The sequence below is a fragment of the Homo sapiens genome, chromosome 8 (assembly GCF_000001405.40).
Source record: "Homo sapiens chromosome 8, GRCh38.p14 Primary Assembly".
NCBI lineage: Eukaryota > Metazoa > Chordata > Mammalia > Primates > Hominidae > Homo > Homo sapiens.
Window position 1 is genome coordinate 103020243 of NC_000008.11, and position 61217 is coordinate 103081459.

Below are 61217 nucleotides of genomic sequence, written 5' to 3' on the forward strand. Positions count from 1 at the left end.
GAAATTCAGAGGAGTAAGGTCACACAACTAGTAAGTAGGAGAGCCTGGATTCAACACCTGGTATCTATTCCCTTGCGCTGAACAACTCCGTGCCCTCACTTTCTTCATCTGTAGATCTAAAAGGATTAAATTAGAACATCTCAAAATTTCTACTACTTCTAAAACTCTGTGTTCTAAATTAGGACATTACTATCTATCTCCCCAAGCTAATGAAATAAGCAGGGTTCCTGGGAGGAGCTTGTTACCTATTTTTCTCCAAAGGAGATGCTTTCCCCTGTCTATGCCTCTGTCCTAAAACCTTTGGTTTCCCACTATCTAATGTGGTTTCAACTATCTATGAGGCGCTTTCGTGGCAAGGAGTGATTCTCTCCAGTAGGCAATCCTAAGAACGAGCGCAGTGCTTGGCGCACAGTAAATGCTCCATGGACCATTTATGAAATTAAGTCTAAGTGGACTTCAGGAAAATGTGAATCTGCTAAAATGAACTACTAGCCAGTATACTAGGTAGAAAACCCAGCTGACGAAGAAAACCCCAAGTGGAGAAGCCCTTGTAGGGGGTTGGAGACAATTTCTGACCCGCAGAAACCTGCAGTGGCGCTGACGTTTACAAGTGGTGGACAAAACGCCACTTGCAACACTGGAAGAAGCGGAAAACCCCACCCACTCTGGAACAACAGCGATCAGCCCCGAATATAGGGTCCCCTTGCCGCCCCGTAGCCTCCTAGTCCCGCCCCTCTCCCAAGGCCCGGCAGTGGCAGCGGCTGCGGCTGCGCAGTGGCGCGGGCGTAGGCGGAGCAGCGCGCGCCGCGGTCAGCTGACTGCTGGGCTGGCACGTGACTTGTTCTGTGTTCGCTTGGGTAGAGGAAGCCGTGAGGCCGGAGCTTAGGTCGGGAAGGGATGGATCGCTGAGCCGATAGCGTCCGCTAGGCTGTCTGCCTCGGTACCTGTTACTGCTGCTACTTCCTCGTTTGACACCTTCCTGGGTCAGTGAGCGATGGCTCTCCCCGGATGGGGAGTCCTGGTCAGGCCGAAGCATGAGCTCCGGTCGCTGCCTGGGAGGGACGCGGGTGGGTGCGGGGGCAGAGACCGTGGCGTTGGAGCTGGAGCTGGCTGGGTGGCTGTGTCTGGTTTCTCGGCGCCAATTCACCGTCTTGGGCCTAGGTTCCGTCTCTAAGGAAGAGAAGGAGGGAAAAAGAGAAAGAGCTCTCGTGGGTAGTTAATGACAGGCAGAAAGGAGAGATACAGCGGTCTGGGATCTTTCTTCTTGGGTAGGAATGCACGCCGCCTGATTGATTGAGGGGAATGAAGTGATAGGTCCAGGTGAGGCTATGGAGTGGTGTGTGTGAGGTCACAGCTAGCGCAAGTGCCTTCACTGGGTGTGTGTTGGGGGGGGCGCGGGTGTCGGGGGTCGGGGGTGGTGGGATGACAGTTTAAAGGCCTAGGAGCCCCTAACTGCAGGCAAGGAACCCTCACAGAGTACACAAGGTCCCTCTAGGAATGAGAAAGAACAGGAATCCAGAGAACTCAACTATTTTTTAGTAGAATGGGGGAGGGTAGGCAAACAAAACAGAACAAAACAAAACAAACCCCTAGAAAAGAACTTGGTGAGAGTCACATAAGGCATATTGAATCACTTGAGAAACAGGAGTAAGGGGGAAGCTAGTATTCTTTTCAGAGGAAAATTCTGGTATGTTAGGGAAAAATCACATGCTTCAGTGCGAGCCCAGTACTTAGCGCCGCTCTGGGAATGGAACGGGTGGGATGTGAACAGTCTATCCTTAGGAGTTAGCACTAACGTTGGAGAGAAAAGTCTACACACAGGACACGTTAAAATACGATGCAGTTTATGTATACTTACCAAAAAGAGAATGCGAAGTGCTTTGAAAGTGTGGAGCAACGACACATGTGTAAACTGGCACTATGGGAAGATATTCTGGAGGAAAGAAAACTTGAGTCTTGGCAAGCCCTCAGGATTTGAACAGGTTGAGAGAAATGGGGATAATTTTACAGGCAGGGAAAGCCACAGGATTTGAAAGCCTGAAGATGGGGGTAGGGAATGCTTCTGGTGGAGTCAGAAGTAGCTTTTACAGTGGATTGCACTGCGGAGAAGTGGGAAAGAAAGTTGGGAGTCAGGTAACGAGGACTTTTGAATGGTAGTCGTTTACTTATTCATGCAAATAATGTGTACTGAATACATGCTGTATGCAGGTACAGTGCTGATGGTAGGGTTTAGAAAATTGTCTTTATAGAGCTTACAGGCAAGCAGAGGGGATGGATTTTAAAAATCAAGCAAGCGTGAAATGTGCTTTGAAGGAATAACAGTGGTATGAAAGAGTGTAGTAGGGGCATGTGTATTATGGAAGATTTTAAAAAGGCATTGCTAAGAATATGACTTTTTAAAGATTAAAACAATTTTATTTATATTCTTCATACCCTCTCGCTCTGAGAGGGTATGACTTTTGACCTGAGATCTGAAAAGAGACTGAAAAGGGAATGTGAAGGTGTGAGTGAAAAGAACATTCCAGGCCTGGCAGGGTGGCTCGTGACTATAATCCCAACATTTTGGGAGGCTGAGGTGGGAGGATTGCCTGAGGCCAGGAGTTCAGGACCAGCCTGGGCAACATAGTGAGACCACCGTCTCTACCAAAAATAAAAAAATAACTAGCTGGGAGTGGTGGTGTGTGCTTGTAGTCCTAGCTGCTCGGGAGGCTGAGGCGAGAGGATCATTTGAGCCCAGTAGTTCGAGGCTGCAGTGAGCTGTGATCATGCCACTGCACTCCCTCCTGGGAAACAGAGCTAGACCCTGTCTCTGAAAAACGAAAAAGGAACATTTCAGGCTGAAGCAACAGCGTATGTCAAGGCCCTGAAATGTGAAGAGGAAGAAAGCTTTTCAGCCTTTTTGAAAGGCTAGCATGGCTGAAACGGGGAGGGAGAGAGGCAGGTGGAGAAAGCTGGGGTCACGCCAAGCAGAGCTTTTATTCTAAAAACAGAGGGAAGCCAGTGAAGATTACAGGCAGTGGATTGAGACAGGTTGTGGCTTTTTTTTTTTTTTTTTGGTGGGGGGGAGATAATGTGGAGGGTGGCAAAAGTGAATGAGGGGAGACCCGCTCAGGGGAACATTGTTGTAATCCACTGAAGGATTTGAAGACAAGATACCTTCTCTCTCCACTGAGGACTTCAGAATGTTTAACTGTATTCACTTTTAGAGGGTTCAGGACTTGGGGAAGGGAAAGAATGATTCGATTCTATTTGTACCCTTCACAGGGTAGTCGTAACTACCCTCGAGGCAGTCCTGAAGTACATAGCAGAGGCTCTTTTGCAAAAATTTGTTTTGGCTTTTCAAATTTATCCTTTTGTAAGGTCATCTATTTCAGAATATCTTTTATTGAAATATAGTTACAGGGAGGGATCACTTTCATATTTATTTTGTTCTCACAGTTCTTTGAAAGACAGTGGATGAAAATGCTATTCATTGTATAGATGGGAACCTGGAGCTAGAGAAACACGTAAAGTGATTTGGCTGAGTCCGGAGTAACTGCCACAGTTTTCTGACTGCTGATGTATTCCTGCTGATTACCTACACAGTACTAACCACAGTCACATCTAGAGAAAAGGGCGAGTTTTTTGAAGTGCACAGTAGTCTTTGATTCAGCATTTTTTTTTGGGGGGGGGGAACTTCTCCCTGAAGAGTCAGCACTTTTGATGAACTTTTTCTAGTAGAACAGCTTCAAAGGAATTGGCAGTGGTGGGCTATGTCTTATCTATAATCTTGGATAGAGCTGTTCAATTTACAGTTCATCTGGAGGAAATAATGAACAATAAGGTGAACTGAAAGTGCTCAGGTTGTCAATCACAGTTCTTTGGCAAAAAGTGAGTCTCAAATTATGCTGAAGACTGAGCCTCAGGGTTCTGTCTCAGAAGTCCTGGATCTTTTTCTCTTTTGGTATACCTTGTAGGGACTAGATAAAATCTAAAGAAACAGTACTCAGGATCTAACTAAATGCTGAGAGCTAGATAGTGTAATTCAGCTTTTAAAACTTGGCACAAAATACTCATTTTTATTTTTTTGGTATATTAGTCTTAGGAGCCTCATGTACATTAGTTTTTTCAACCTAAAAAGAAACTTCAGGGCTTCAAAAATCTGATTTTGTGATTATTTCCACAACTCACGAGATAATACCATTGGCCAACTGGAATGCCAAAGTAAACCTTTGCCAAAGGTCTCCATGTAGTTTACCCGTCCCTAAGCAGCAAGTCTTCTTTTGAACTTGGTTCTGCTTAGGAGTACTACAGTTTTGACTGAGTACCTCCTACTTAAAATTTTGCTCTTGTACATATTTAAATCTGTCTACAGGTTACATCTTTTTCACTCTTTGGGTGTGGAATTATATATCATTTATAAATTAATTCATGTTAGATTTCCATTTTTCATCAATTTTTAAAGACAGACATAGTATAAACATTAGCATAGTGCCCTTGGGACGCTTAGGCAGTGAACCAAGGCAGTCTAAAATTTCCTATTGACATGAGTGATTCTTGGAACTAGAAATTTCAAACTATATTCTTGATGCTGAAACAAAATTTTTTATCCAGCAGGACATCTACTTCTAAGATTATACCATGTGCAAATGTACTATGCGTTTATTGAGTTAAAAAAATGAGCCAGGTAGGCAGTGGAGGAGAGGTGCTTTGGTTACTATGCATTTATTGAGTTAAAAAATGAGCCAGGTAGGCAGTGGAGGAGAAGTGCTTTGGTTACATCGGGGATAAAAGAGTATTAACTGTATATCTAAAATGTGGGGTGTGTGTGTGTGTGTCTGTGTGAGTATGTGTGTGTATTTGAAAATAAAATGCTAGGTAAGTGATGTTTTATAGAAAGGGATCGATGGATCTTCTAAGATATTTTAAACAGACTATCAATGAATAGGAAGTTGTAAATTAAGGCGTGTTAACAGGTGGTTTAACTTTACCATGAAAGGTTTTCCTTTTGAATCAGCCCATAGTTTAGTGTTTCTATGTGGGTGCTATTGGCAGTTTGGAGGTCTGTTTCGCCCCTACCCACTAAATGCTGATTAGCGATCTCCACATTGGGACAACCCAAAATGCTCCCATACATTTCCAGACTCCTCCTGGAGGAGAGAGGCACCATTTGGTGCAAAACATGCATGTGGTGTCAGTTTATTTGTTGGACAAATATTAAGATGTTGAGGTTACAGAGGTTAAAAGTAATATTTTAATAAACTGCATATAATGGAATTCAAGTAATTTAAAATCTAGTGTTTGATGTTTTAATGTAACTCCTTTAGTGTAAAATTACTGAAACTATATCCTAATATTTCTTTGAGGCACTTGTCTTTTGTAAAACTGCATGAATAACTCAAATAGAGTCCCCTTAATCCCAATAAAATGTAGTCACTAAATGTCTTTGGGCAACTAATTTCACCAGCTGTTCCCTCATTTGCAAGTGGGGGTGGTGATAACACATCTTGTGAGGGAATTAAATACAAAATTGCTTTAGTAGATGCAAGTGCTTATCACTGGGCACAACATGTGGTACATATTCAGTGATAGTTGTTACCAGTAAACAGAATCTCAAGCTTACTTAGGGTCATGAGTTGGAGAAAACTAATCTTAAAGTCTTTAAGTTGGTGAATTTCAGGCCAAAATACATTGTATTGGAGATATCAGCACCTTCTAGCAGAATGTGGTACCGTGGTCCAGTCACTATTATAAATTGCCAGCCATGAAGAAAAGGGAAGTCATGTTTTGGGAGCCATGAGTGTAGATTCAGGGAATCCCCTGGCATGGAAGGAATTATTTGCCCACTGGGTCACCGCTGAGTTGCCTGTGCAGAGGAGGAGTCTCTAGAAGCTGAGAAGGTTTTGGTGATTACTTGCAGTAATGGGTGTACGACAGGGCCCTCCTGGCCATGTCTGCCAATTCAGTAGCTTTACCAGAAGTTACTAGAAATTTTCCAACATTGTATTATGTATTACATCCCCAGCCCCCACTCCACAATGTCACAGTGTGTTTCCAGTTTTTGTGATAGGTATCTGTGTGAAAGTAAGGCTTTGCTTTTACAGATTGCTTTCTAGGCAAATGTGGAATAAAAAAATTGTAGTTGATAAAATGAGTCTAATAAAGATTAAATTGCCTTTCATATTTAAGTATATTTATGGCAAGAAATTATGGTAGTTTTAATAGGATTATAGAGCATTTATGGGTATTGTTTCCATTGAAAACAAAACACGGAATATTTAAGATTTATTTAAGAAAGGCGGGGCTGGGTGTGGTGGCTCACGCCTGTAATCCCAGCACTTTGGGAAGCGGAGGCAAAGGGCGGGCGGATCACTTGATGTCAGGAGTTCAAGACCAGCCTGGCCAACATGGTGAAACCCTGTCTCTACTGAAAATACAAAAAATAGCTGGGCATGGTGGCTCGTGCCTATAATCCCGGCTACTCAGGAGGCTGAGGCAGAAGAATCGCTTAAACCCAGGAGGCAGAAGTTACAGTGAGCCGAGATCGCGCCAGTGCACTCCAGCCTGGGCAACAGAGTGAGACTCCGTCTCCAAAAAAAATAAAAAGGCATATTTTCTGACAGTTTTAAAATCTCATTTCGTATGAATCATGGACGTATTCCTTGAAAGGTAAAATCCCCCTTCTAGTTACTGAAAATGTTTAAACAAGTTGTATTATGAGCAAGCCCCTCCCACAATCCCAATTAAGATGCTTCTGTTTCGAAGGATAGAATTTTTACATTCAAAGAGGAAGCAGTTATTTTTACTTTTTATATGTATGGTGTTAGTGATTTCTAGGGTAGGATGTGGCAACTTTTTAACTGAGTGGATTGTGGTAAATGTTTCGCACAGATCAATTCTGTTAAAAGTTGATGTGCACATTTGGAAGGCTATGTGATATTTCACTGATAGCTGAGGTATGCCTTCTTGTGCTTCTTAAAATAAGCTGCTTTAGTAAACTTGGTATTTTCAAGTACTGAAAAGGAAGTTGTTTTGCATGGAGACCACCTTCTAGGCTTAATTTATTGTGAAATTTAATTTACTGTGAAAGGTGATTGCATTTCAGAGACCACGGTTTGGTTTTCTTGAAAGCATTGAAATCAGTTAAGTGTCGGAGCACTTAGTGGAGTGCGGTACTGTTTTCTGTGGTTGCCCCTATCTTGGGTCAATCCCATACCTTCCATTCACAGAAGCAGTGCCAGCAGATGTCTTGTTCAGGCTTATAACCAACCCCCCCTCACCTTTTATGTTGTAATAGTTATTGTTTTATTGTCTTTATATGCAAATCAATTGTGGTAGGAAAATAATCCATAGCCTTCAAACTCTCAGAAGTGGGAGATAAAGTAAATAAAATTAACAGTCCCATAGCTTTGGATCTAGGGTTTTTTTTTTTTCTCCTTTCCTCCCACTTTTTTCCCTTCCATGTTGAAAAATAATTGTTACTTTTTTTTTTAAGCAGCACACTTATTGCAGTCAGACAAAATAGAAGTGCCTACAGAATTGACTAGTGTTTCCCTTGTGCCTCCCTATGTTCTTCAGTGTTTTTTTCTGTCTTGACATCTACATGAAGTCTTCCTCCCACCCTCCCTGCACACACACAGACCTGCCTGCTCGTAAGACCTGCCACCCTCTCCCACCCCCAATTGTAAGCTCCATGAGGACAGGGTCTACATTTTGTTTGTTTTGTTTCTCAGAGTCTATTACAGTTTTGGGAACTTAAGTACCCAAAATATTTTGTGAGATGAATAAGAGCTTTAATTGAGAACAGTTACAGTCAGATGAGATGTGTGACAAAACATAAAATAGATGTCTGCCTAATGCTGTTAATGACATGAGTGTAAGTAGACATGTGGGAGAAGTAGTGGGATTATAGTAACAGGTTTGGTGCATGGATGGACTTAGTTGGGAAAATCATTTTGTTAAGGGAGGCTTGGGTTGGCTTAAACTGGAAGAGAGAAATTTGTTTTGTGCGAAACGAGCAAAGGCAGGGTAGGAAAGGGAAGGAGGCCTGAGGTCAAGATGGATAAAGAGAGCTCAGGAGGAATGCGAGGATAAGGCAGAAAAACTCAGACAGGGATGCTAGTAGTGATGACAGTGAAGATTGGCAGATTTGAGTTTTGTTTCCAAGAAAGAAGCAGGACTAGGGGTGTCTGTTTTGGTGAGTTGTTCAGCCTTCTGTCCATAGCCTTCAAGAGTATTGCCATTTCTTGTAACATTAAATATACTGTATAATCATAGAAATGCCTGTCTTGTTACAGTGGTTCTGAAATTTGGGTGAATTACCTGAGGGACTTAAAATAGGAAAAAAGAATCCTGGGCCTCACCTAGTATAGGTTCAGGTAGTGAGTATAGGAGCAGAAGAGGATCCTGGATATTGTAATCCAATCCTCTCATTTTACAAGTGAAGACATTTATGCAGACAATTATATGCAGAACTGGGATTAGATTCCAAGTCTTCATATCCTCAGCGCAGTGCTCTGGCGATTACATTGTGCTTCCTGAAATTGACATTTGGGTTTTCTTTGACTATGATTCCCAGTGAGGTAAAAGGGCCGTTTACCAACTTTGATCACATCTTCAGAAGTAGCTACAATTAACCAGCTTTGCCCTTCTCTTTTGTATGAACTCCAGGGCTCTTTGTTATGATGCCATTTAATGGTCTCTAAACTTTTCAGTGTTTTCAAATATGAGGATACTGCCCTAATAAGGATGCGGTGGGACATTTTTTTGTTTGTGTTTACATGTAATAATTTATTATTTAAAAATTAGGAAAAAAATATACAGAAAGGATGAAAACAAACATTCATAATCACTCCCAAGAGATAATTGTTGACAGTTTTTTTTTTTATAATTTAATGTTTATACCTATGCATATCCTTATTTTCTTTCTTAAGATCGGCATAGCTAGGCCAAAGGATATGCACATTTTGTGGGTTTTGATAAATATTGCCAAATTGTGTTCCAGAAATTGTCTATCTTTTGTTCTTTCTTCCTTCCTTCCTTCTTTTCTCTCTCTCTCTCTTCTTTTTTTTTTTCAAGACCCTCTGTCACCCAGGCTGGAGTGAGAGGCGTGATCTTGGCTCACTGCAACCTCTGCCTCCTGGGTTCAAGCGATTCTCTTGCCTCAGCCTCCCAAGTAGCTGAGATTACAGATGCGTGCCACCGTGTCTTGCTAATTTTTGTATTTAGTAGAGAAGGGGTTTCACCCTGTTGCCCAGGCTGGTCTTGAATTCCTGACCTCAGGTGATCCACCCGCCTCAGCCTCCCAAAGTGTTGGGATTACAGGCATGAGCCACTGCACCCAGCCCATCTGTTGTTTCTCATCTGCAGAATTTTCTTGGGCTCCCATGTGATGTGTAATTATTTTAGATTATTTTAGAAATAGATGATGTAGTATATCTAAGATATATTTTAGATATTTTATTAATGATGACAAATTGTTACAGCTGTATTCATGCTTTATTTTATTTAAAAAAAATTTTTTTTTTTTGAGATGGAGTCTTGCTTTGTCGCCCAGGCTGGAGTGCAGTGGCACAATCTCGGCTCACCGCAACCTCTGCCTCCCGGGTTCAAGTGATTCTCCCACCTCAGCTTCCTGAGTAGCTGGGACTATAGGCATGCACCACCATGCCCAGCTGATTTTTGTATTTTTAGTAGAGACAGGGTTTTACTATGTTGGCCGTGGCTGGTCTTGAACTCCTGAGCTCAAGTGATCCACCTGTCTTGGCCTCCCAAAGTGCTGGGATTAAAGGTGTGAAGCCACTTCACCTAGCCTATTAATGCTTTTAAATAAATTCATGTTTTACTTATCAAGATAGCACGCCATACATTTGCAAATTAATGGCACATAAGTGAATGTTGGAGACATTTATTCAAGCTGCAGCTGTTTTTTTTTTTTAAACAAAAATGAACATTTTTCCTTGTTAGTACAAAAGCAATACATGTTCATTGTGTTCCATTTTTCACAAACACAGTAGTACTCCAGTCTTTTAGCCTAGATTTGGTAAATTTTTGGCATTTATTGTTGTCAGTCCTGTTTTCTGTTAAATGTTAAAACATGGGGCTGAGAGAGGCTGTGAGGTTGTGGCTGAATCCCTGCATAGAAACAATCAGAACAATTAGAAAAACCGAACACTCGTGAATAATACATACAACAAAACCAGATGAGACTTCAGTTTTTGTCTGCGATGGAGTAACTGGTACCATATTTGCTTTCCCACCATAAACAATTACAAATCTGGACAAGATATATTAAAAAACTGCTTCCAGACATCGGACAATAGGCAGTACAGGAGCTGAGCGAAAGGAAATGAGCTGTGTAATTCCTCCTGCTTTTTCCTGTAGACACTCTCTGCACCGTGTTTTAGGAAGGGAACACCCGTGCAGAGCATCTTGGTCTTGCTGAGTCGAGGAGACTGGACTTGGGGAAGGTTTATCTGGCTGGAATTTGCAGGTGGGATTGACAGAGAGAGGGAGCTAGGCAGAGAAATAAACACCAGAAACTTATGGGGGGGGTCTCTGCAGGAGATCTAACAAAGAATGACCAGAGAGCTTTAAACTGAAGAATTGCCAGAGCTTATGGTGCTGGGAGGCATTTGAATTCTGACCAGATATGGGAGAGAGAACTTATTGAATACCTGGGACATTCAATAGAATCCCCAAAAGGTTAGACCTTAGTATCAGAGACTAAGTTAGCCCTAGAGTAAGGCCTTAGATCTATCCTAACAATGTTTGAAAACAAGCCTTGGGTGGATCAAGCTGATCCTCCCCTAACTTACCTGCCCACCACAACAAAGTACAACACTCTTAAAAGGAAGACAGCAAAGTCCAGTGATACACAGTGCAGCATTTTTACAAATATGCTCAGTGTTTTAACAGAAAACATGAACATAATGAGGAAAGAAATGGAAGATATTTTAAAAATGGAACTTAAAGCAGAAAAATACATAAGAAGTGAAATATTCACTGGTGAGAAGAATAACAGATTAGATACTCCAAAGAAAAGGTCAGCAAACTACAAGATACAGCAAGAGACTGTGTTAGTCTTATTTGTTGCCATAAAGGAATCTGTGAGACTGGGTAATTTATAAAGAAAAGAGGTTTTTTTGGCTTACAGTTCTGTAGGCTGTGCAAGCATGGCATCCGGATCTCAGCTTCTCATGAGGCTTCAGGAAGCTCTTGAGTCATGGCAGAGGGGAAGGGGAGCAGGAGTGTCACATGGTGAGAGAAGGAGCAAGAGTCAGGGGGAAGGTAACAGTCAGATCTCATGATAACTTCTTACTATGGGGAGGGCATTCTCTTTTTAACAATCAGATTTCAAGGTAACGTTACTACAGGGAGGGCACCAAGCCGTTTATGAGGGATCTGCCCCATGACCCAGACACCTCCCACCAGGCCCCAGCTCCAACATTGGGGTTTATTCAACATGAGATCTGGGGAGGACAGACATCCAAACTATATCACTATCCAAAGTAAAACACAGTGAGAAAAACAACTGAGAAAAATGAATGAAAGCTCAGTGACCTGTGGAGCAGTATCAAGTGGTTTAACATACATGTGATCTTGTTTCAAAAGAAGGAAGTGAAGGCAAAAAAAATTGAGGAAAAATAATGGCTGAAAACATTTCAAATTTGATGAAAACTATGAATGGATCCAAGAAACTCAACAAACTCGAAGCAGAGTAAATACTTGTGACCTTGGGATAGGCAGGTTTTTCACATGCTACAGAAAGCATATATTGTAAAAAAAAAACAAAAAACAAAAAACAAAAAAAACCCAAAAACTGATAAATCGGACATTGGCAGAATTGCAAACTTCTTTTCAAAAGCATCATTAAGTCAAGCCACAGAATGAGAGAAAATATGTAAATATGTATATATATTTCACAAGGAAATTGTGTCAAGATCATATAAAAATTTTGTGCAACTCAATAAGTGAATCCAGTTTTTTAAAAACTGGGCAAAAGACTTGAATAGAAAATATACAAATGGCAAATAACATGAAGAGCTCCTGAACTTCATTAGTCCGCATGGAAATGCATCATGGAAATGCAACATAACCCTGCAACCCACTGGAATGGCTAAAAATGAAAAGGCCAAGAACACTAAGTGTTGGTGGAGCATCTGGAGGCTGAATACTTTGCTAATAGGAGTATAAAATGTTATATATCTGCTTTGGAAAACAGTTTGTCAGTCTCCCCTCTCCTCCCCTCCCCTTCCTTTTTTTCTTTTTCTTTTTCTTTTCTTTCTTTCCTCACTCTGCTGTCCAGGCTGGAGTGCAGTGGCATGGCTCACTGCAACCTCCACCTTTTGGGTTCAAGCAATTCTTGTGCCTCAGCCTCATATGTAGCTGGGATTACAGGCCTGCACCACCGCACCTGGCTAATTTTTGTAATTTTAGTAGAGACAGGGTTTCAGCATGTTGGCTAGACTGGTTTCGAACTCCTGGCCTCAAGTGATCCACCTGCCTCAGCCTCCCAAAGTGTTGGGATTACAGGTGTGAGCCACCACACCTGGCCAATTTCTTATAAAGGTAAATATACATTGATCATTCAACTTAGAAATTCTACTTTTAGAATTTTTTATCCAAGAGAAAAATATATCTTCACAAAAAGCTTTGTAGAGGAATGTTCATAGAATCTCTATTCTTAGTGGTCCCAAACCAGTAGTAACAATCCAAATGTTCATCAACTGGTGAATGTATGAACAGACTATAGTAGATGTATGTGGTAGAATACTAAGTAATAAAACAGATTGAACTACTAATACATACAACACGGACAGATATCAAAGACTTGCTGAGCAAAAGCCAGGTACAAAAGAGTATCTAATGCATGCTTCCATTTACAAGGAAATTCTAGATCAGGCAAAACTAATCTATAGTAACAGAAAGCAGACCAACATTTGCCCAGGGCTGGCAGTGAGATAGGGATTGACTGGACTGAGTGTGAGGGAAGGTTTGGGGATGATAGAAGTGTCCTTAATCTTGGTTTTGACAGTGCTCACACAGGTGTATACATTTGTCAAAAACTCATCAAACTCTTACAATGGGTGCATTTAATTCTATATAAATTATATTTTAATAAAGTTGATTTTATAGAAAAAACGGGAAGTGAGGGAAGCTAACCAACTATAATCCAGGTGCTTGATGTTATCTCATTTAATCCTCACAGTAATTTTTATTGAAGAATATTCAGCAAATATCTTCTGAGATTCTACCATGCTGGTCTCTGTGCCAGGTACTGAGGATAAAGTGGTGAGCAAAAACTATCATGATTTCCACTTACCGTCCTGGGCAGTTTATTTGAAAGACAGATACTAGTAAAAAGTGCTCCCCCACCCCCAGAGAAATACTACAAAGAAGGTTCTATGAGAGCATATAATACATTCATCCTTAGCATATAATATATGCTGTCATATGATATATAATGAGACACATACTACATAATATACCTTGTATAATATATAAGATGCTTTATGTGCCCTGGTTTCTTTGTAACTACTACCCCTCTAATGGGGTTTCTCTAACTACTAAGTGAGTTAATACACGTGAAGTGTTTTGACTTGTGCTAGTAGATAGGAAGTGCCCAGTAAGTGTTGGCTGCTATGAACATTTGACAGTTCTAATTGTCTAATACTGCAGGGGTACACCTATACTAACTCAGGGAACAGTGGAGTAGGACTACATATTGGGGAAGAGATGATAAGTTTGACTAGAAGTGTTGGGTTTTAGCTGCTTTTGAGACATTCAGGTGGAAAATGTCTTGTAGTCAGATGTGGATACTGGTTGAGTACAACTCTAGATGCTGCAGAGGGCCCTGGGCTGGAGACATACATTTCAGAAAGTGTCCAGCATCTAGACTAGAATTGCCTCAACTGTAGAGATCATCATCAAGAAAGGTGCTATACACACACATTCACACACACGCAGAAAGAGAAGAAGGACATAGACCTGGATCTGAGCCTTGAGAAACTACGATTTAATCAGGGTGCCTTTTTGATCATCATCTCCTCTGTTTAGCATATGATTTTGCTACATTTAGGCCTGACTTCCTTCGTATTCAAGATAAAATAAAGGGAAATAATTACGAGTAAAAACAAGCAGTGGAGAAGGTGGTGTCAGGTTCTTGGCAAGTTGATAACAAATGGCCACTAATTTTGACAATTTGTTTCCTTGCAGCTGAGAGAAAAAGGGAAATATGTTTAGCAATATGGATTCCATTTTCCGATGAATAAAGACATACATATTCATCTGCAAAGATAAATTTTGTTTGAAACTAAACTTAAATTGTTCTTAAATTTCAAGGATAATTTTTTTTTTTTTTTTTGAGATGAAGTCTTGGTCTGTCACCCAGGCTAGGGTGCAGTGGCTCCATCTTGGCTCACTGCAACCTTTGCCTCCAGGGTTCAAGTGATTCTCTTGCCTCAGCCTCCCGAGTAGCTGGGATTACAGGCGCATGCCACCATGCCTGGCTAATTTTTTTGTATTTTTAGTAAAGACATGGTTTTGTCATGTTGGGCAGGCAGGTCTTGAACTCTTGATCTCAGGTGATCTGCCTGCCTCAGCCTCCCAAAGTGCTGGGATTACAGGTGTGAGCCACTGTGCCTGGCCTCAAGGAGAAATTTTTTTACCTGACTTGTGTAAGTGACAAGTTGAGAGCGGTCATAGTTTAAAAATGGAAAAAACAGATTTTGCAAAATACTTATGATGTTAACTGTCATAGGAAGTTGTTACATTCCTCCTTAGGTACTTAAGTAGCTTGTCTTTCCTGTTAGGCTCTTTACTTAGAGTTAGTTTGCTTTGACGAGGGGTAGAAGAACTGAGGCCATGGCTTTGCCTGAAGTACAGATAGGTTCTTTATCAAACCCTCTTTTTTATATTTTTGACTTTATTCACCCTTGACATAAAAGACAAAGGCTTACTTAGGAACCTGCAACTCTACCAATTTTTAATTTTTACTGTAAAATAAGGGTTTTCTGGAAGACTAAAAAACACTTTTAAAAAACATGATTTTTTTTGCGTTTATCTCTAAATCAGACGTTTTGATTGGTTCCATCATTGTTGTATTTGAATTTGAATTTTATTTATTAATTCAACAGGCATTTATTAAGTCCCTGCTATTGCCAGGAATTTAGTGTATTCTGGCTCTCAGGGTTTCACAGAGAAGAAGATATGATTCTAGCTCTTCAGGATTTCTCAGTAAGGTGGAGAGGAAAATATGTTATAAAAATGAGGGAGAATACGATGAGTGCGTAGTAGGGGCATTTATAAAGTATAAGTAAGCAAAGGATATTTCTCATCTGGGATACGGGGGAGAGTCTTGGGAGGTAGGATGGGGTGGGGCAGCAGCTAATACAATCATCCGCAGGAAGGGCGGCCGCATGGAAAGGGGAAGGTCTAGGTACATTATTTTATTCATACTTTCCAACAGCTGGGTGAAAAGATGTGTCGTGTTCCCACTTTACAGATGAGGAAACTAGTAAGGGGGTAGAGTCAGAGTTTTAACTGTTGCAGGACTCCAAAGTTTGTGTTCCTTCCTCCATGATCTGGCAGGTCCATCGAATCTCTAGTATCTGATCTCTAGTCTCAAAGTATACTTTGAATCTCGAATTTTGTGTGTGTGTCCTTTCGTTTGGAGGAATCGTTGTTCCTTCTAGAAGGTAGGATAGTTTTGGATGCTGGGTGATGCTACTTTAGAAATTGTGATGATCCTGGACGAAGGGAACAAGGAAAGGAAGCTTGGATCCCTTTATCAGAATTCACTGGACCAACAGGGTGCCCTGAGCCTGGAACCAAACAGGGTGAAGGTGTTGAAGCTTACATGTGGATTTCTCTTCAAATAGGAGAGCCCAGGTGCACCAGAGCACAGAACATCTTTTCTCCTAGTGTGACACAATAGAGAGAACATGGTCTTTAGAGTCAAACACAACTAAATTTGAACCCCATCTGCCAGTCGTGCAGCCTTGGGTAAACTACTAACCTCTCTGTGTATTACTGCCTATCTCATGGGTTGTAGTGAGAATGGAATAAAATGATGTATGAGAAGTGAAAAGCACAACATCAGACTTAGAAGGCACCTTTTCCTTCCTTTCCTCCTCATCTTCCAACACCTAGGCTCTAGGGAGGTCTCAGTTAAAAGCTAGAATTATGAGCACAGTGGCTCACACTTGTAATCTCAACACTTTGGGAGGCTAAGGCAGGAGGATTGCTTGAGGCTGGGAGTTTGAGACCAACCTGAACAACATATCAAGACTCCATCTCTACAAAAAATAAATTTTTTAAAAGCTAAATTAGAGAACTTCTATCATATTTTTAGACTGTAGTTTTGATCAGAATTTATCATGACATTATTTCCTTTGATCCTAATAAAAGCTCAGTGAAGTAGATAGGGCAGGTATTATTTATAGATGAGAAATGGGGTCCTCTTTCCTATTCCTTGAAATCCTTTGGAAGCCTGTTAGAAGAAAAGATTTTCTGGAACTCTAAGTAGTATGATAGTGACATCTACTGTAATAGCTTGTATTATTACAATCTTTGAGGAAGCTGCAGTTTAGATAATTTAGCACAATCATCAGGAAGAATTTAACAGTTGATTTTATTACCTGCCATTTTGGGGGGAGAGGAGGTATAAAAATGTATCCTTTGATATACTAACAGAAAACCACTTGCATAAAATTATTATAATAAAATCTCAATTTTTCCAGAAACCACGATCGCTTAGATCTGGATTACAAAAAGAGGTTTAAAGATGCTATTAGATTTTCTAATAACTGAAAATGTTAAAGTTCGAGACAGTTTGTGCTAAAAAAGCTAGATTCGCTAAGTGCGAGAGTATTAACTGGAAGCAACCGGCGATAGGTGGTGATGTGATCCAGGTGTTGTGAAGAACAGAGACAGGATGACAAGAAGACAGGATATAGGTCCACGAGATTTCAGCAGGGATTTATTTTTAAAAGCAACTTCTTGAGATAGGTTCTGGAGTTAGTACAGGTGTAGCCTGAACTCCCACACTTGCAACATTATGCAGTTAGATTGTTGGACATATTGACCCCCGAAATACTTTTTTAAATTTATTTTTTAAAAATAAAAATAATTAAAAAAAAAGAGAGACAGGGTCTCGCTATGTTGACCAGGCTGATCTTGAACTCCAGAGCTCAAGTGATCCTCCTGCCTCAGGATCCAAAAATACTTTTAAAATAAATCCCAAACTCTAAAAGCATTGTCTGCAATGTATTATACTTGGTCATAAGAAGATATAAACAAACTAGTAAGCATTTCTACTAGGTGTAAAACAAAAAGGTTGTACTTTGAGGATTAATTTGGTATCTAGATTATTCTCTGAATATCCATTTTAAAGTTCACTAAAATTTTATTTTTAATAAATTTGCCATGCAATGTTATGTTTTAACTTGTAAATTAAATACATTCTCATAAAAATTTTAAAAATATTTAGTTTTGAAGTATTTCAGATATACAGAAAAATGTTAAATATTGCCAATTATGTCATCCATGCAGATTTAGCAAGTATGAATATTTTGCTCTATTTGCCTGATTTTTTAAATGAAATCTTACCTACAAAACTAAAGCTCCTTTCTCCTATGCATATTTTAGTATTTTCTGTAAGTATATATAACTCTGAACACTATATACTATTATGTGTTTTTCAGTTGTGGAAATAGAAACTCTTACTCTGCTGGCAGGAACTTAAGTTGGTAGGGGCTTTGGAGAACAATTTGGCAATACCCAAAAGAGTTGGCAGTGGTCTGTGTCAGTTGTCTCATGCTGCACAACAAACTACCCCAAACTTAGTGGCTTAAAACAGTGATTTCTTATTTCTCCTAATTCTGTGAGTTGCTGGGGTAGTCCCTCTGCTTGTTTTGCCTGGACTCATTGATGCAGCCGCATTCAGCTGGGAGATTGGCTGGGCTGGAGGGCTCAAAATGGCCTCAGTCACATGTCTGGTGGTTCATGCTGGTTGTTGGTTCTCTACATGTGGCCTTATCACTTGCAATAGACTTCCTTATGTGGTAGTCTGAGGGCAGTGGTCCAAGACGCAAGGCCTCTTGAGGTCTGAGCCCTGAACTCGCATAGTGTGGCTTCCATGCGTTTTGTTGGTCAAACCAAGTCACAAGGCCAGCTCCACCTTTTGATGGAAGGAGTGGCAAAGTCACACTGCATAGGAGCATGGAAAGACATCTCGCCTCCATCTTTGAAGACATATCCTGTAATTCAGCTATTTTACTTTTATCTATCCCAGAAAAAATCTTTCACAGATAGAGAGATATGTACACATTGTTCACAGCAGAATTGTTTATAATAGCAAAAAAGTAAAAACAATTTAAGTCATTCCAGGAAGAAGCAGATAATAAATTTTAGTTTATTCATATAATGGAATACCATATATCAATTAAAATTAATGATCACTGGATAATTCTAAAAATAGGTTGAATGAAAAAATCAGATTGGAAAAGAATATGATAGTATAATAGCCTTAAAGTTCAATATTTGAAGTTTCTTGGGTAGGCTAATGAAGATTTTGCTTTTGCTTCTGTTTTGAAATCAAAACTTATCTTTGGATGGCCTCATTAGAGCATGGTGCTTATGAGTAGCTTCCATCCTTGGATGGCCAGTTAAGCTGTGCTGTTCTCTGACCAGACGGGCTGTCACTAAAAAGCTTGTGTTTAGCTTGTTGGCCATTTGGGAAAGTGTAGCTCTTTCATTTGAGAAGGTGTAGGTAGAGCTGATAAAGGTTTAACTTCATCAGTAATGTTAGAAAAGTCCATATACAGTACAGTTTCTTTTTTAAAATTTTTTTTCTAGAATATAGTTTCTTAACATTCATTTAATACCACTGTCTGCATCTGTACCAGGTTTAACCTGCATTTCTTATCTGTAAATGGGAAGCATGATATTTACCTCGTAGAGGTGTTGGGAAGATGAATTGAGATAATAATGCATTTAAAGCAGTACCTTTTATATGGTAGATCCTCTATAAACAGTAGTTAGAAAAATTAACAAGTATATAGGATGGCATCTATGTTAAGTTCACTTTCAATGGTATTGTAGTGAGAAGGTAGCATTGATTACCTACTCATAGGTACTTTAAGTAGGTACTTTAATTAAATTTTAGGACTACTGTAATTATGAAAGTCCATTATTAACTATAATACTTTACATTTTAAAGGAAATTTACATTTATAAACTCTTTTCACATTAATTATCTGATTTTGTTCTCAGGACAACTTTGTAAGATAGTTATATTCAATTTAGAGACATTGAATATTAGTTTCAGGAGAGGTTAAATAAGCAGTGTTAGCAGAAAGCTTATGTTGGTTCTCATGAAGGCAGATTAAAATGGAAATAATGATACCATAATACTTTGATTTTTATCATTTGTGTTTATGTGCTTTACCTACCTAGATTCTGAATAGATTTGTCTCTGTACTTTTTTCCCCCTTCTGTGTGTGTGGGAAGGGGAAGGAGGAGGAGGAGGAAAAGAGATTATAGAAGAGGGTTAGGTGAATCTTAATGGGACTCTTTGGAAAGGGAGAACTGCAGCCTGCCTCTCAGATCCAAAAATGTTATATTAACGCCACCCTCTCAGCTCCCTATATTTTAAAATAGCCAAGCAGATTGGCAAGATTTTTTTTTTTTCAGATTTGTAAATGTTCGATGGCAACTAAGTCTATGCATCAAAGATTTGAGGAGATTTCTCTAGGTTGACTATGGATTAGAATTAACCACCAAATTTACTAGCCATGTAGGATTTGCTAAGCCAATGTGACAAATTTATTTGGTGACTTCTGTTTATAAATGCATTGATTCAATTAAATTCTTTCTCCAAGATAAAAGTTATGCTTTTTTTTTCTTTTTTTAAATTTCCTATTTTGGTTGTATGCTTTAAAAGTTTGAGATAGGTTGGGTGTGGTGGATCACTTGAGGCCAGGAGTTCAAGACCAGCCTGGCTAACATGGCAAAAACCTGTCTCTACTAAAAATACAAAAATTAGCTGGGTGTGATGGTGCATGGCTGTAATCCCAGCTACTCAGGAGGCTGAGGCACAAAAATCGCTTGAACCTGGGAGGCGGAGGTTGCAGTGAGCTGAGATTATGCCACTGTACTCCAGCCTGGGCGACAGAGTGAGACACTGTCTCAAAAAAAAAAAAAAGTTTAAGATAAACCTATAAATTTGTAACTCTCCAGCTTTGTTGGTTGAAGGAAACTATTGGTGGCTGGTATTTTGGGTAATCTCACTTCTTGGCTAACTCCCGTTAAGGATGTTTTATAATGAAAAAAAGTAGGTACTTCACATATTAGGTTTTTATCACCTCACTTTCCTAGTATCATAAATAAATCGTTTTTTCACCATTTGTGTAGATTTATTTCGAGGTAGGTAAATTTCACTTTGCTTGAGATCCTATGCCAACATTAGATTAGTTTTGAAACAGGTTATATGTTATAACTTCTCCTATGATTCTGAAACACTTTAGAAACAAATGATTTTAAATGTGATTTTTTTTATTTGTTTTACATTTCAGAATCTCTCTTGATTTTTGAGGAAATACCTAGTAACAAACATGACTGAGTTCTGGCTTATATCTGCTCCTGGGGAGAAAACCTGTCAGCAAACATGGGAGAAATTGCATGCGGCAACTTCAAAGAACAATAATCTTGCTGTCACTTCCAAGTTCAATATTCCTGACTTAAAGGTGAAGCTGCACTGTGCAAAATTATATATGAGTTCATCATCCAGGGGAGGGCCAGTTCTCTCTTTTAGTGGAAATGAGATACCCAGGTTCCTTCCAAAGAAAACCTCCTCTCCAGCCATTGGCATGATTTAAAATGTGTCTTCTTTGAAATTTTAGAAGTAAACTACCAAATTGAAATAATGTCTCTCTACTTAGGCTTTTTGTGCTCTTCTAAATTGCAATGAAAAATCTTATGAAAATGTTTGATGTGTTACATTCACAAATATGATTTTCAGAAATTAAAACTCTTAGTAATATATATTCTTAAATATCATAGTGAAGTTTTTGTTAGTAAATTTATATTATGCTGATTCTTACATTGTAAATGTGTTACCATGGCACCTACTTAATCACACTTGGCAAATCTAACCCAGTTATTTAATCCGGTTAATCTATGTAAGATTCACTCTTATCAAAGATCAGTCATCTAGCAGCCTCAAAGTAAAGCAGGTGTCCAGTAATCAGTTGATGGAACATTTGTAAAGAATGGAAAAGATCATGATACTGACATTTTGCTGGTTAACTGAATGAGGGAGTCGTAGGCAGCATTCATTTAAGAAATATTTAAAATGACTGATTCTTGGTGGGGCATCATGGCTCACACCTGTAAACCTAGCACTTTGGGAGGCTGAGGTGGGCGGATCACTTGAGGTCAGGAGTTTGAGACCAGCATGGCCAACATGGTGAAACCCAGTCTCTACTAAAAATACAAAAATTAGCCAGGCATGTTGGTGGGCACCTGTAATCCCAGCTACTTGGGAGGCTGAGGCAAGAGAATCGCTTGAATCTAGGAGGTGGAGGTTGCAGTGAGCCAAGATCATACCACTGCACTCCAGCCTGGGAGACAGAGTGAGACTCCGTCTCAAAAATATAAATAATAAATGCAATAAAATGACCGATTTTTAATATTTTTGGAGTTACGGATACCTTTGAGACAAGATGTTTCCTCCAAAACGTACTCACTTATGCACAGTTTTGCATGCAAATTTAATTACAGACCCTCTAGCGCACATCCGTGGACCTCCTACTTAAGAGCCTGTGTTGTAAACTAAGACTTCAAATGATCCAGTGTCATTGAATAGTACAAGCACAGACCTGTCTTTGAGGAGTCTTCAAGTCTTAAGTGGTGCTTATAACCATGAATTAAAGGATTATCTTGTACATATAAATAGCTTTGAAATGTCTGGCAAACATCTTTTAACTGTACTTACACATTATGAAATAAAATAGGGAGAATTTAAGATTTGTGAGAACTTTAGGTCAAGATGAATCATCTTGTTTTTTTTTTTTAAAAAAGCATGCCACCTAAATAACAATATATTTTCCTTTTAGGTTGGCACGTTGGATGTCTTGGTTGGCTTGTCAGATGAACTGGCTAAACTGGATGCATTTGTAGAAGGGTAATGTACTTATATGCATGGAGTAGAGCAAAATGGGAGACACTATTATCAGGCTTCATGGACACTGGGTTTATTATCACATGTATACTCTGCTTATTGGAATGGTTTTAGAAAACGACTTTTTTCCCTTCGTATATCAATTTTATGAAGGTACAATTTACATAAAATGCACCTGTTTGAAATATGAAAATGCTGATTCTCTTTTTACTATCTTTAATGGGATATAGTTTACATGCCATGCATTTCACCTATTTCAGGTGTACAATTCAGTGATTCTTAGTGTATTCAGACTTGTGTAACCATTGCCACAATCAGTTTTAAATATTTCATCATCCTCTATTCCTGTTCCCATTAGCAGTCACTTACCGTCCCCACCACCCACAAATTGTTCTGCCACTATAGATTTGCTTGGTCTGGACATTTCTTGTAAATGGAATACAATACGTGGTCTTTTGTGACTGTCTTCTTTTGCTTAGCATAATGTTTTGAAGTTTATCCCAGCAGTTGCATGTATCAGTATTTCATTTCTTTTTATTACTAATATTCCACTATATATGTATACATATATATCACATTAATCCGTTCATCAGTTGATGGGCGTTTATTTTGTTTCCACTTTTTGGCTTATAAGAATAATGCTGCTGTGCATATTTGTGTAGAAGTTTGTGTTCTTAAATGTTTTCATTTTTCTTGGGTATGTACCTAAGAGTGGAATTTCTGGGTCATATGGTAACTCTATGCTTTGCTTTTTGAGGAACTGACAAACTGTTTCCCAGAGTGGCTGTACCGTGTAATATTCCCGCCGGCAGTGTATGAAGATTCTCATTTCTCTACATCCTTGCCAGCACTTGTTATTATTTTTATTATTTGTCTTTTTGATTATAGCCATCCCAGGGGGTATGAGATAATATCTTTGTTTTTTTTGTTTTTTTTGAGACGGAGTCTCGCTCTGTCGCCCAGGCTGGAGTGCAGTGGCATGATCTCGTCTCACTGCAACCTCCACCTCCTGGGTTCAAGCAATTCTCCTCCCTCAGCCTCCTGAGTAGCTGGGATTACAGGCACCCACCACCACGCCCAGCTAATTTTTTTTTTTTTTTGTATTTTTAGTAGAGACGGGGTTTCACCATGTTGGTCAGGCTGATCTCAAACCCCTGACCTCGTGATCCACCCACCTTGGCCTCCCAAAGTGCTGGGATTACAGGCGTGAGCCACCGCGCCCGGCTGATAATATCTCATTTTTAAAAATTTGTGTTTCCCTGTTGGCTGATGTGATGTGATGTGTTGAGTATCTTTTCATGTGTTTTTTTGCCATTTGTTTTTCTTCCTTGGAGAAATGTCTATTCAGATCCTTTGCCCATTTTTAATTGGCTAGCCTTTTTATTATTGAATTGTAGAAGTTCTTTATACAGAATATGCAAGAGATAAATCCCCTATCAGATATAACTTGCAAATATTTTCTCCTGTTCTGTGAGTTGTCTTCATTTTCTTTTTTTCTTCTTGAGACAGAGTCTCGCTCTGTTGCCCAGGCTGGAATGCAGTGGCCAGATGTTGGCTCACTGCAGCCTCCGCCTCCTGGGTTCAAATGATTCTCCTGCCTCAGCCTCCCGAGTAGCTGAGATTACAGGTCCCTGCCACAATGCGCAGCTAGTTTTTGTATTTTTAATAGAGATGGGGTTTCACCATGTTGGACAGGCTGGTCTCGAACTCCTGACATGATGCGCGTGCCTCAGCCTCCCAAAGTGCTGGGATTACAGGCGTGAGCCACCGCGCCTGGCCATGTCTTCGTTTTCTTGATTGTATCTGTGAAGCACAAAAGTTTTAAATTTTGATGAAGTCCAATTTATTTTTTTCTTTTGTTGCTTGTGTTTTTGGCATCATATCTAAGACACCATTGTCTAATCCAGGGTTGTAATGTTTTATGTCTATGTTTTCTTCTAAGAGATTTATAGTTTTAGCTTTCACAGTGAGGTCTTTGATTCATTTTGAGTTAAGTTTTATGTATGTTGTGAGGTAAGGGTCCAACTTGATTCTTTTGGATGTGAATATCTGGTTGTCCCAGCACCATTTGTTGAAAAGACTGTTTTTTCCCCTTTGAATTGTCCTGGCACCCTTACTGAAAATCAATTGAACATAAATATGAGGGTTTATTTCTGGACTCTCAGTTCTGTTTCACTGATCTATGTTTCTCTCCTATGCCAGTACCACATTGTCTTGATTATTGTAACTTTGTAGTAAGTTTTAAAATCAGAAAGTGTGAATTCTCCAACTTTTTTTTTTTTTTTTTCAAGATTGGCCATTCTGGGTTCTTTGTCTTTTTGTATGAATTTTAGGATCACAGTGTCAAATTTCTGCAAATAAGTCAGCTGGAATTTTGATGAGGATAGTGTTGAATCTATGTATCAGTTGGGGAGTAGTATCATCCTAATATTCTTGTCTTTATCCATGAACATCGGATGTTACTCCATTTATTTGAAGATGGTTATGCTTTTGTCTTCAAAATTCAGTTGGAAGAGTTTTTCTAAATTGCAGTTTTTATTACTTTTGAAATTCAGGTACATGTGTATTTGAGCTGAAAATGGTTATAGGCTCTTTGATAACTGCATTTTGATTAGTTGGCAGAATCAGTCTACAGTTCCTTCAACTCTGGGGATACAAAGATTTTATTTTAGAGTTTAGATACACAGGTGTAATTTGTAAAGTACAGAATTTGGAGACTCTCAGAAATGTACATTTGATTGAAGCTTTAAGGGAATAATAGGCTTGGATAGAAGGGAATTTTTTCTTGAAATCTATCCAGAAGATTTTCTCATTTCTGCTGTTAAAATGCTTTTCTGAATTGATAGAACCACCTGAAAGCGATGCTGTGGCAATAGAGACTGAGGTCAGGGTTACAGAGAGAGAGAGAGATCTTTTAATATAACACCATGTAGTGAGGAAGTAAACAGATCTAAGGATGTATTGATGTTCTTTAATATTGGAGTCAAGAAGGCCACTTAGCAGTTTCACAGTAGGTTAGTTAAGAGATAGTAAAAGCTCAGTTGGGACCAGACACTTGGCTCTTAGAATGGAAAGAGAAGATGAAAGGAAAAGCAACTTTTAGGATTATAATTCCATATATTCATATAGAGCAAATTATTATTATGAATTATTATAAATATAGTGAAAATAATTATGATGCACTCAAAGCACTAACTGATGGAAAGAATAGTCTCTTGGTTCCTTGCTTATACATTTTTAATTAAGAAAAAAATGGGCCGGGCATGGTGGCTCACGCCTGTAATCCCAGCACTTTGGGAGGCCAAGGTGGGCGGATCATGAGGTCAGGAGATCGAGACCATCCTGGCTAACACGATGAAACCCCGTCTCTACTAAAAATACAAAAAATTATCCAGGTGTGGTGGCGGGCGCCTGTAGTCCCAGCTACTCGGGAGGCTGAGGCAGGAGAATGGTGTGAACTCGGGAGGCGGAGCTTGCAGTGAGCTGAGGTAGCGCCACTGCACTCCAGCCTGGGTGACAGAGCGTGACTCCGTTTCAAAAAAAAAAGAAAAGAAAAAAATGTGAGGGAACTTTTTTTTTTAGTTGTCATCCCTGGAGTGAGTCTTCCCTGAGGTCTCATCTACCTCATTACAGTTACAAGTTATGACAACCAAAGAGACACTGAGAAAGGAGGTCCCTGAGAATATAATTATTAACATTTATTTATACCCTTATTAGTCACCTTGATGGCTTTATAGTTCTTTATCTTTAAATTGTTAATGGGATGTCCTGAATATAATTTAAAGTTTGCTCAGATTTTAAATTTTATTTATTTTTTTTTCAGAGACAGGGTCTTGGTGTCACCCAGGCTAGAGTGCAGTGGTGCAATCATAGCTCATTGCATCCTGGAACTCCTGGGCTCAAGCAGTCCTTTTACCTCAGTTTCCTGAGTAGCTAGGACTATAGGCTTGCACCACCACACCCAGCTAATTTTTTTATTTTTATTTTTGTGGACATGGAGTCTTGCTATGTTGCCCAGGCTGGTCTCAAACTCTTGGCCTCAAGCGATCCTCCCACCTCAGCCTCCCAAAATGCTGAGATTTCAGGCATGAGTCACTGTGCCTAGCCAGCTCAGATTTTTTAGGGAAGGAATCTGAAAAGTATTAAGGACAAATGTAGTTAGTTTGGTGAGTAGAATTTAAAGTTACCTAGGCAGTGTGTCAGCTGTTCTTTTCTTCATTGTTCGGCAAGCACATCTTCTTCAGTCCTCCTGAATGATAAGAGGAATTTAAAAATCATGTCGTTGTTAGACTTTGGTAGTATTGACAGATGATAGCTTAATGACTTAAATGCTCCAAGTGTTAAAGGCCAAATATTGTAGAATATGGTATATGTGGTAAATCATAGTTTGTACTTTCTTAAAAATGTAATCATTAGAGCAGATATTTTTGAGGTGACATTGTGTACATTGACACAGATCCTCTTGTAAATAGGCATACGGAGATCTTGAAGTTCTGGGTTATGCAACATTACGTTTATAAATTTGACACCAGGTGATTCTACACTCTGAAGTACTTCTATGGGTAAACATGCAACATTTTAGAATGTTCGTAGCAAATGGTTCTGTTTACAAGATGCTTGCCAAATTTTATGAGAATGATTTGTCCCTTTTGAAGGAATGGGTGAATTTTGGAGACATAGGCAAGTATATGTATAAACCTCAAGTTAAACATGTTGAAGATTTAGGACTTACATCATTATTTCTGAAATTGTTCTGATTTTTAGGTTTGAGACCACTCAGCATAGGATTGTCATTTAAATTTAGCTCTTCTGTCACCTTTCCTGGCTCATATTGGCTCTTGTTTAAACTGTTAACAAGCCAGGCTTGTGGCTCACACCTGTAATCCCTCCTGCTTGAGGGGCCAAGGCAAGAGGATCGCTTGAGCCCAGATGTTCAAAGCTGCAATGCACTGTGATTGCACCACTGCATTCCAACATGGGCAGTAGAGTGAGACTCTCTCTTAAAAAAAAAAAAAAAATGCGCGCGCACACACACACACACACACACACACACACACACATTTTTTTTTTAAGGAAAAAAAACCATTACAGGAATTTCTTAATTTGTCTTCCAGTTTCCCCTCCTAGCTGTTGAGCATGTAGTCATCAGAATACTTGTCCTGAGCCCTGTTTCGACTGTGTTATGTCCCTGTCTAGAGTGTGGCTTCAGAGGCTGTGTATCTGCAATCTGGCATCCCACTTTCCTAGCCTAAGCTCCCCTACTTCTCGGCCTGCTGCTTCCATCAGTCTGGACTTCTCACCATTCTCTGGATGCCTACTGCTTTTCCACCTCTTATCATGACTCATAATATGCCCCATGGCAACGATATGCTTTCTTCCCATGTAATCATCCTTGTAAAACCATTTCTGTCCTTCATCGCCCTACTCATGAGCCTTTGGGCTTTCTTGATTGGGTAGCTGCTAGTGATCCCTTTTTCCTTTCTCTCTCTCTGTCTGCAACCTGGCAATCTCAGCTGGCACTGACCTCAGATTGCTTTGTATTTAGTAATTTATATATTTTTGGATCTTTCCAATGAGATTTTAAGCAATGTGTGAAGGTAGTGATTTTGTCTTGTATGATTTTGAATCCCACCCAGGGCCTAGAGGCAGACATGGAATAAGGAAGAGAACGCTGGACTCCAAAGTCAGGACAACATGTTTCTAGTCACAGCTCTGCCGTTAACTGGTCTTGTGACTTTGAATAAGCCACTTATTCTTTTATACCTCAGTGTCTTATAAATGAAAGAACTGACAAGGTCATATGTAGGTGACTTGGTTTAGGTTGGTGCAAAAGTAATGGAGTTTTTGCCATTTTTTTCCCCCCTAAAGTAATGGCCAGAACCACAGTTACTTTTGCACCAACCTAATAGTTTTGGCATTATGGCTTCCTCTATAGCATAGCTCCTTGTAAATAGTAGATGCTCAATAAACAGTTAATGAATTAATAATGTAGGACTTAGTTTTTCATCATGACTATTGCTTACGTTCTCTTGCCTGTCAGGTCCCTTTCTTCCTAAGGGAAAGCACAGTGTCTTGCATGTCATAGGAACATAGTGAATGCTAGTTCTCAGCCTCCTCCTTTGTTCTCAGTCCTTAAATTGTCTAGTTTCTTGGCATATAAATATATGGCTATTTACAGACTCTTTCTCACTAGCTTCCCATGACTTACTTTCTAGACTAGGAGACACATTGCATGTAGTCTCCTTAAAACCCTACAGTTACTCTGTTGATTTTTGCATGTAACAAAGTCTTGGTCCATTTTATCCTTAAAACATTATAAGGTAAGATCCATTTATTGTGTATTATATGGATAGGTATAATGGGAACATATAGTCAAATTCATGTCTTTATGTAATATGTTCATTGTATAGAATGGAATTTAGATCTTTTTCCTGAGAATGGTTGTTGATATTTTTTCTTCCCCAGAGTGGTTAAGAAAGTAGCTCAATACATGGCTGATGTATTGGAAGATAGCAAAGACAAAGTTCAAGAGAATCTGTTGGCTAATGGAGGTAAGCTAATGCTCATGATTGATCATTATTAACTCATACAAAGCAAATAACTAAGCTACAGAAACAAAAAGTAATGTAAAAAAGTCTACAGAAAAGGACACTAAATACAATAGAAAGCCATTAAAATACAATTATTATTACTGAATTTGGTGATACTTCCAGGTACATCCTGTTCCCTGAAACATAATCTCATAGAAGACAGTCTTACATAATATGTAATATAGCTTATAATATGATGCCAAGTCTCCTGCAAGAGCAGTATTGTAAAGGTTTGTCTTAGTTCTTTCCAGGTTCTATTTATTCACTCATTTACAAGTAAGTTTCCAAGTTGTATATCTCAGCATTGTTCCAGTTGAATACCTGCTGTCTTATGTAGGTTTTTGTATTTAATAGTATGTAACTGTTAAAGCTTTAGAACAGAAATTATTAATTTTATTGCAGAATAGTGCCCCCTCAGTATGATTTTGGCATTTCTTTACTTAATACCCGTAAAATAGCCTACTGACTTCTCTGTAGCTAGAAGCCAGTATTTACATAGAGTTTGCTCTATGTAGTAATGACTTTAGAAAGATGATTCTGACCCCATTGTTGTCATTTGTACTTGCATTTCTTGTTTTCTTATGAAATGTCATTTTAGCATTTTGCTTCATTTAAAATCAGCCCATCTCTAGTGATACGTTTTTATAACAGGAAATAATGAGCTGGGCATGGTGGCTCATGCCTGTAATCCCAGCACATTGGGAGGCTGTGGCAGGAGGATCTCTTGAGTGCAGGAGTTCAAGACAAGCCTGGACAACACAGGGAGACCCTGTCTCTAAAAAACCCAAACAAAAATAAAGAAAAAGAAAAAAGTTACCTGGAAGTAGTGGCATATGCCTGTAGTCTCAGCTAGTCAGGAGGCTGAGGAGGGGGGATTGCTTGAGCCCAGGAGTTCAAGGCTGCAGTGAGCTACGATTGTACCACTGTACTCTAGTCTGGGTGACAGAGCAAGACCCTGTCTCAAAAAAAAAAGGAAGAAGGATATAACCCTTTATAACCTTTTCCTTTCATTCTCTACAGGATCACCTACTCTAATAAGGTTACTATATTTTAAATCCAGTGTTCCTGAAATCTCATTTCTTCTTGCAAATAATAGCTGCTCAATAAATTTTTAATCAGTTAAAAATGTAGTAACTTATTCTTGCTCTTTGTTATCAAGTAATTCTGATCTCATTGTTTGCTGTGTCTGTTAATTTGTGTTTTGAGAAACAACGAAGGTATGTTAGATATTAATAAGTTAATTTGTGTTGCCTTTACTGATCTTCTACGTATTTTATGAACTAGGGCAGTCAGTCTAGTAGGTGGAATGGTGGTTGACCAAGAGGGGCAGTGCATCTAGATAGAGTTGCTTTTGGAAATACCATCCGTGTTGTTGACTGACTGGTATTATGTAAGGAGATATTGAGAAGAGAAAGATATTTTTATATGAATTACTTCCGTCAGTTGGCGCTGCCATAATTACCATTTGGTTTCACCGTTCTTGATCCCTTTAGGGGTGAAGTCACTTTGACTACTAAACTTCCAAGGAATAAGTTGTTGAGTATTTTTTTAGCTCTACATGTTTTATTCTTTCCATTTGAAAGTGAAAGGGTCCATGTTTTGAAAATTGTTAAAATGTGGACTCCTGGAAACAATCATCACATGGTTTTAACAGACAAGTTTATTTTCAGTTTGTTTGGGTAAGTTATCAAAGAAAGAACATACTTTTATGAAATTCTACTTATTGAGGAGATAATTTGAAGTAGTTTCTTAATCTTTATGTCTCCTACATATGAGGCATATTAGGAATATGTACATATTTCATTTTTAAAGTAATCAAATTAGAAGGAGCATCTTAATATGTATTAAAGTTTGAGTAAGGAGAAGAGATTACAAGGTAGAAATTTTGATTAATCCATGTTACTTAATATAGTTCACATTTAATCAGGATTCTTCAGAAATGACATCTTTGCTGATTTCCTCAATGCCAATTTCAGCATTAAAATATATCGCTGTGTAAAAAACTGAACAATTCTATTGTTTTTCTTCAGTAATTAATTTATTCCCTTATTTCAGTGGACTTGGTTACTTATATAACAAGGTTCCAGTGGGACATGGCCAAATATCCAATCAAGCAGTCCCTGAAAAATATTTCTGAAATAATTGCCAAGGTAAGATAATACTTGAGACAAGTAGGACACATTGATTTGTAGTGGCTTTGCTTATTTTATAATTTCACTATGAAATACTTTTTAGGTTTTGATAAGGCAACTTAATTATATTTCACAGAAGAAATCCTTACAACTTAGACATTAAAAGATGTTAAAAAGTATAACACTTTAATGTGTAGATTATCTAAGTTGAATACTTAGTTATGTAATTAACTTAAATATTACATCAACAGTGTTTAAGAAAGTGTGAAAATTCTGTATTTATACAAATTTTAAGGGTACCCAAGATTGTGTAGAATAGGAAATTGGAGTCTATTAAGATTTCTTAGTCATTCAGGTAGGTGATAGTAGTCACTGAAGTATGTTTATGTGCATACAATACTTGTTCAAACATTAAACTCTATGGATTCTCTGACCCCTTCGGACTATTTAGTTTTGATCCTCTGCCTGGAAAAATTCCCGTATTCGTGTGCCACATAATTTTATGTAGTTTCAGGGAGTACATGGACCTTGAAGCCGATGCATGAACCCACCAAGTTAAGAGCTCCTTTTATATTGAGAAATCCTTGAACTTGAAAGGAAATCCTAGAACTTGAGAGGAAAAAAAAGTCTTTTTCCCCCCAAGATCTGTTTGTGGAATAAAAGTCTTAACAGTAACTATAATGAGACAAATAGACAAGGACCTGTTAATTGTTTGCCAGCATTTGACCTGGCTGGGGCAAGAAGTGTAGTTTAAATTATTGGACAGACTTTCCTTGGCTCCCAGTAACTTTAGTTATGCGGTGTGCTGTATAGTTAAATGTAAATAAATAGACTATCAAAGATTTTAACTAAAGTCATCATGTAATTTGATGACTATAGTTTAAGAAACTATTATTTACATTACTTGATAATATAAAGTGGTGTTCTTACTATGACTGAGCCTTTTTTTCTGTATCCTTAAGGATTTGATCATCTGCTTCCTGATGCTGTTGTAGATAGGAAAGCAGGCTTAGAGAGGTGAAGTGACTTACCCTCGTGCTACACAGCTAATAATGCTAGAGCTATGTTAAAGTCAGTTCTTCGAATGTTGTTTACTTCACATTTTCTCCCCATGTAGTTAGTTTAGTATTCTTCTGAGAAAAACAGCTTTTGTAACATTTATGAATAAATTCAACTATAATTTTAATTTCATAGAAAAATACTCTGTGTAATAGTGATGTTTGCAGTAGTCAAAACTCTTCATGTAATTTAGTTTACTTTGGAAAATATCCTTCAGTCTTGTGAATTGAAGCCTTGTAAATAGTAATCTCCAAACCCAGTGGCCTAGATTCCATTTCCATGGTTTAAGAAGTAATATAATTAAAATACATGTGGACTAAAACATTATTTTTAGTTGAAAAGATTTATGTGGAAATTATATTTAAAATGAAGTCGGCTGTTTTTTAAATGACCTCCTAAAGTCGTGCTTTTAAAATAATAGAATATTCTTACACTAGAAACTAGTGGGTTTTTTTGTAGAAGTTAAAGTTTAGCTACTTTGATAGTATTAGTAGAGGCAGATTTAGGAAAATTTTATCTATTTTTCTTCTTTTTCTTTTTCAAAGGGAGTAACTCAGATTGATAATGACCTGAAATCTCGAGCATCTGCATACAATAACCTGAAAGGAAATCTTCAGAATTTGGAACGAAAGAATGCGTAAGCAGATCAAGTATATTTGAGTACTAAGAACTGGGGAAGCATACTAGCATGCACCGAAGGAGATATTGTTGGGATTTAGTTAGTTTCAGTTTATGTTGTTCTGTAATCAAAATGGTATTTCTTTTACTTCATGGAGAAAAGCTCACTAAGGTAAGTTTATAGAATTCAGACTAGTCCAAACAGATGTGAGGCTGATTTATTATACTTGTTTTATAAATAATACTTGTGAACTGGGTCCTGGCTTATTCCTTTATCCATTTGATATTTCACTGAAAAATAGTCTAAAATTAATTGTTTTAAATGAAATCATAGTTTAACTGCATAGTAATTACCTATCACTTAACTATAGAATAATCCTTTTATGATGTAATAGTTATTCTCTTATCTGTTTTCAGAATTTAGGTTTTTCACTTGTTAGGTTTTTTAAAATAGGACTGAATTTTTTTGGTTGATCCCCTTGTACTATGACTACTTCAAGTGCAACTTTAAGCATGAAAGTATTCAAGTTGTGCCTTCATATCCTAGAGGGAAAGTTGGTTGGATACTGTGAGTGATACAAACAGGGCAAGACATATTTATTATGGGAAAGTGATTACTGGAAGACAAATGAGGACTGATTTGAAAGAGTTAATTATTGGGTTAGCTACCAAAATTGCCTAGTATCAAATGATACCCAAGGGAGGGAAGAACACTAAAGGTATTGTGCTTAGATGACATAGTTTCATAATTATATGATGGAATAGACTTTAATTGATATCTAATGAGTAGATAGTTTTCCAGTCAAGATATTATATATGTAGGCAAGAGAAGAGCTGAGTTATAATAATTAAAGCAAACACAAAACACTAGAGGCAAATTTTGGTAGAAGATATTTCGTTGGTTGCAAGGGTAGGATATATTCAGCTAAATGGTGACTTCTTACAAAGTAAAAATGTTGACTAAGACTAATCCCTCTCAATGTATATATAGTATATGTGAAAATGATTAGCCTGCTGTTTCTTTACTTGTGTTACAGAAGCACATAATTATCAGCCTAATGATTTGTTTTAATTCCTCAGAGGAAGTTTGCTAACTAGAAGTCTAGCAGAAATTGTGAAGAAGGATGACTTTGTTCTTGATTCAGAGTATCTCGTCACATTACTGGTAGTAGTTCCCAAGTAAGTCTTTCTATTATAAAAGGTTTTACTTGTTAAAATACAAGAAAAATGTTAGTATCTAGTATTGTAGTTTGAAGTTTTCCATAAAATCCAAGCGTAAAAGGAATATAACCTTGCCATTCATTCTGTCATCAACATTTGCTCATGTGGCACATAAAGTAGAAATTAGATCATAACCTGGCAATGGAGACTTCAGTTATAAATTGAGTTTCCAAATCAAATTTAGCAGCTTGGTAGAATTGGCTCATTCAAACATAAGTAATGCTAAATTATTGATTGTTTAAAAAATACAGATTTTAGATTTCTCAAAATAGGAAGGTCTTTGCGTTTTTTTCCTGAAAAAATCTTTATGACTGGTTAGGTTTAATTAAGCACTGTAAGAAGCAAAGAATGGATTAGATCAGAGATTAGCAATTTTTTTCTATAAAGGGCTAGATAGTAAGTATTGTAGGCTTTGTAAACAATGTGATCTTTGTCACAACTACTCCACTGTGGCAACTTTGTGGTTATAGCTGAAGTAGCCATAGATGATATGTGAACGAATGAATGTGGCTGTTTCAATAAAACTTTATTTACAAAACAGGCTTGGCTATGGGCATAGTTTGCTAACCCCTGGACTAGATAACCTTTGAAATCTCCTTAGGATTAGGCCTTCTATGTTATTTAATATTTGATCATAGTTAATCTTAAATGAAATGAAACCTTTGGGTACTTGTAGGAAGACCTGGACTTTGTGTGTGTCTGTGTAGCACTATTAATGGTTTCACTTTTGACTTACACTGAGTCTTGCTATCAGGGAATGTTTGGGGGATCCAAACTCAGGTGGGAGATTTGGGTCTTTTTCAGAGTATCATTGTGTGAAGACTTCCTTGCTGTGCTCTGCATTTTTATCTGGTTCAGAGATTTGGAGTACTAGAAAATGATGCCTCCATGGAATTTACAGTGGCTACAGTAGTATCTCAATTCTGCATTTTTTTCCCCTTTATTGCAGTATGCTAGAAAAAATTTTGGATTTTTCTTTGCACAGGGAGAAGGCCTTAAATCTAAGGATTTCACTCCAGAAATTTTATTTTGTGTTCTAGTTACATAACTCCCGTCTGCTACACTGAAACACTGATTATTTATAACAAATTCTGTGTATCTGTGCTTTTATACTATGTAGGAAAATAACTTTTGCCCAGATGAAATATTTGACTCACTCAACCTTTATTTAAAACTTGGGTTCAAAACCAGAAATTTTTACAGTTTTCTGTACCTTGTAATTGAAACATAGGACCTAGGACATCTTACATGATGAATTATTCTCTATTCTGGCCTATACACACTATAATTCTTTGTTTTCAATCTCAAACGTAGTTGTCTCTCCCCACACCCCTGGAAGCCAGTGGCCTCTAGAGAAGGTTGTTGCACAATGTTTTGTGGCAACATAGTTTACTGTCACTTCATTTACTTACTACCTCATGGTACTCTGTGCTTTCCATAAATATAGTTTTTTTTCAGTCCTTCATAATGGCCACTGAGCAGGAATGATAGTGATTTTAGCATGACCATTTTTAAAAAATGAGGCACAATACATATGAACTATGCAGCTTGAAAACAATTTAGAATCTATACTGTGCTTTACTTCCTTTCCGAACATAGTTCTAGGATGTGCCTCTTTTGCAATGGTTACTGGAGGTAGGGTGGTGATCTGTTTTTCCTGCATTACTCAGTGTATTTGAAATTCATTCTCAGTAGGAAACCCGAATTTTTTTTGTTAAATAGAGTTGAAGTATACTTACTATAGCCAGATTTCCTATTTGTCTCATAATTTTTTCTCTTCCTGGATATGGCAGGAAATAGGACTTGTTTTTCTTTTCCAATGTGTATTGTACCTTTTCTGCAGGTTAAACCACAACGACTGGATTAAGCAGTATGAAACACTAGCCGAAATGGTAGTTCCAAGGTCTAGCAAGTAAGTAGAAGTCTTTGTAAAACCATTTGTTTCCTAGAATTCCTTTTAGAGTTTGGATGTTGGCTTAGGAAATATGTTTGCTGTCTTGCCTTTGTGATAAATTAACCTCATGAGTGAGTTCTATGAACTCTAGTTGTAATAATTTTAGACCTAGAAGGGACTTGGCACAGTCTGTTTGACAACCTCCTGTTTATAGACTTAGAAGTTTGAGGCCAGTGAGGTATTAATAGTTTGCCCAGGATCACACATCTCATTTGTGGCAGGGCTAGAACTAGAACCTAGGTCTTTGGTGTGGTACTTTTTCTGCCTCACTGTGCTGCCTTTTGAAAATTCTTTATTCATTATTGCATACCTACTATGTGTCTATAATTCCTCATTTTACTTGGCAAAGGAAGTGTACCAGAATGGCTACTGGACTGCCGTGTTGATCTCCAGATGTTCACCATCACTTTGAGCTTAGATTTTACCTAATTTGTGTGTTCCTTTTATTTAAAAAACAAACCTGTTTTTATTAAGCACTTTTTAAATTTATAGATTTAACATGCATTGTCTAATTTGAAATTTACAACAAGTCTGTGAAGAAGTATGGACAGTTATCATTCTTATTCTCAAGGAAGAAGAAGTTAAAATGCTTAAATAGTTGCCTGAGGCATATGGCTGTGTAAAGTGTCCAATGGCAGAGTTAGGGCTAGAACTCACATCTTTTAGCTCCAGGTCCTGTACCCTTTTAACACTATTCCATGTCATTTTTCTGTGTTCTGCCATTGCCACACCAGATATTCTTTGAGAAAATATAAATACAGTGTATCTCCACCCCAAAGGATTCTTATAGATATATATGTGCTTCAAGGGGAGGCAGCAGGGTGGAAGATATAGGAGGCAGTAAAGAAGTGGAATTAGTAAGGTCAGGCCCATGAAATATTTTCTTTTCCAGTTTCATTGTGTCATGTGGGAAGTAGCTTAGTATGATGGAAAGAGTCCTGGACTCAGGGATCTGAGTTCTATTGCTGGTTCTGTCACCAGTAGAGTCTGTCACTGGTAGGGTCCGTCACTGGTAGGGTTGTGACTTCGAGTTGTCCAGGTTCTTGGTGTTTTGAACAAAAAATTGGACAAAATGCCCAGCAAAGCAAAATAAGAATGAAGCAACAAAAGAACGAAAGCAGGGATTTATTAAAAATGAAAGAAAGTACACTCCACAGTGTAGGAGCAGACCTGAGCAGTGGCTCAAGGGCCTGGATACAGAATCTTCTTGGGTCCAAATAACTCCTACAAGTTTCCCATTGGCCACTTCATGCTCACCTCATGTAAATGACGTGGTAGCCTGCAGTGAGCCTCATTGGTTGCAGAAAGCAGCCAACCAGAGGCTGAAGTGAAGTTACAAAGGTCACACTCCTGTGCAAATATCTGATTGGTTGCAGAAGGCAACTAATCAGAGGCTAGGGTGAAGTTACAAAGTTATACTTCTATGCGAATGAAGACTCGGCCTCCCAATCAGTCTGATTTGTTGCAGACAGCCAATTTCCCATCTGCCATGCAGGAAAGGTCAAAAGGAGTAGCCTCTGGTCCTTTTGTTACTTAGGCGTGGAAAGTTAGGGTTTTCCTTTCAATTTAGTTCTAGGAAACCGGGGTGAAACAACCTTAGGTTCCCTGCCTCCAGACCCTATTTCCTGCCTCAGTTCTGCTACCAACTTGCTGTGTGACCTGGGGTAAGTCTTTTAACTTCTCTGGGCCTCATTTTCTTTGTCTGTAAATGGAGCATAGCACCTTCCTTGTATATATTATGAAGTTATTTTAAGACTTAATGGAGTATTCAAAATACAAGATAATGTTACTGTATTTTCACAAATGTTGATCTTTTAGGAACTTAACAACAAACTTGTGCTCATCATGAATGTTTTTTTTTTCATTTGGAGGAATATCTTTCCTTCATACCAGCTCTTCACATGGTAAACTGAAGACTACAGTTGTGTCTTGATATTGATGGCTCACTTAGGCTGTTGATACTGACAGATCTTTAGGGCATTAGAGCCGTAGAGGTTGACTCTGTGTCTAGGAGGCAGGTAGAGGAGGAGAGTGAGGACGTGGTGCACCCAGAATGTCCTCCAGAGATGGACATACGCCAACCCAGATGTCCAGGGGGATGGTCTGTAGGCTCATTAAGTAAGCTCAGATTTACTCTGATAGAAAGACTTTAAAAATATTCCATCAGAGATTTAGATCTTTGGACAGTCACTTTAGTAGTTTAAAGGGCAAATTTCAGGAAGGGAACAGTTTAATGCAGTCAAGACTTGTTTGCAAGTGACTTGTAAGTGCACACTAATCTTCCGAGAGCTTCCAGCCTTTCCTTGCTCAGTGAAAACATCTTTTCTACCTATTTCTCAGTTCAAAGTACATTTGGAATCACTGACTCAAAAACTTACCTGTTTAAATTTAGTCAGAGAGAACATAGCACTAGCTCAAATAGCACCATCAAGAGTATGTGCAGTTCATGTAGGGGCAAATAGGCTTTTTTGAGTGAGCCTGGAATATTGTCTGCCATTTAGGAAAGATCTCTATGACCTGATGCTGAATTTTTGGCTTATCATCACAACCAGCATTTTTGAGTAATTACTGTGAGCTAGTCTTTGTTCTATGTGCTTTACACAAGTTAATTAATTATAGGTAGTAACACATTACTTTTTGGTATGATAACTTGAGTGATTATTGTTGGGAGCAGTGAAGATGAAAGTGGAATTTTGAGGTAGATTGAAAAATATTCACTTTAATATTCAATCTAATATTTTTCAATCTATTCTTCTAACTGTCCTCAAACCTGAAAGAATTTTAAAGTTCACAAAATATAACTATTTATAAAATATTCTACAAAGATTGGACGGTTTTGAAATACTACCATTGCTGTGAGGCTAAATGCAGCAATGTGTATAAATGCCATGCCAAGGCTGTGGCCAAAGAAGTGGAGGCTGTGCTGCTGTTCTGCTTTTTTTTGTTGAAACACTGTTCAGAAAGAGGTGCTTTTCACTTGTCCTTTCAGAATTACCACTTTCCTATTTTTTTTTTTTTTGTCTGCTTTTGCTTGTTAAAATAGTCTGATTGAGTCAGATCACTGGTTAACTTTTGCCTTTTCTCTGTCATTGGAAGCAACATCACAAACTCATGGATGCTTCACAGAGGTTTTTCTTTAGGGATCTGGAGTCCCCAGTGAAGCAGAGGAGCCTAGCTAAGAAGTGCAGGAAGAATGATACTGGCCACTGTCCAGAAGTTTCTCTATGTTTCAGAGTTTCTGAGGGAGATGGTCTGTTCTCCTGTCAGTACCACTTCAACCACACCCATGGCTCTAGCCTCACCTGCAGTTTTCGGACTGCTAAATCTTCGTCTGTAGCCAGCCTTCCCCCCAACCACATACCTGGTTCCTACTGGACCACTCCATGTGGTATTTCCTAGGTAACTGACACTATCACCCCAATCTCAGACTCAAACTCTCTAGTTGCCCTGTAGTATATGGCAGCAACATCTGCCCAGTGATCCAAACCGCAAGTGTGGTAGTCAGTGATTTTGGAATCTTCCTTTGCCCTTGCACCCCCCTCCCCCCACCGGCCCCCCACCTGAAATAGTCTAATCAGTTATGTCATTTCCACCTTCCATAGTATTTGGTTGAACCGTTAAAAATTGATGTTTTGTAGGTCAGAAAATGGTCAAATATCTACAATTTCATAGGGTTAAATCTACTCTCCCCACTCCCCCAAGACCCACTGCCACTGCTCCAGCTCTGACTCCCTCATCCCTTGCCTGGACCATGGTAATTGACCCTAGCTGGTCTCCTTTTCTCCTCTCATCAGTCCTCCACATTGCTGCTGTTTTCATCTTTGTGACATACAAATGTGTTGCTTTCCCGTCTAAAACCCTGCTTGTCCCTCCCCATTTTGACTGCCTGCCCCCAGCACGCACACACACACACACACACCCACACACCCACACACCCTCTTCTTGTACCCTATGTCCCAGCCATATATGTATATATATATTGTTTTTCTTTCTTTCTTTTTTTTTTTTTTTGAGACACAGTCTCTCTCACCCAGGCTGGAGTGCAGAGGTGTGATCTTGGCTCACCGCAACCTCTGCCTCCCGGGTTCAAGTGAGTCTCCTTCCCCAGCTTCCCAAGTAGCTGGGATTACAGGCATGTGCCACCACACTCAGCTGATTTTTGTATTTTTAGTAGAGGTGAGGTTTCACTATGTCGGCCAGACTGGTCTCGAGCTCCTGACCTCTAAGTGATCTGCCTACCTTGGCCTCCCAAAGTGCTGGGATTACAGGCATGAGCTACCATGCTGAGCCCCGGTTATACTTATTTCTGGCAATTCCTCAGATGCACCATGTTATTCCACATCTATATTCATTTGCATATGGGGTTCTGTCTGGAACGTTCTTCTCTTTTTTGTCTTTCTTTCAAACTTCCACCTGGTATCACCACTTTGGTGAAACTCCTTTGAATCCCCTCAGATAAAGTTACTAATTCCCCAGTGTATCATGTATATTTTCTATTGCAGCACTTACAACTCTATATTGCAGTTACTTGTGTATGCCTGTTTCCTTTACTAAACCCATACCTGGAGATCAGGAAATGCTGTCTTAGTTTTATACTAATATCTAGCAAGTGCTTGCATTACAGAGTCTCAGTACATGTTAAATGACTACAAGTCTGTTATAGTAAGGACTCGTGGTTTATTTTTTAAACAGTTTTAAGAAATACCTTTCCTTAGGGGAAAGAGGGAAAGCAAGTGGCTTTTATTTGTTTTTCATAATAAGGTGGCATAGTAGGATTTAGTTATAAGATAAGATGGAGGTTTTATCTTGGCTTTTTTCACCATCAGGATTTTGAGTAAGCCATAGGAATTTGCTGTGTCCCAGATCTCTGCACAATAGCTAGGAACCTGCTTAATAGGTAACCTGTTCATTGACACAGGGCCATGTCAAGCACCAAATGCTTTTGGAAGGGTCTTCAAAACAGCAAAGTGTTGGATAAGTTTAAAAGATTACTATGATAACAGTAAAACATTATTTGTGGCCCTGAAATAGCCTGTCAAGTTAGATTTGGATTTGTTTTGATCTCAAGCAGTTCACACATCACTGAGTAAATCTTGGCAAAGCAGAAGATCCTTAAACGGTTTTTTAAATCGAGCTCTGTCCACTTGGTAGCTGCCCTTCATTGGGTTTGATGGACACCAGGAGCAAGAATTAAGGGTAATCATTTTGAGAAGATACAGTTTAACAGGAGGTTCTAAATCCAGAGTACTTGAGTTTTCTCTGCATGTCAGCGATTACAGTGATCAGTACTCCTGGAGGTGTCTGCTGGTCATACACTAGGGAGGTGCCCCTGCTGGCTGGCTGACGAGGAGTAGGGTAGATTCAGTACTTAAAGCCATTCTGTGATTAACACTGTAATTGCCTCCTGAATTTACTTGGCTAAACAGGTGGTTCTTAGGCTTCAGGAAAAACTACACTTGCTTTAAACATTTTTTTAATATAGTATCTTTAAATTCCCCAGCATTCCTCCATTTTGTAAAATTTCCTTTTTCTGATTTCAGAAGTACCACATTGTAAAACTGAACATTAAAAAACAAAGAAAACAACCAACAAAAGGGCACAAGGACCCTTTTGGTAGTGAGGGGTATGTTTATTGTCTAGATTGTGGTGATGGTTTCATGGGTATATGCGTATGTCCACACTTCAGATTATAGACATTAAATGCGTACAGTTTTCTGTATAACGATTATATCTCAGTAAAGCTGTTTAAAAAACACTAAACATTAGAAGAACTCCAGTATGTGAAAGACAGAAAGGAGAAGAGATTCCCCTCAGTAACATTCCCCTGCCCCAAGGTTATCGCTGTGGAACAGCTGCCTGTGCAGCCTTGTGGACCTCACATAAGGACTTCTATACAGGAGGCACTATAGGTAAATTCTGAAAGCCAAATTTGGACCATACTATCACAAGCGATACCATTCACCTTTCAAACAGTGGACTTTCACCCAAGGTATTACAGATTTAAATGACCATTAAAATTACCTGGCAGTTGTGTCTGGAAAGGTCTTTCTAGTGATGTCCATGGAGCTGTGACTGAATGGAAGTTCTGACCTCACTGGGACCTTCTAAAGCCTAAAATGGAGCCATGAGATGCATACAGGCACTTTTATTCAGAGATTATTTAGACAGTTGTGTTCATCAGGGTTTTTTTTTTTTTTTTTTTTTTTTTTTTTGACAGGGACTCACTCTGTCACCCAGGCTGGAGTGCAGTGGTGCAATCTCAGCTCACTGTAGCCTCAACCTCCCCAGCTCCAGTGATCCTCCCACCTCAGCCTCCCGAGTAGCTAGGACTACAGGCATGCACCATCACGCCTGGCTAGTTTTTGTATTTTTTGTACAGACACAGTCTTGCCATGTTGCCCAGGCTGGTCTCAAAGTCCTGAACTCAAGCAATCACCCACCTCAGCCTGCCAAAGTGTTGGGATTACAGACATAAGCCACTGCACCCAGCCTGTCAGTTTTTGATTGAGAGATGTCATGGGAGCAAAGGAAAGATCCAAGGTTTAAGGTACTGGCAATGCAGAGAGGCTAGGCTGGGCATCAGTGGGGCTGAGTTGGCCTGGAGAAAGGAAGAAAGAATTAGGCTTCCAGAAAAGAAGAGTGTGCTTATCAAGGAGACACTGGAAACAAAGCAGCTTGGCGCTGATGTTGATTGAAAAGTGTGGTTCTTAGCGTTTGGATGCTTTACTGGAGTTAATGTCTAATTTTGTTGGTTAGTAAGAAATAAATGTAGAGTGTTAAGGTATCATAAGCAAAATAAATCATAAACATTCAGTATCTTCGGTGTTTGAGGCAATCCAGATTGAAAAGCATTGAGGTGATTTGGGAAGGGCTATTATACCCTACTTTTCTCTTCCACCTGTTTCTGAATTTTGCCCTTAATATGAAAGACAGCAATACGTATAAATCTTTAAATGGACTTTTTTTTTTTCCATAGTGTTCTTTCAGAGGACCAAGACAGTTACCTGTGTAATGTCACCTTGTTTAGGAAGGCAGTTGATGACTTCAGACACAAAGCCAGAGAAAACAAGTAAGATTATTGTTTTTTTGTTTATTTACTTTGTTAGATCAGCTGTATACAATGTGAACAATTTTGTTTTTTTTCCCCCAAATTTAGATTCATTGTTCGTGACTTCCAGTATAATGAAGAGGAGATGAAAGCAGATAAAGAAGAAATGAACAGGCTTTCTACTGATAAGAAAAAACAATTTGTATGTGTTTTTAATATTTAGTATTATCAGTACTAAGCAGAAGAAAAAGTGGTATTGCTTTCCTTTGATTTAAAAGAAAGTAAAAATCTGCTTTGGTTTTAAGACATTTGATTTTAGTTTTTTTTTTTAATTGAATAATCAGAATGAATTTCCTCTAAAGCTTAACTGTTCTAGAGATAACTATTCTATTTCTAAGAAAGCTTTCTTCTAAAGCTTATGTCTATCTGAGATAGAATAGAGTAGATAGAATAGTTATCCTAAAATACATACTTAAAAAGAAATTACTCCACCTAAATCCATATCAGACATTAATTTTAAATGCAGTATTCTGGTTAACATCCTTGTAGGTGAAGGGTGATTTTAGTTAAGTAACGAAGTTCTTTTCAGTAAGACTTTTCACTTTCTTGAGGCAGATTTTTTCAATGCCTCAATCTTTTATTGAAGCAATTTGTATTTAAGCTATTGGAGAATTGGTGTGTTCTAGGTGTAATGGGAAACGAGTGGAATTGTGAAAATCAAAGATGGTGTTAACTTTCTTGCCATCTTCAAGTGTGGGATTACTGTGAAGACTAAAAGCTTGTTTGGAAAGGGAAACATAATGAGTGAAAATGTGTTTCTCTTAATAATGTAAGAGGAAATTAAGGGAAATATTGAAAATTATTTCCAAGTACTTTATAAGCCATATCATCTCAACTAGGAGGAAACTCATTCTAACCAAGTAATGTCAAAATAACCAGCTTTTTAGGGCAAACCCAAAATCCTTTTAAAAAATAGATATTTTGACAAGATTTTCACTTGTTTTGCTATCCTTTTGCTTAAATTAATTGTTTGGTACATCCAAATGAGCCTAATAATGTTATCCAAGGAAGTGTTAGCTGAATCTTTTAAGTATGGAGAGAGGAGGTATTTGAAATCCGCTTAATCCTACTAAATATTTGAAGTTTAAAAAGAACTTAACGCTATACAATTTAGAATGTAAAGAGGTTTTAGATGTCTAGACCAACTCCCTTTTTTACAGATGGGAAAACTAAGAGCTAGTGCTGTTAAATGACTTGCCTACATAACTGTTTATCTTTGTTACTAAGAAGTTGTTTGTAAGTTGAATTTCATTTTACATGTATTAAATGTTTTAGAGTGTTGTGTAGTAAATTCAGATCTTTATATTTTGATTTTCCAACCTAAGGCATTTCTATATTTTGTACCATTTTAACTACTTTTATTAAAATATATACCTTTTTCTGTGTTAGTGAATTGGTTCAATGCATTTTAGTGTCTGTTGAGATCTCTCTGTAGTGGCGAACCTTTTAATCTAATTTAAGATAAGGTATCTGAGATAATGAGAATAATAGTGAAACATGTAGAAAGTGAATTATGCGACTTAATTCTTCTATAGATTCCTAATAGGTAGTCACTTAAAAAAATATTTGGTCTATCTAATTGCTATTTCTAAGACCAAATTTGTGGTAATTTTTTTTCTTTTTATAGGGACCACTTGTACGGTGGCTGAAAGTGAATTTTAGTGAAGCATTTATTGCATGGATTCACGTGAAAGCATTACGGGTTTTCGTTGAGTCTGTTTTAAGGTAAAGCAAGTTAATTGCCAAACTTGGAACTGAAGAGTTCATAGATTCCTTACATTGGACCTCTTTATTATAACACAGTCCAGCAATAGGAAATTGATTTGGAGAAATCAAAGGGCCAATCATGAGACAGAGATTATCAGTATCATCATACAGCTTATAAAATGCATATTAGTCTTGTTCTTTAGCACCAGGTTTAGAAAAAGAGATTTATGCTGCCATACCCTCAGGTTCTTTTTCTTGTGTAGGTACTTAAAAGTAGATTAAATATTAACCAATATTTGTTTAAAAGGAAGATCCTTCAGGTGTTTTATATGTCATTGGATACATAGTATGCTAATGACTTATTGAAATCATTTCATATTAACCTAAAGTATTTTAATATTTTGAGATATTTAAAAAATCATATTCTGGTCCAATGTATGGGTTGCTCATATTAGAAATAGTTTTAAAAAACCCAAAACTTGGCCGGGTGCAGTGGCTCACGCCTGTAATCCCAGCACTTTGGGAGGCTGAGGCAGGCAGATCACGAGGTCCGATTGAGACCATCCTGGCTAACAGGGTGAAATCCTGTCTCTACTAAAAATATAAAAAAATTAGCCAAGTGTGGTGGCACGCGCCTGTAGTGCTGGCTACTTGGGAGACTGAGGCAGAGAATCACTTGAACCCAGGAGGTGGAGGTTGCAGTGAGCCGAGATTGTGCCACTGCACTATTGCACCACTGCACTCCAGCCTGGGCAACAGAGCGAGACTCCGCCTGAAAAAACAAAACACAAAACAAACAAAAAAACACCCCAAAACTTACATGTAACCATGCTCACTATTTTTAAATTTTTTCAAATTTTCAAACTATATGTGGGTAACCTCATGCTATTACCATAAAAGTATCTGCTGACCTTACTTCTTCTTATTTCCTGAGGATATTCATATATTACCTTAAAAATTGAATGGTAAGCCAGGCGTGGTGGCTCATGCCTGTAGTCCCAGCACTTTGGGAGGCCAAGGCGGGCAGATCATGAGGTCAAGAGATTGAGACCATGCTGGCCAACATGGTGAAACCCCGTCTCTACTAAAAATAGAAAAATCAGCTGGGCATGGTGGTATGTGCCTGTAATCCCAGCTACTCAGGAGGCTGAGGCAGGAGAATGGCTTGAACCCAGGAGGCGGAGATTGCAGTGAGCCAGGATTGCACCACTGCACTCCAGCCTGGCAACAGTAAGAATCCGTCTCAAAAGAAAAAAAAAATGAATGGTAATTGAAGTAATTCCTAGTAATTGGCGTAGAGATTTCTAGTGGACAGTGGGGACCAAAGGTTTGCGTTTCTGTTTATATTGAAGTTTTTTGTGTATATTAGTTTCAGTTTCTATATATATTAGTTGAACTTGTAAAGGTAAAGGGAGATATTCTCTCCCCGTTAACCATGATTAAAGAGTATGAGAATATTTGCTTTGAAAAGAAAATCTCTTTACATGTTTGCTTGTATTGCGTACTGTATTTCTGCTTTTTTGTAAGGTATGGCTTGCCAGTGAACTTCCAAGCAATGCTACTTCAGCCCAATAAGAAAACTTTGAAGAAACTGAGAGAAGTATTACATGAATTGTATAAACATCTAGACAGCAGTGCAGCAGCTATTATTGATGTAAGTACTTATTAGCCCAGTAGAGTAAGAATTGAAGTGAATTTCAGAAAAAAAATGATTGAAAGAAGATAGACAGAAAAGGGAGGGTAAGTATGAAACTTAATCATTTTTTATTACTTTGAGGTTCTCAATTTGTTATGTAAACATAGTAATTTACATTGTTTACCCTGTTTTATACTAATTATATCTGTGTTTTGCTTCTTGGCATTTCTACAAGCTAGTAATTATCTTGCTGTGTATCAGATGTTTATAGCTGCAGAAATACAGAAACCAGTGATACTAGTTATTTACAAAAACTATAAATTGCAGAGAGGAAGAAAATAAGCAGTTATTTTAATTTTATTTGGTAGAAGCGATAGAGTCAATAGATGAGTATTTTCAAGGTAGGTTCATTTTTCTAAAATGGCGTAGCTGGGCGTGGTGGGACATGTTGGTAGTCCCAGCAACTGAGGAGGCTGAGGCGGGAGGATCACTTGAGCCCAGGCCTTCGAGACCAACCTGGGTAACATAGTAAGATCCCATCTGAAAAAAGAAAAAAAAAAACAGACCAAAAAATGTATTATGTGTTTATATCTTCTTTTAAACAAAACTGTTATTTTTTAAACAAAAGAAGATATAAACAGAGTTACTTGTGTTTTTTTGTTGTTGCTGTTTAAAATTGTAGTGGGCCGCTGGGCGTGGTGGCTCACGCCTGTAATCCCAGCACTTTGGGAGGCCGAGGCGGGGGGATCACCTTAAGTCAGGAGTTTGAGACCGGCCTGGCCAACATGGTGAAACCCCGTCTCTACTAGAAATACAATAATTAGCTGGGCGTGGCAGCGGTCACCTATAATCCCAGCTACTCGGGAGCCTGAGGCAGGAGAATCGCTTGAACCTCGGGGGGTGGTTGCAGTGAGCCAAGATTGCGCCACTGCACTCCAGCCTGGGTGACAGAGGGAGACTCCGTCCCAAAAAAAAAAAAAAAAAAAATTGTAGTGGGCTTTTACTTTATATTTCTGGTTTTAAATATCTTGCTGATTTTTTTTTTTCTCTTTAAAAGTTTAGGGTAGATGGTAGCATCTCACATAGGCATTAATTAGAACTATGAAAAATCAGTTTTTCTTGATAGAAGGAAATGCGGGAAATGACTTGCTACACTTTTTTTCTTTTTCTTTTTTTTTTTTTTTTTTTCGAGATGGAGTTTCGCTCTTTTGCCCAGGCTGGAGTGAAGTGGCGTGATCTTGGCTCACTGCAGTCTCTGCCTCCTGGGTTCAGGCAGTTCTCCTGCCTCAGCCTCCTGAGTAGCTGGGATTATGCCTGGCTAATTTTTGTATTTTTAGTAGAGCTGCGGTTTCACCATGTTGGCCAGGCTGGTCTTGAACTCCTGACCTCAGGTGATCCGCCCACCTCGGCCTCCCAAAGTGCTAAGATTACAGGCGTGAGCCACCTTGCCCCCGGCCAACTTGCTCCACTTTCATGCAATTGTGGATAAAATGAGAGGTATAATTATTTGATACATAAATGTTCTAGCAGTAAATTCTTATAACATGCATTTATAATAAGTGTTATCCTTGCTTGTTTTTTGGCTCTGTTGCTCAGGCTAGAATGCAGTGGCATGGTTTTGGCTCACTGCAGCCTCAACCTCTATGCTCAAGTGATCCTCCCACCTCAGCCTTCCAAGTAGTTGGGACTATAGGCACGCAGTACCACTGCTGGTTAATGTTTTTATTTTTATTTTTTGTAGCGATAGAGTCTCACTATGTTGCCCAGACTGGTCTTGAACTCCTGGGCTCAAGGCCTTGGCCTCTCAAAGTGCTGATATTACAGAATAAGTATTACTTATAAATCATACTTGCTTTATTTTTACTCCATATTTTGTAAGTCTTGTATCCCATCAACTCAGTATTCTAAGTCCAAGATTTAAAAAGTTAATTTTTACAGTATACATAAAAAAGGTTGGTGGGATCATGCTAAATACATATGCAGTCAGAATGCTTGAACCTGGCTTTACCACTCACTGTCTGTGTTTCCTAGGAGAAGTCAGTCTTTCAGAGATTGTTTTCTCATTTGCAAAATGGGAATAATGTCTAACTCAGATAAATTAGCCTTAAGTGCATACATTTAGCCCAGAGTAGATGTTCAATAAAAAGGTAAATGTTAATACTTGCTTTCTTTTTTTGAGTTCTGTAAATACAAAATTGAATAATTGTCTGTTTTTTCCATAGGCTCCTATGGATATTCCAGGTTTAAACCTGAGTCAACAAGAATACTACCCCTATGTGTACTACAAGATTGATTGCAACTTGCTGGAATTCAAGTGAAAATGGGCTCCTCCCCCGACAATCCTGTCCTTGTGTTTGTGTGTGCTAACAGAAATAAGTTGCAGTATGGTCGTACTTTTAACTCTAGTATCCTTTGCTTGCTTCTTACGCCCTTTCCTAGGTGAATTCTCCCACAGTGGTCTGTATCTCAACATTTTCTTTTTAAAGGAAAAAATATATATATATAGTTTCTTTTTATTGATCAGGTCTGTAAATGTGTACTAAAAAAATCAGAGTTTATTTATAAACAAAATAGTTTATTTAAAGAGAAGGTCTCTTCCTTATTGATATCATGGTATGCATTAATTCCATTTGTTACTATTGTGCACAAAAGCCCTGTTCACAGGGGAATGGTGTAAACATTTATACTGTTTTGTTCACTGTATTTAGTAGACATAACTGTTGAATAGTTACTGAATCATGATGTAAAGAATATGTGACCATCTTCAGGTATGGGATTTCTGAACGTTTCAAATTTCAATCAATGAGCACTGTCAACACCCACAGGAGAGAATAAAATTACCTGTGCAAAGGTGTATTGTGGTGTGTGTAACTTAAGATTACAGTTCTGTTTGAGAGTTAAATGATGTCATAGCTCACTTGCTATGCTGCTTCCAGGATTTTGTTATATGCTGAGGTGTAACCATTTGTGTTGTCTGACTTTCGTATGATTTAATTGAGCCAAATTTGGGTCAGAACACAAATTTGAAGATGACTTTTCAGTATATGATGGGTATTTACATTTGAACACTAGAATTTTAGGTCTCTCAAATAATTAAGAATAGAGCCAGTTTTGAATAAAGTCTAGCAGAACTATGCAGCTTTAGTCATTTGTTTTGTCTAAGTCTGTATTTTATGTGTTGTCTTCTTAAGATCTATAATTTTGGCATTTATGTCATTTGTGACATAGTCTGAAAATAGAGACATTGTTGGCCTTTAAAATCTCAGAAATGAATGACTTAATTTAGTGTCCTGAAAGAGCTTTTAAAAGAGGATTTTGTGGCAATGTTTCTCTTACTACGTACTCACAGGTTTGCAAATGGGAAAAAAGTTTACATTTCAGTTTAGGGGCATATCTAAGCTATGCTATTCCCTTTAGAAAATTAGCCTCCAAAATCTTTTGTTTCAAAATATTATATTATTTCATAAATAATTTCAAGCAAATACAGACATCCACAATGTAGAACATGAGAGACCCCCTCCCTCAATTTCCACCTCCCAAGGGAAGTTTATGTATTTTTCTAGGCCCTTTTCTATGTCTTTACATCTCTGTCTCACACACACACACGTATACACACACACAGTTTATTTTTAATAAAATAGGATTATACCACACACATCCTGTCACTTGCTTTTTTGCTTAAGAGTATATCTAAGAGAATCCTTTGTGTCAGTGAAGCTGGAGCTACCTCATTCTTTTAACTGGCTGCGTGGCGTTCCATTGAGTGTCTGTCATCATGTGTTTAGCCGAGTGGATGGATAGTCTGCTTGTTTTTAGTTTTTGCTCTTAACAAACACTGCTGCAGTCAGCATCCTTGCACAGATTTCTTTGTATACTTGTATTAGTATTTCTGTAAGATCTGAGAAGTGGAATTTGTAGGGTCATAGGTTATGTACACTTAAGTTTTTGACACTCACTGCCAAGTCATCTGTCAGAATTCTAAACTAAAGACATGTTTGGAGTGTGGATTTATCTTCAGTTTTTCTTTGGACAAGAGGAAGCTGTGAAAGATTTTGCTATCAGAAAATTTTGGTTCTTTGTCTTTTGCACATGTTCTTTGAGTCTTAGTATCTGTAACGTGGCGCTACTCTCTCTATCATGGGGGGGCATGTTTTGACATTAAATTGACTTTTAAGAAAAACATGTCACTAACCTGAAGCTCAGCCACACAGTGACTTTTAAGGTTTTATTTAGACTTTACTGTTGTTCTCATGAGAGTAGGTACAGACTGCATAAGGTTTAGAATCCCAGCATATGTCTGAAACGACGGGACTTTCACTGTGATTTCCACCAGAGAAATTATAGCAGAGTGGCTGAGCATGTGCTCTGAGGCCAGGCCCCAGCTCTGCTGCTGACGAGCTGTGTGGTCCTGGGCAGAGTGGTCTCCGAGTTCCAGTCCCTCCTCTGTAAAATGGGCATGATTAGAGTGCCCACCGCATTAGGGATGTTGGGGTGAGTCAGTGTGACCCCACGTGCACAGAAAGTGCTGCGAGTGGTGCATGGTGAGAGGTTGATGCAGGTACTTAGCCCTTGGGGAACACAGGTAGTTCCTTTTCACTGTGTTTAATTTGGGAAAATCCAGATCCACATCATTGTAGAGTCTGAGGGTTAGAAGGAAGTCATTGTGTCTAACATAACAACAGAGCAGTTTGTGTCACTGAGCTCCAGTCTGTGCTGGATTATTGATATTGTTGGTGGCGGTCACCATTCCTGGAAAGGGACTGTCCCAAGCCACTTACCTTCCCGAGGAGTCTGCTGGTTCTCCTTGAGGATAGTGCTTAGATAACAGACTCATTAAACATTTACTGAGTGTCTGTCAGGGATCATTCACATCCACATCATCCTCCCGGCCCCTCCCCGTGTTGTTCATGGAGGGAGTACTGGCGGTCCCCATTTTCATGTATGGAGACTTCAGGTGAAAGAAGTTAAGTGAATTCTTTGTTGAGTCACAAATCTTGAGCCAGTCAGAATTTGAACCTAAGATTTTTGACTGCTGGTTGTCACACTTCCCGCCCCACACTCAACTGTTGTGTGAATGAGCCAGACACATTGCTTAACCTGAGTCCGAGATGGACAATGGTATAGGAAAGATATTCGGTATGGAGAATCAGATGTTAACTTGTGTTGCTATTTTTGTTTTGTTTTGTTTTGTTTTGTTTTTGAGACAAGGTCTTGCTCTGTCACCCAGGCTAGAGTGCAGTGGCATGATCAGGGCTTACTGCAGCCTCACCCTCGATTTCCTGGGCTCAAGCAATCCTCCCACCTCAGCCCCCAAGTAGCTGGGCCTACAGGTGCGTGCTACCACGCCTGGCCAATTTTTTAAATTTTAGCACAGATGAGGTCTCACTATGTTGCCCGGGCTGGTCTCGAACTCCTGAGCTCAAGGGATCCTCCCGCCTCAGCCTCCCAAAGTGCTGGTGTTACAGGCATAAGCCACCACGCCTGGCCTGTGTTGCTATTATATTTGGCAGGAACCCAGAGTCCAGAACATTTCATCTATGATGGGTTAGATAATGTGTCTAGTTGTTTGCATGCCAATTTCAGTAGCCTCAGTTATTCAACCTAGGAGATTTTTCTACCTCTTTACTACCCTGCTGAAGTTGCTCTTCAGCAGAAAATCTTTGTGGAACACATTCCACACTTTGAAATCTTCGTGGAACAAAAGATATTTGTGGAACCAATCTTTGTGGAACATATTCCAGCTTTTTGAATGAGTGCATATCCAGTAGTACCTTTAAAGTAACACTTTGTACATAACAAATACTCAGCAAATGTGAAACTTTATTTGCTCTTACTTCAAAATTAGTCCAAAATGTTGGAAATAAAATATAAGACATTGATCTAGATATGAGGTTTTTCTCCTTCATTCTCAGCTGTCGAAGAAATCAAAGTAGCATATGCACAAGGTTAAAAACCACATATACAAATACTATAGAACAGCTTATAATGAAAACCTTGCCTGCCTTTATAAAAAATGTGATTATCTTCTTCTGTTAATGTCAATAAAAGATGGTTTGTCCTAGAAGGTCTATAAATGGTATTATGTTCTGGAGGAAACCTAGCAAAAACTTTGCTAGTTTAGTACTTGTCTCTAAATTGATGTTCACCCATTTCAATATTGCACTTATTAATGGTCTTTATTTTTCTAGCATAGATAACAATTGATTCTTTAGATTCATATATGGAGGTAATTCTTGCTTTCTAAAGAAAGGAATATGGCACATTGGAACCATTTTATTCACCAGTGGATTTACCCTTAGAGTATTTTTAGATCTGAGCTGATGACTTGTGAGAGAAAAAGGGAACAGAGTAAAGCCATGGAAGCCATGAACAGTAAGAGACTGCCGCCTGGCATGGTTTCTTCTTCTGCAGAAGATGAAACTGAGGAGAAACAAGACAACATCCTTCATACCAGGAATGGTCAAGATAATGCAAGAAGAAAAAAGCTTTCAAACAAATCAGAAGGCAGTCAACAAACAGAAAGGGGGACATTCCTTCCCTGGCAGTTACTCAAAACTGAAATTGCTTATTGTGTACACCGGGGCTTGTACTTGGGGAATTTAATAAAAATGCTCATTACCAAGCTCCAGAGAGATGTGGTTTAAAGTCTTAAGTAGATCCAAGGAATAACCTACATTTTAAACAAATACCCAGGAGAATCAGAGGCTAGGGGTTAGTTGTAATCGGATACTACCTTTTAATGATTCTTCCTCTGAACCCTCAGATTGGGGTGTTGATTTAGAATTTGTAAGCATCTTGAGGTCTCATTCAAATAGTGATTCTTCTCTATTGACAGAGACCACACTTAATAGAATCATCATGGGTAAATCAGCTTTTTCTACTGTCACTTGAAGAAATATTCCACGTCGTTAAATCAGTAGAACTGGAGAGTTCTGTCTCAGCAGAAATTGATCAATAAAGATGTCTTTTGCCCTTGGAAGGCCATAGAATATCAAGTTGAAATTTGCAAAAACTCTAAAATGATCAAGGTCACATTTTCATCTTTTAATTGAGAACTCATTGTGGACATAATTTGTCACTGCTTGTAAAGTGTAAAAAGAAACAACCAAAACAGACTTTGAAAGAATGGTTTATATGAGGAAGCCCTCCTCCCCCCCAGAAAAGGGCTATTAAGATGAAAGTGAAAGAAGGAGTTGGAGGCAGCAAAGGTTATTGTTGATGTTGGACAAAGGAAGGAATAAACTGTATGACACCACCTTGAACTTGAAAGTCATTTGTTTTTTAACCAGAAGATGAACAGGAACTATTTAGAATATCAAATCCCAAGAGCAGCTTTCATGTATTTTGCTGTTTCCTAGGTATGTGGGTGGCCTCACCGCATAGTCCTGTGACAAATCTTAATTATTTTTTTCACCAACACAACTTGCCATATTTTATATAAACTACTTAGATACATATTTAGACTGTTTCTCAAGAGTGCTTTATAGTTGAGTACAGGTTTTATGCATTGTTAGAAGCATAAAGACGCTTGTTTTTTAAATAGAAATTGTGATTATGCAGATACCATGTTTTACCACAAGAGGGCACTCTGGTGCCATTGAAAAGCAAACAGGTAGTTTCTCCTCCCTGCATTTTTGGTTCTGACTTGTACAGTCAGTTTAGAGAAACCTACACTCTGCATTCTGGTTTGGTATATTTTGTTACAAGCGTTTATTAATATAAAGTTCTCAAAAAATGTTAGATGACTTATTTTGTGACACTCTAGCCTCTGTGTGTGTGTGTGCATAAAACCCACACATCTTTGAGCAGACCAGTGCCAGCCAGTGACAGTTTTCACTGAAGATCAAATTAAAAAGGTAAGGATATATGTATGTGTGTGCATGTGCGTGTGCATATATAATCACTGACTCAGTTGCTGAGCATGCGCTATGAACCAGGCGTGTTAGGCGCTGGGGATTTAATGCAAGCAGTCAGATGGGCACAGTGCCTACCTACCTTGATGGGGCGTGCAGCCTGGTGATCTGGTGGCAATCTTACTGGACAAAACACAAACCCGGCAGCCCTAAGTTAGGAAAAGGATTTTACTGATCTGTGAAACCCACAGTCTGAAAACAAACTGATTTAAGGGTATCTGTCCAGAAAAGTCAACCTATGTTATCAGTCAGTGGGTAAAGAATAGACACATCATTTTATCACGTTTGACCACCTAGTCGGCCTGGCTTAGCAGTGTCCAAAAGAATTTCTTATGATGATGGACATTCTATACCTGTGCTACCCAATGTGGTGCCCCTAGTCACATGTGACTGAAGATCACTTGAAATGTGGCTAGTGTGACTGAGGAACTGAATTTTTTTATCTAATTTTTTTTTGAGACAAGGTCTGGCATTGTCGCCCAGGCTGCCTTCTGGGCTCAAGCCATCCTCCCTTCTCAGCCTCCCAAGTAACTGGGACCACAGGCACATGCCACCACATCCGGCTATTTTTTTTTCCCGGTAGAGACTGCTCACCATGTTGTTTAGGCTGATCTCAAGTTCCTGAGCTCAAGCAATTGGCCTGACTTGGCCTCCCAAAGTGCTGGGATTACAGGTGAAAGCCACTGCACCTGACCAATCTTATTTAACTAATTAAATAGCTACATGTGGCTGGTGGCTACTGCGCTGGACATAGAGGTCTAGTTGGTCACACCTGGCTAATGAGCCTTTTTGACCTTGAGTTTCCAATATATCCCATATCCTTTGGCTTTTTTTGTTTGTTTTTTTATGACTGGAAGAGCCAGCCTTGCTTCTGTTTACTTTGATTGCTAGATTTAACATCCCCACAAGCCTGAGAAAAAGAGAGGAAAGGATTGCTCTTGGAATCATTGTTGGTGTGCCTCAGATTGCTACGCAGGACAGCATTCTCTTTGATCACAAAAGACAACTACATATACTTTGTGCATTGATGTGCACGAGAGTAAACTGGTTGTCATACTGAAAGACCAGAAGCTGTTTCTGATGGGAAATATTGAATCAGCAGAATTGAAAACACAGCTGTGTGGTTCTAATGGGAATATAATTTCTTCTGTCAATCAGTGCTCACTTAGTATCCATTGTGTGCAGAGCATTCACTATTCCAGCCTCTGCAGGGAGACATCAGGGAGATGCTCACCACGTGCTTTTGAATGATATTATTTGTCTTTATTGACTCTAAGAAATGTAAGAGGTTCATAAAACATTGAAGCCATTAAGGCCTTATTTGAGAAGTCTAGCAACTCACAGTTGCCCTTGGAAAGAGGCAAATAGGAAGGGGAGAGCCCTCTGTCAGACTTGTTTTCCATCGGTGACATGTGGCATGGATTTTACCTCCTACCGTTAGCTGGCCACCCTCTGCATTCAGGCTTGTGAAGCATTCTGGAGGCCCCCCCGCCCCATCCTCCACTCCCGGCTCTTCCTTTGGCATCCCCACTGGCCATATTTCTTTCCTAGTCTGTTCTGACAGCCTCCTAACTGGCCACTTGTCCCCAGTCTCTGGTCACCTTCAGCTCACCCCAGTTCTGGGACCAGAGGACTGGCAAGTCACTTCTCACAAATTCCGAATTGCTGCTCACTTGCCCTCGGGATAGAGGCTCTATTCAAACTGGACTTTCTTCCCTTTTAGAATTGGCTTCTCTATGTGTTCTCTGAAAGAAGAATATCGTTTACTGTTGTTGATTTGATGGGGGCCGCTTTGGAGGAGGAATTTAGACCATAGATGGTTCCTAGGGATGCTCCAGCAGTCTCCTCTCCTTTCCTACCTCCTCCAAGCAGGCCACATGAGCCAACTTCACATCTGTGCTCTCTCAGGATGTAAAATCGTGGGCAGACTAGCATCCCAGGGTCTGAATCATTCCTTCCTCTGTAGAAGAAGGATAATGAGGATAACACTACAGGACTATTGTGAGAATGAGGATTAAACCGCAGGTCCAAATTTTCTAGCATGGTACATGGTGCAGAGGAGGGGCTCAACATATTAACTGCTGTTGTTATTGTGTACTACCCTTTTCCATGCTGCATGATTTGTGTTTCTTTTTTGCCTACTGCCTCATATCTTATGTGAGATGAAATTAGTTCCTCTTTAACTGCATCTGTTTAGAAGGCAGATTTCCCATTAAAAACCTGCTGGCATCACATGACCAGCAAGTTCACACCAACGTGTAAACCCAAGAAAACTGAAACCATATATTCACACAAAAACCTGTACATGAAAGTTGATAACTGCATTATTCATAATAGCTAAAATTGGAAACAACCCAAGTGTGCATCAACTGATGAATGAATGGATGAACAAAATCCGGTTTATCCACACAGTGGAATATTAGCCATAAAAAGAAATGGAAGTACTGACCCACGCCACAACATGGATGAACCTAGAAGACATCGTGCCAAGTGCAAGAAGCCAGACACAAAAGGTCACAGATGACTTCATTTATGGGAAATGTCATGCATAGTCAAATAAATCGGTATAGAAAGAAGATTCGTGGTTGCCAGGAACCAGGATGGGAAGGGATTTAGTAGTGGCTGCTAATGGGTACAGGGTTTCTTTAGGGGCAATCACGTTCTGGAGTTAAGATAGTGCTGATGATCACGCAACTTTATGAATATATTAAAAATCACCGAATTGTATACTTTAGAAGGTGAATTTTGTGGTATATGAATTGTTTCTCAATTTAAAAAACCTACCGGGAATTAGCTCAGATTTTCTACAAATTCTCTTAATTCTTTGCTTATCTGTTTATATCGATAGAATTTTTAAAAATTAATTTGAATTTCCTTTTACGAATGGTAAGGAGATTTGCCCTTTGGGGTTTCACTCCGTCCAGTGCTCTTGCTGTCGATTCTGTCTGTTTGCCTTTTTTGTTGTTTTCGTTTGTCCACTCAGCATCTCAGTTGGCCTTAGCTGCAGCCGTCTGCAGCCGCCTCCTCCACTTGGGGGTTAGGTTGCACATCTGTCCCAGAGTAGCTCATCTCACTGGTTATCACATTAGCAGTCACTCATGTCAGCAGTCCCCGAAGAAAAGATAGCTGGTTGGCTGGGGATAAAGCATCTGAAACTTTGCTGGTCTGATGATATCTTTCTGTTGTTTCAGTACATGTGTCACTGACAACTTGCTTAGGTAAAAGTGCCCATAGTTCCTTCATTTGTTCAACAACCATTTACTGAGGGCAGAATCCTCATTCACTTAGTGAATACTTAGTAATTGTTGAATACCTGGGTACTAGGGCAGGAGCAGCCAAATGAGAAAAAGGACTCTGTCCACATGGAGCCTACCTGCTGGTGGACGATACACAATAAACATAGCGAACAAGGTAAGACTTTTCGCCCTCTGCACCTGTAAGGCCATTGAGGACTAACCTGGCTGGGAATGGGTAGGAAGAGCTGCTTCAGAGGGGTGTCTAGATATACCCCAGAGGATGCCAGCCATGTGAAGACCTAGGGGAAGGAAGTGTCTCATAGAGGTTGGGTAATAGAGGATCAGCGTGGCAATAGCTGAGTGAGTGAGTGAAGGGTGTGGTATGTGCAGCAGATGCACCTAGGTGGGGTCTTCAGAACATGGTGAAGAACTCAGACTTTTTTCTTCTAGCAAAGGGAACCCATTTTAGGGACTCATGTGCATGTTTCAAGGATCACTGCAGCAGTGGTCATACTTGTGTGTTTGTAGCCCCTATTTCTTACGTCGTGCTTGGCGCATTCATAGCAGGCACTGGGTTCTGGTTCAGAACTGAAGTGGATGAATGCATGGAGAATGTACTAAACCCGGAAGTGTGCCAGACTCTGCACCCGAAAGTTCTCTGCAGCTTCTCCAACTTTAAGAGTGTTCTGCAAACACACTGAATGCTTTGCCTGGATCTTCCTGTGAAGATCCAGGCAGAATTTAGTAATAGAAATTTGTAAAATTTATTCTTAAATTCTTTTGCAACTGTCTTGATTTCTTCACAAACATAGTCATCATCTGTTTATCAAATGGGCATTTTAAATAATATTTGACACATAACTGGCTGACTCCACAGCTCCAAATTAGTCACACGGTAGTCTTTTGATAATAGCCAACATGTGACAACAGGGATTTTTTGCACGAGGTGGGGAGCATTCTGGTTTCCTTTTCATTTTTCCAATATGTCATATTTCTCACTTCCACTTTTCTTAGAGGGGAGGGTTGTCTTTTTGCTTCAAACTATTATAGGCTTTTACTGAGAGACAAGAGGCTATGAGCCCCACTCAGTAGAAGAAGGGTTTAAGTCTATCATATAAATTATTGCCGCTCTAACTTCTCTCTGTCCCTGCCTCTTAAGTCATTTACGGTATTTGTTTGGGTAGCTATATTGGATTTCTTCCGTTTTTCCAGGGGAAATACAGCAACTTTGGAGAGACGTGAACATGGGAATATATGAATTGATTGCTTGAGAAGTGTTAGTGTTAGTTCTGGAATGAAGTCCTGTGTCATTAGGTGCTTACGTTGAAAGGAAATGTAGAATTTTCCATAGTCGCAGCTTTCCAGATTTTAATTGGCTGCTTGCCCTCGTGTCACTTTCTTTTCTAAAATAAATGTTTTGGATGGCTCTTATCTTTACAACCAGGCACACAGCTTCATTTCCTCCTAACTAGGAAAGTTAACTCTTCAGCTACATGGTGGTACACAATGTTGTCCCTGCTCAGCAGCCCTTGAACACTCATTAAATCCCACATTAGAGCTGCAAGGAGATAGTAACATTTATTAGGTGCCTCATTTTTTTTTTTTTTCTCTGAGAGCGGATCTCGCTCTGTTGCCCAGGCTATAGTGCAGTGGTACCATCAGGGCTCACTACAGCCTCAACCTCCCAGGCCCAAGTGGTCCTCCTGCCTCAGCCTCCTGAGTAGGTGGGACCACAGGCACACTCAGATATTTTAAAAAATTTTTGTAGAGACTATGTTGCCCGGGCTGCCATTGTTTATCCATTGATTTTTTATTTTATTTACTTATTTTTCTTTTGTCTTTTTTGTTGCCTAGTTTCCCCCCTGTTCTTTGCTTCTTAATTTTGGTTGGTCAAAATCTTTCTTTTAACATTTTGTTTCCTCTTCAACCTTGGGAATTCTTCTGTTTCTATTCTTTCTTGCCTTTTCCTTGCTTCATTTCAGGACTCCTTTCCAATGAACCTGCCATTTTTTCCTGCAAAGATTGTAGTTTAAAAGAAAGCCCACTGGCCTGAAACTTTATGTAGCTAAGCAGCTATTTCAAATTCTTTCTGAGGTTGAGGGCAATAAATGATAAAATCACGCAGTCAGGCAGTGTGTTAGTTCTCTAAAGACAAGAGTTCAGAGTTCTGAGTTCTCCAAAGACAAGAACTAGTATATGAAGAGGTTTATTATAAGAAACTGGCTCACATGATTACAGAGGCTGGCAACTCCAAAATCTGCTGAGTAGATGTCCTGGTTTGAGTCTGAAAGCTGGAAGCTGCTGTAGAACCCAGAAGAGCTGATGTCCCAGTGCAAAGGCATCAGGCAGGAGAGTTCAGTCTTACCAGGGTCAGTCTTTTATTCTATTCAGCCCTTCAACTGATTGGGTGAGGCCCACCCACATTATGTCTGCTTTACTCAAGACAACTACTAATTTAAATGTTAATTTCATGTAAAACACTGATATGGCTGGGCTGTGACCCCACCCAAATCTCATCTTGAATTGTAGCTTCCATAATTCCTTCGTGCTGTGGGAGGGACTCAGTGGGAGATAATTGAATCATGGAGGTGGTTTCCACCATACTGTTCTCATGGTAGTGAATAAGTCTCACAAGGTCTGATGGCTTTATAAGGGGAAACCCCTTTCACTTGGCTCTCATTCTTCTTGTCTGCTGCCATATGAGATGTACCTTTCACCCTCCACCATGATTGTGAGGCCTCTCCAGCCACATGGAACTGTGAGTTCATTAAATCTCTTTCTTTTGTAAATTGCTTAGTCTTGGGTATGTCTTTATCAGCAGCCTGAAAACGGACTAACACACCCTCACAAAAACACCCAGAATAATGTTTGACTGACCATCTGGGCACCTTGAGGCCCTGTCAACTTGATGCATAAAATGAACATCTCAGGCAGCTCTTGCTTTCTCAGTTACAACAGGCCCCGATCCTGGCCTTTGGGTTATTTGTTGTTTGATATATACAGAAATTAAACCCAAATTTAAAAAAAAAGGGACTGAAATCTCAATTCCTAACCATGGCATTATTTTTACATTTATACCATTCTGATGCCTGTTTACCACATTTTGTGTGCATTCTTTTTACTGGTCTCTGGTCATCTGTCTCCCATTCTTCACAAGAATTGTTCCAAATCTTCTCCCCTTTTCACAGGGTCCCTTTCCAAAACTCCAGCTCTTTTGTGCTTTGCTTAAGATCTGGCCTCTTCCCAGATAGGAGAGGTTGTTTACCTTGCTAAGGTCACACAGCTACTGTATGGTAAGACTGGGATTTAATTTGAAGCAGTTGGTCTTGGTAGTCATGGGAGCCCACTGGGTGCTGGGTGCTGGGCACTGTGCCACGTGCTAAATGCCCCAGACTTCCCCATGCTGGGTCCTCCTCGTGCTGGGAGGGTGTGTACTCTTCCAGCCAGCATGCCCTGCCCCTTCTGCATGCCACACTCTGCTCTGATCTTCAGCCCAGCACCCGTCCCTCTGCACACAGGCCTTTGGCGCTTTGTTTGCTCCTATGATTTTCTGCTATTTTCTGTTTAATTCTCTCCTTTTTATTTGCATTATATAAACAGTTCTGTTTCTTTCATTAAGAAAACACCTCTCACAGGCACAGTGGCTCACATCTATAATCTTAGCACTTTGGGAGGCTGAGGTGGGAGGATTGCTTGAGCCCAGGAGTTCAAGACCAGTCTGAGTAACATAGTGAGACCCCATCTCTATTAAAAAAAAAAATTAGCCAGGCGTAGTGGTGCACACCTGTAGTCTCAGCTACTCAAGAGGCTGAGACAGGAGGATGGTTTGAGCCCAGGAGGTTGAGGCTGCAGTGAGCCAGGATCACATCACTGCACTCCAG

The 61217-nt window shown here is 39.1% G+C and overlaps 1 protein-coding gene across 1 annotated transcript, besides 2 other annotated features; it reads left to right on the forward strand.

The window, feature by feature from the left end:
* The first annotated feature begins 840 nt into the window (after positions 1–840).
* ATP6V1C1 (ATPase H+ transporting V1 subunit C1) lies at positions 841–52809 on the forward strand. The gene is made up of 13 exons (NM_001695.5): positions 841–983; positions 20556–20726; positions 22098–22165; positions 28628–28713; positions 30808–30902; positions 32489–32580; positions 33642–33740; positions 35626–35694; positions 42713–42805; positions 42893–42986; positions 44472–44569; positions 46079–46205; positions 48410–52809. The coding sequence occupies exons 2-13, from the start codon at positions 20595–20597 to the stop codon at positions 48503–48505; spliced, it is 1149 nt and encodes a 382-aa protein (NP_001686.1). The 5' UTR covers positions 841–983; positions 20556–20594; the 3' UTR covers positions 48506–52809.
* Positions 1071–1280: an enhancer, noted in NCBI's record as "active region_27786". NCBI's record gives its function as "activates an Ori minimal core promoter by ATAC-STARR-seq in GM12878 lymphoblastoid cells {active_cell/tissue: GM12878}" and the evidence as "EXISTENCE:reporter gene assay evidence [ECO:0000049][PMID:35858748]".
* Positions 58295–58464: an enhancer, noted in NCBI's record as "active region_27787". NCBI's record gives its function as "activates an Ori minimal core promoter by ATAC-STARR-seq in GM12878 lymphoblastoid cells {active_cell/tissue: GM12878}" and the evidence as "EXISTENCE:reporter gene assay evidence [ECO:0000049][PMID:35858748]".

Excerpts from the sequence above, each read along its gene's own strand:
- ATP6V1C1 (NM_001695.5), top strand. The coding sequence starts at position 20,595 with ATGACTGAGTTCTGGCTTATATCTGCTCCTGGGGAGAAAACCTGTCAG. Across the intron at positions 22,166-28,627 it reads CTGGATGCATTTGTAGAAGG|AGTGGTTAAGAAAGTAGCTC; the intron begins GTAATGTACTTA and ends TTTCTTCCCCAG. Across the intron at positions 42,987-44,471 it reads CTGATAAGAAAAAACAATTT|GGACCACTTGTACGGTGGCT; the intron begins GTATGTGTTTTT and ends TTCTTTTTATAG.